General features: G+C 32.4%; 3 protein-coding genes and 1 non-coding gene across 4 annotated transcripts in view; 3 read left to right on the forward strand and 1 right to left on the reverse strand.

The window, feature by feature from the left end:
* Nucleotides 1–15,219: 15,219 nt before the first annotated feature.
* On the forward strand, nt 15,220–17,753 carry LOC146952190 (homeobox-leucine zipper protein HAT22-like). Its single transcript, XM_085741101.1, has 3 exons — nt 15,220–15,932; nt 16,631–16,710; nt 17,272–17,753. Exons 1-3 carry the CDS (start codon nt 15,468–15,470, stop codon nt 17,549–17,551), a joined length of 825 nt encoding a protein of 274 aa, XP_085597227.1. The 5' UTR covers nt 15,220–15,467; the 3' UTR covers nt 17,552–17,753.
* A 6,326-nt stretch (nt 17,754–24,079) lies between these two features.
* Nucleotides 24,080–35,999, reverse strand: KNAT1 (homeobox knotted-like protein). Its single transcript, XM_085758644.1, has 5 exons — nt 35,069–35,999; nt 34,672–34,794; nt 34,339–34,471; nt 25,319–25,575; nt 24,080–24,730 (listed from the first exon to the last, which is right to left on the reverse strand). The coding sequence occupies exons 1-5, from the start codon at nt 35,516–35,518 to the stop codon at nt 24,527–24,529; spliced, it is 1,167 nt and encodes a 388-aa protein (XP_085614770.1). The 5' UTR covers nt 35,519–35,999; the 3' UTR covers nt 24,080–24,526.
* Nucleotides 36,000–57,208: 21,209 nt separating this feature from the next.
* On the forward strand, nt 57,209–57,316 carry LOC146952192 (small nucleolar RNA R71). Its single transcript, XR_015025185.1, has one exon. It is a non-coding gene; the product is annotated as a small nucleolar RNA R71 (small nucleolar RNA).
* A 13,101-nt stretch (nt 57,317–70,417) lies between these two features.
* LOC146952193 (uncharacterized) overlaps nt 70,418–72,089 on the forward strand; it is a 6,743-nt gene continuing 5,071 nt past the window's right edge. Inside the window, exon 1 of the mRNA XM_085758652.1 lies at nt 70,418–71,638. Within this exon, the coding sequence (XP_085614778.1) occupies nt 70,621–71,638 (1,018 nt within the window). The 5' untranslated portion in view covers nt 70,418–70,620. The remainder of the gene's footprint in view (nt 71,639–72,089) is intronic.

The following is a 72,089-nucleotide window of genomic DNA, read 5'->3' on the forward strand; positions in this document are numbered from 1 at the left end:
GGCGACTATCAGACGAAAGACACACAGCTAGCTAAATACCTAACTAAAGTGCAGAGCCTCGCCAAGAAATTTAGCTTCTTCGAAGCCACTTATGTACCACGGGAGCAGAATTCCAGGGCGGATTTGTTGGCAAAGCTCGCCAGCACCAAACGGCCAGGCAACAACAGAACAGTTATCCAGGAAGTAGTTGCAACTCCCAGTACAAAGGTGGACGAAGTACTTCAGGTCGTAGAAAACACAGGAGGATGGATGGAACCACTGCTTAGATATTTGACAGGATCATTCACACCAAGCGACGGCGAGGAAGAACAGACAATCAGGAGGCGAGCGTCCAAATTCACTTTGGTCTCGGGGAAACTCTACAAAAAAGGCCGCACAACTCCCCTACTACGATGCCTAGGAGAAGACGAAACGCAATTGGTCCTTCTGGAAGTACACGAGGGCGTTTGCGGTAGCCATATAGGCGGACGAGCCTTAGCCGCCAAACTCCTCCGCGCCGGCTATTATTGGCCCACCATGCTTCAGGATAGCTCGACTTTCGTAAAGAAGTGTGACAAATGCCAAAGGTTCTCTGACAGAAAGCACGTCCCAGCTCAGGAGTTGACCTCTGTATACTCGCCATGGCCCTTCCACAAATGGGCAGTCGACATCGTTGGGCCCTTTCCTCTCGCCCCAGGGCAGCTGAAGTTTCTCATAGTAGGAGTGGATTACTTCACCAAATGGATCGAGGCGGAAGCAGTCGCCAAGATAACTGCAGAAAGAGTGAAGAAATTCTATTGGAAGAAGATCATCTGCCGTTTCGGCCTACCTAAATGCATAGTGTCAGATAATGGAACTCAGTTCGCAAGCTCAACAGTTTTGGACTTCTGCAAGAACCTGGGGATACAGACAAAATTCGTCTCGGTAATTCACCCGCAAGCCAATGGACAAGCCGAGTCGGCCAACAAAGTTACTCTTAGCGGAATCAAAAAGAAATTAGAAGCCGCCAAAAGTTTATGGGCAGAACAAATCCATGAGGTATGAATAATTTTCAGAATAAATTTACTCTCGCTGTAACTTTCCACAGTTTTAAATCTCTTTCAAGCTTCTATACTATATATAAACAAATACATCGATCAAAATAAGTACAGGTACTATGGTCTTACCACACTACTCCCCATTCTACAACCAAGGAGACACCGTTCACTATGGTTTATGGCACAGACGCCATGATACCTGTCGAAATCGACACCCCCACTTGGAGGCGAGATACGTTTTCCGAAGAAGGTACCTATTTCGTTATGCCAGGCGACTAACATTTTTCGGTGCAGGGAAATATTGCTATTGTAGATTTACGTGTTATTTTCCTTTAAAAAGCTAATGAAGTAGGTATGGCGGTAAGCATGGACGTCATTGATGAGGTTCGGGAGCAGGCACACATCAGGGAATTCGCGGCCAAGCAGAGAGCAGCTAGACGATATAACTCCAGAGTAACGCCCAGGGAGATGAAAGAGGGCGACCTAGTCCTCAAGCAGGTCGTCGCTCCAACCAGAATAGGCAAACTATTTCCAAACTGGGAAGGACCTTACAGAATCAGGGAAAAGTACGCTCACGGGGCGTATAAGTTGGAAGAATTGAATGGAGACGCCGTACCTCGCACTTGGAATGTGGCCAATCTGCGTCACTATTATAGCTAGATTCCTTTCCTTTTGCATTTTAATTTTATTGTGTATTAAATAAGGATGATGTAAAGATCACCACTGCAACTCTTATCTTTTGACTTTATCAATAATACAGGGTTAGGTGGCTTTCTTTTCCCCTGCAAGGGCAGGGGTTTTTAACGAGGCGCCCTTTCCTTTTTTCATATCTATGACTCTATCCGCATTTTTTCTATCATGCAAACAGAATACGCACACTGAAAGTACTAAGATTCACAACGCCAACCACAATAAGGGCTCTGGCGGCATCGACGCAATTACTCGCCTAGCCTTCCATCAGAGTTGGAAGTGAAAAGTCTTCCCCCAGAGCGGGAAGCCCAAAGACCCCCTTCAGAGTAGGGGGCGCCTTCCATCAGAGTTGGAAGTGAAAGTCTTCCCCCAGAGCGGGAAGCCCAAAGTCCTCCTTCAGAGTAGGGGGCGCCTTCCATCAGAGTTGGAAGTGAAAGTCTTCCCCCAGAGCGGGAAGCCCAAAGTCCTCCTTCAGAGTAGGGGGCGCCTTCCATCAGAGTTGGAAGTGAAAGTCTTCCCCCAGAGCGGGAAGCCCAAAGACCCCCTTCAGAGTAGGGGGCGCCTTCCATCAGAGTTGGAAGTGAAAGTCTTCCCCCAGAGCGGGAAGCCCAAAGACCCCCTTCAGAGTAGGGGGCGCCTTCCATCAGAGTTGGAAGTGAAAGTCCTCCCCCAGAGCGGGAAGCCCAAAGACCCCCTTCAGAGTAGGGGGCGCCTTCCATCAGAGTTGGAAGTGTAAACACCTTCCTTCAGAGCGGGAAGCAAAATATCCCTTCGACGGGCCCGCCAGAATGCTTATAACGACATTTTAGGGCGACGAAATTTAAAAAGAAACGCAAAAGTCGCCGAAAGCTCTCGCTTTTCTGAAAAAAAACAACTCATGAACACACATTCAACAATTAGAATGAAACCAAACGCAACGTAGAAAATCATAGCAATATTTAAACATTTGCGGAATATCAAGCCTTAGCGAAAAAGAGGTACCGCATTTGACACAAACATATATAGAGCATTCAAAGTCACAAATCGTCGGGCAGCCAAAAATGTTTAAAAGGGCGTTCTTAGAAACCGCCAATGTAAAGATTACAGACCAAGAAACATAGTTTAAATAAAGAACAAAAAAGCACAGGAACTATTCATCGTCCACCAACTCGCAGTTTGCAATGATCTTGAAGGGATCAAGCTCATCAACTTTGGCCTCTGGGTTAAACAGAAGCACCTGATCCTTGGCACGCATAAAACCGTCCTCAAAATACATCGCTAGAGCCCGCCTCCCTTCATCTACTGCCAACTGTGACTTTTCTAAAGCCGCTTTCGCTGCATCCCTCTCCGCCTCTGCATCCTCCTTAGCCTGCTTCATTTCCTCCAGGGCGGATTCAGCAGCCGTTTTGTCTTTCAACGCCTCCTTAAGGCGGCATTCAAGTCCAGAAGACTTATGTTTCCATTTCTCCACGTCTTCGCTAGCATCATTGTGCTTCTTCTCCACCAAATCATACTTCGTCTCCAAGCAGTGGCTCAACAGCGTGGTCCTCAAAGCTGCAGTATGGATGTCCGCCACCAGGTCGCTACACTTAGCCTTCACTCCGGCTTCAACGTCCACCTTAGTAAAGGGTACCTGTTCCTTCACATACCTGCAGGATCGTCAAACAATAAAGTCATTAAAATTCAAAGACCTAACGGCCCAAAGGAATCAACGCCTAAGAAAACAAGGAAAGTATTATACCGGCGGATGTCAAACCCGGAATGCCAGAAAGAGTCCATCACTTCGTCATTCAGAGAAGTCCCTCCAATCTCTTTTCCGGAAGGGGGGCGACTGCTGCTGGGCTTGGACCCCCGACCCGTCCTCGCCTTCTTAGACGAAGGAGAGGCCGCCTGAGCAGATGCATTCCCTCCACCAGCATTCTCTAAGTCCTCCACCTCGATCACACCAGCATCTCCCTTGACAGACTCCTTCCTCTTCAACCTCCTCAAGGAAACGCCCCCTGGACTGCTAGACACGTAGCCGTCGGGGTTCTTGCTCCTCTCCAAATCAGCCAAATACTTCCTCATCTCCGCACCAGTGAGGGGCAACATTTCGCCTGCGCAAAGTAGAACAAACTCAGATACATAAATTAAGTGAAAATGACAAAACCAAAACAAAAGCGAGACTTTTGAAAAAGCACTCACGCAAATAGGCTGCCATGCGGACAGCGTCGCCCTCCCTATTTAAAAGGTCATGGATGTTCGTCAAAGGAACCTTCTCCAAGAACTGAGTTAGTTCACGCTCATAGGGCGACATCGCATCCAAGTCGTACCCTTTGACCGCCGCAGGGGCACTGGACCACCGAAGAGGAAACCTTGGCTCGCCGTTCACCTAAACTGAGGACGTCGAGCATCCAGGCGACCCCTGCACTCTAACAAAAGTATCCCGCCACTCCTTCTTAAAATTACAAGCATAGGTGGGAAAAAGTCTCTTTCCAGAATGAGCGGAGATAGCTATCCAGGTCCCTTTGTTGACATCTTTAGTACCATAAAATTGAAAAAAGACGGCGACAGAAGGCTCAAGACCCAGCGACTTACATAGAATTTCAAAACCCCAAATGAACGCCCAGCTATTTGGGAAAATCTGTGTGGGCGCCACGTTCAGAAACTTCAAAACGTCCATCTCAAAGGGCGTGAAAGGGATTTTCACGCCGAATTCCTCTAAAACGGCGGTATAGACAAAATAAGATTCGTCCCCCTCGCCCGCCATCTCTTGATCACACACGCGCTCGTCCGGATCACAAGACAGCAGCACCACGTCCTCTTCCCGCCCAGTAGCCGAAATATCGAACTTGCTTCGGAATAAATCCATAGCAGAGACATCGACATAAAGGGACTCTTCTAACAATACCTCTTCCGCAAACGGAGACATTCCCAGTAACCTAGAAGGTAATCTCTTCCCCTCCACTGCGCGCAAAGTCCCCTGAAGCGGACGAATTTCCCAGCACTCGTCCTCCTTAGCTGCCCCTGAAGTGGCAGACAGAAACACACAATCACTATCATGTCCCGAATTAGCACTTGACTCGCTCGAAAGGTCACTAAATAATTCTTCCCCGAATAACCCATCGTAATAAGCATCCCAATTGATGATCCCATCAGCACCAGTAGCGTGCCTCAGGCACGCTTTCCTCAAGTTCTCTTTTTCAATCGGATCAACGGGTTGGACCGGTTTTCCCTCACCATCGCACTCCCTAATCAGAACCATCTCCTAAACTAAACGTTTTTCGCTCTAAAACATAAAAATAAAAGAAGAGGGAAAAAGAAGGGGTGAGAAGTCGATAAAGTACCTGCGAAGGAGTGGAAGACGGATCTGCAGATGCTCTAAACCGACAAGCCAAACGAGAAGAGAACCAAAGAAGAAAGCAGCAGTGAACGCTTGGACAAGTGAGAAATGGAGAAATGAAACCTAGAAATCCGTTTTTAAGGAAGAGCAAAAGCCGCCTCGGGGAACGTGTCGAAGACAGTTAAGATCAAGACACGTGGCGGACATCCGTGGTTACAGGCACATCAAAGGTCTGTAAACCCCCCAAGAGCGCCTTGGGGAGCTCGCCATACAAAGGAACAACCGAGATCGCCTAAGGCGACCGCCTTCGAGCAAAACATACACGAAGCAAACCCGGATCGTCAATCATCTCGCCTTGACCCAAGACTCATGCTTGGGGGGCGTATAGAATACGGGCATGCAGAACATACACCCTCAGGTTCCGTCAAAGCATTCCATGACAGGCTCAGCACGACGCTCCAAGTTCAGGACATATATCTACCCTTGGGGTATACGTGGCATCCGTGAACCGCCCCGGAGAAATCCTTTGAAATAGTACGACGACATAGCGAGATTTCATGAAACCATCACCACTTCGCCTTGTCCCAAAGACTTGTGCTTGGGGGGCTGTGGACCGTCATCATATTCCTAGATGAATCAAATGATCACAGAAAGACTCTTCACACGACGTCATCACTTCGCCTTGTCCCAAGACTCGTGCTTGGGGGGCTGTGGACCGTCATCACATTCCTAAGGGCATGAGAGCCCTCCAAAGAAGGCTCTAAGCCCTCTGGAAAGGCCTGGGCGCCCTCCAGAAGGATTCCTGAGCCCTGGCGCGCCCCCTGAAGGGCGCCGCCTCATTAAGCTTCTAGAAACCTCTAGAAACCGCCCAACAAACCCAAGTTACACAAATACCCCTGTTGCTTGGGAACCAAGCAACCAAAGCCCAAGCCCATAGCAGGCTATAAATACCACTCTTGAGAGCTTTCTCAAGGCATCTAATCATCAGTCTAAAACCCTAGTGCACGATTCTTAGCCCTAGAATCCTTACCGTACTTTTGCAAGTACACTCCATGAATGTTCAAAAAGAAGAAAGAGTGGAAGACTCATTGGAACTACTAATGGAAGGTGAAGAGGGAGAAGTAACAGACTCATTGTTACGATCTTAAAAAAAAAACAAATGTTTGTTACGAGAAAAATATAACATATTAAATTTATTGGAAAAATAAAGTGTGTGCCAAAAAATAGACATATATTGGTGGATTAAATTGAGGTTATAATAGGGGAAAAAAACGTGCAAAAATCCACTTTGCTATTTTCGTGGAAATTTTCTAAAACGACATTTAAAAAGGAACGGAGGGAGTATGATCTTTGGATTTATTTTCTTTCATACAATTTCTCTTTATTAGTGTCTTTTATTTTTTCAGTTGTGTTATTATCATGGATTTATTTTCTTTCGTACAATTTCTCTTTACATTTTGTTATCTTTCTATAGCCCATGTTATATTATAAGCCCTCATTGGTTCAAATTTAATTTATCTCTATGATTGATGAGGTCCCCATCAATCAAGGGCGGATCTCTTTAGAGACCCGCAGGTGCCACTACACCCCCTTATTTTTATATAAATATCAAATTGGGTATGATAGCTCAAGTAATATGTTGTGTTGCAGTGGTTTTGTGTTTTCTCAACTCATTATATGTCCCGAGTTCGATCCCCTTGGCACCCTCCTTTCTAGTTCGATCCCCTTGGCACCCTCCTTTTTAATAATTTTAATAAATCTTAGCGAATTTTTCATACCGAGTTCGATCCCCTTGGCACCCTCCTTTCGAGTTCGATCCCCTTGGCACCCTCCTTTTTAATAATTTTAATAAATCTTAGCGAATTTTTCATATTTTATTAAAAAATAAAAAAAATGGTCATTAGTTAAATTAAATACGTATCAGTACACCTGATACTTACATGATTATTTTGTTCTATTTAAAGGAACATTTATGTCAGATAACAAGGAACATATATACATCAGCAAAAATACTTACTTGGGCACAAGTATTTGGACAATAAATTTAAACACACATACAAAATTGAGAAAATGTAGAAAGCGGAAATAATTAAATAATAATTATTTTTTAAATAATGAAATAAAATATATTTTTATGTGTGTGTATTTAAAGTGGTGTTCCCAAAAGCTTGTGACTATGCTAGAATTTCTCTGTACATCAGTTAAGATAGATTTCATATAAACCAGTAGAATAACAAATCATGAATAGACAAAAAAAATATAAAAATATAATTTAGAATATTCCTCTATGCTCAAATCGCTTTGCCAAATTTACCTCTATAGGTTATTATTGGCATATAAAGAAGAATGGAAAGAAAGAAATCCGAGTGACATGGCAACACGTAATTGGATGTAAAATAACTATACACAGAGAGAGCATATTAATTAAACTCTTCCTTCAATTGAAGTCGCTCAATGAAATATAAAAATAGTTTTTAAACTTTTATGGAGCTGATCAACTCAATAAAAACTCAAGCATATTCTCTTGTTTTACTATACTAAGCGTGATTCTTGATTAGAAAGAAGTAGAACCTTTAGGTTTTTTTTTTTTGTGGTGGTCTGGGTTTGAACCCCAGATCTTGCATATTTTAATATGCATTGTCCATACCAACTGAGCTAAGCTCACGATGACAACCTTTAGGTTTTGTTATCACAATGAATAACACTTTCTTAAATAGGAGAAACATAAATTTTAAAAGATTATGAGTCGAGTTCATGGCAAAAGGTTTTAAAAGTTAGAGTAAGAGGACTAGGATTACAAGAGAAAGATCCTCGAGTTACCGGATTTACAGTTACGAATGGTGATCTCTTGGTTTTTGCTACTCCAGAAAAAGTTTACAGTTGTGGTTTGAATGAAGAAAAATTTATGATGGTTGAGAAAATATGCCAACACAATTGTCGATTCAACCTTCGTTTGATCTCCTACTCAGACACATTTCGATCGTGTGGGACAAATGTTGTGCCTTGGAACTGATGTTGCAGCATGGAATCTATGGAATTTGATGCAGTCCAACCAATACTACTACGTTGTGCGGCCAAGTTTAATTAATAGATTGTTAGTGCTTTTGAGAAGTTGTATCTAATCAGTTATGATCTTTGGATTGATTTTCTTTCATGCAATTTCTCTTTATTCAACTTGATTTTCTATTTATCGTCTTTTATTTTTTCAGTTGTGTTACTATCAATTTCTCTTTAGTTTATATTTTGTTATCTTTCTATAGCCCATGTTATATTTTTATACGCCTTCATTGGTTTTGATTCAATTTACTTCTGTGATTGATGAGGTCCATCATCAGATTCAATGCTATCATTAAATTCAACAAAGCATGTGTGTTCTTTTGCTGTGGAAAATTAAATACATATATCAGTACACCTGATATTTACAGGATTATTCTGTTCCATTAAATGGAACATATATTAGTATGATTAAAAGGAACATAAATCAGTTAAGATTCTTGACCAAAAAAAAAAATCATGTTAAGATTTCATATAAACGAGTACATATCTATTCCTGTTAAAGATAAATTATCATGTGTTGATGAAATTAGTTTAATGGTCTATATTAATATTCAAAGGCATTTTTGGTTTGATCCAACTGCATTTCCTCAAAAACAAATTATGACTGGACAAAAAGAAGATAATTTAGGAGGTTTCCTATTTGCTCAGATAGTATTATAAAAGTGATAAAATAGTTTAAATGAAGGATGAAATCGGAAGGAAAAATTCAATCTAAATGGGTGTATTCCTTTTACATATTGTTATAGATATAGATTTAAATTATCAATTAAAAAATGAGTTAAATTCACTATAACAATATAAAGGAGGACAAGGGACTTTGATGTCATTGAAAAATATAATAATTTATATTATATTTCTTAGATTGGTGGTGTTTATAGTTTTAAAAACCAGCTCGGACCGGCCGGTTGGACTGGTCCAATCGAGAACTGATGGGATCGATGCCCGGTTCAAACTACACAATGGATTAGCCATGTTAAACCGGTGTGAACCGACGAGAACCGGCCAAACCTGATGAAAACTGATGACCCGGCGGTTTTTACAAACCAACCAAGTCAATACTTCCTTTGATTGCGCTTCCAACTGTTTACTAAAAAATTTGAAAATTGTCATAAAAGAAAGTTGAACTCGTGACCAATAACATTGTTATAATTTGAAAGTTACTTTCATTTATGCCAATAACTTTAATCAAAATCAATTTTTCAACAAAAAAATTGTTTATAATTTACATGAGTTAGCGTGATAGAAAGAGCCGTCAGATAGACACGAGAAAGTTTGTCTGGATTCTAACAATATATGTATGTATGTATGTATGTATGTATGTGTGTATGTGTGTATGTATGTATGTGTGTGTGTATGTATGTATATAGAGGATGTATCAAGTGAGATGAGGATTATTGTGAGAGATGAGAGGATTATATTATTAACTCACTTGATACATATATATATATATATATATGAGACAGGATCCGTTGACACCTGGTGTCAACGAAATCATTGACACCAAATCTCAACCATCAATCTTATTTAATCCAACGGCTTATAATTAATTCATCTTTCTGTTTCGTGAGTATCTTTTCTCTAACCTCATGCTATTATTTGTTTTCAATCATCAAAAAGCATGGTTATTTTCTTCTGGATTTATAGTTTTTTACGATACACCCACCCATGTTAATATTATTCTTGTAAGCGTCTCTATCAAATTAGCTAATTCCTCGTATATGAATTCCAGTCCATAAAGACATATTGTAGTGAATCTGAGATTCTAGGGGTGTTTTGATTAGTTTTACTGTATTTGTGGGATTTTAGTTTGGCAATTGAGTCTCTGAAATAATCCACTATATTGATCAATCATAATTTTGACAAATCAGGTGTTTACGAATTCATTCATGTTTGGTAACCAAAAAGAATTCATTCATATTTCTAACTAACGAATGCTCGTTGCTTTTCATGCTAGAAAAAAGATGTAATTGGGCAAATTTTGATGAATTATGTTGAATAAATCACATACTATTATTATATTGATCAATTTTCTGAAAAATAAATCACATACTATTATTATATTGATCAATCTTCTGGAATTTTGATGAATTTGTTGAATAAATCATAAATTCATAATTCTCCTTCATTATTAGAATTCCCAAATTTTAGATTGAAATGGAGAAGAAGATGTAATTTTTATTTGGAATAAGAGATTGATGGCAGGGAGAGTGAAATCTGGAAAAAGGAGAGAGATAACAAAGATTTGTGAAACTTGAAATTGTCTGATGCAGAAATTGGGCAAAACAAAGATCAAGTGAAGTAGTGATCATGTGAGATTTCAAGTAAATAAATATGAGTCGTTGGATTAAATAAGATTGATGGTTGAGATTTGGTGTCAACAAATTCGTTGACACCTGGTGTCAACGGATCCTGACTATATATATATATATATATATATATATATATATATATATATATATATATATATATAATGAGTGATGAGATGAACTAATATTGTCCATAGATAAAATTGTCCGGTGTAGATTCAAAAACTCAACATAAAAGTAATGAGGAGAGATCCATTGACTCCAAGAGTAAGTCTAAACACTTACTCCAAATCATGGACCTTCATTTTAATAATAATTAATGGCTGTCATTAATTCATAATAATTGTTAAGGTGGGGTGTTTTCCTCTTACACCACAATAATAGTTCCTTTTCTTCTTCATCTCTCTATCAATTTGTTCTTCTTCTTCTCTCTCTCAATTTGCAAAAGTTGTCATGCTTCTATTTTAGGGTTTTTTTTTGTTAACATGTTGAATCCTTACTTATCAACGTTGCTTCACAATGAAAATTCTGTTTTTTTTCTCTAAAAATCTAATTAGGGTTTATCTGTTACACAACCTTTGATTGTTATTTTATAAGAAATTGAGTTTATGTGCATCGAAAAGAGAATAATTGAGGAGCATAATGTTTTGAGTTTAAGTATGAATACACATAGACAGAAAACTGATACAAACACAAAAGAAAGAAGAAGCTTCTCTGAAGAGAAGTTACGGTGAGAGAGATTTTAAGAGGGAGAAAATACAACACCGTTTTTTTTTTCAATTGATTAATTCAACCTGTTTGCCAAAAAAATTTGATTAATGCTACCTTTGTAATGGCACACAACACCATATATGAGAAAATACAAAGGTATGTCTAATGGACATTTAACGTTAACTGATGTGCACAGTCAGAAAGATAATTGTGAATTGTTATGTATTGGAAGATAGATATGTGTTGCTGTGGAGAGAGGAAAACACCACATCTTAACAATTATTATGAATTAATCACAGCCATTAATTATTCTTAAAATGAAGGGTCATGATTTAGAGTAAGTGTTTAGACTTACTCTTGGAGTCAATATATCCCTTCTCAAAAGTAATTCCTACATTTTTTTCCTCGTTCTCACCGGAAACACCTTCTCCATAAATATGTTCGTAATCTTTCTCATCAAGTTGGGCTAATCAACAAATATACAAAGGAAATATACCTTTTTGGTATGGTTTTCCTTTCCAATTTTACCCCTTTACTTAATTATGTTATCATTTTTATTTAAAATATCAAATAAAAAATTAGTTAAATCTCATTAGAATAGGAATAATCCACAACAATAGGAGGAACAAACCACAATAATAGTATTGAACACTAAGAAAAACCTTATTTTGACCTTATATAAAAAAATGTTTTGTTTTGGTGTAATATTTTTTCTTCCAATTCTACCCTTCACTTAATTATTTTTTACAATTTTGTCGTTCCTTCCTTGCCAATAAAAGTGAAAATGTTCATCTTTAAAAATTCTTAGTATGTTATGTGATTGCTTATACTTTGATCTTTTACGTCAAAAAACAATTATCCTATTAGAATTTACTTGGTACATTATTTACCTTCTACAATAACTATTATAGTAAGCGAGTGCTTATTCCCATCTTACCCATTAAAAATGCCCACAAGAAGACAAAACTAGCAAACTCTATGAGAAATTCAAATGAAAAACATAAGACAAATCAAGCAGTTACAAGAAATTATGAATGCAGAGTAAGCACAAATGTAAGTGCAACACATATAATCATATATTAACGAATCCACAAGTGACTTATCTTTTTTTTTTGAATCAGCAAATTTTATTAAAAACCAGATCTCTGCTCAAGACGAACAGAGACCGGTGATACAGAGAATACAAACCAAAGGCGTCGTATATAGGCGGAACACCTGAAAAAGAAACACCCACAAAGAAACCCTTACACACATAACACCTAGTCATCAAACCCTACCTGACAACACCCACCAAAAAAGCATCACCACCTAAAAACAGACTCTTTCACGAAACCACCGTTGAAAAAACGATATCCATAACCACCCATCGTCACTACTCAACCCAAAATTAACCCCCCACTAAATGAAAATTTCGACCGCACCCTCTAAGTTAAACCACTATTCCAACGTTCAATCAGCTTCCACCACCTCACAACCTCTGGTCCACAAGTGACTTATCATCATTGAGAAGTCGTTGATATAAAGAAGTCATTTAGAGACAATGACATCAAGGTAGTTATTCTTGATTTTGAAGGAAATCTTCAGCAATATGAGTTTGTTGATTTATTTCAAACTACATAACAAGCTTTGAATATAACGAAATACTAGAAGGACAAAAGTTAACATCATTGTTGTTAAATTAAAAAAGCAATTATATGATGAAGAGATCATTGCTGTTGATCATGGTGAATCGTTGGTGATTAGGCAGAACCTATACATAATGTATAAAGGAAAATGTTGACTAATACACAATAGATTGGACACCAACTACACTACTGTAGGAAACTTTGTGATGGTATCGTTAATAGTATAAGTTGTGAGAATGTGGTGTCTAACTATATGGCCGGTAAATTAGAGCTTCCAAACCAAAATCATCCACATCTATACAAATTACAATGACTTAACAAAGTTAGTGAAGTGAAAGTCGCTAAGTGTTGTCTAGTGAACTTTTTGACTAGTCCAAAATATCAAGATACAATAGGGTATGATGCCATTCCTATCGATGCATGAAACCTTGTACTTTGAAGACTTAGACAATATAATTGCGCCTTGTATGACGGTTATGCCAATGCATACTCATTTGTTAAAGATGTGGTAAAAGTCAACCTAAATCTGTTATCAGTTTATCACCAAATGAAATCAATGTAAGCAAAAAGGAATAAGACCAATGTCCTTGGTGACAAAGGAACAATTCAAGGTGAAGTTTCCCTTCTACTAAAAATTGAACAAATGCTCGCTAAATTCTAAAATGTTGTACTAGAAGCCATTTTGCAGGGATTGCCACCAATGCGAGATATCCAACATGTTATTAAATTTATCTTCGGATCTATTCCCATCAAACCAACTTACATGTTATTAAATTTATCCTTGGATCTACTCCCAACAAACCACACAAGAGCATGATGAATTCATTTTTATTACAAGATCACGCTTCCATTGATGCATTAATTATTACTACTAATTTGGACTCTAGGAAGATTAACGTGTTCATATTTATCACGTGTATCGAGAGGCAAATAAGGCGCAATTGATTTGGTGCGTGGACTATATAGATTGATTGTGTTCTATGGTCATCCTCCTCTCTATAGTTCACAAATATTTTTTGTTGATTCAGTGAGAGTTTCTACTCCCCACTTAATATAATTTTTTTTGTTGTAGTTGGTGGGCTTCAGCCACTCATTTTTCAAAACTTGGAGATACTGAAACGACCTCTCTAATTGATATTAATTCGATCAATCATCCTAAATCAACATGATTTACTTTGTATAAAATGGTTAAATTGGTCAAATACTGTTTTACATGTTGTGAATCACGTATCTTTAAGGAAATTGAAGCATGACACGTTACTTGCAACATGTTGTGAATCACGTATCAATAAATGAGCTAGTCAATAGTTCCAACTTTTTTTTTTTGTTTTGACAAACAATAGTTCCAACTTAAATATAGAAGCAATGCTAGCTAATCAGAGGCAGCAAGGCACAAATGGTAGTAAAATGATTACGTATAGATTACAATCAAAACTAATGAATGATTATTTCTAAATACAGACAAAAGTTTTGGCTTTGAGTGACATGGGCGGTTTGGTAAGGAAAAAAAGAAAAGAAGAGGATGTAGAAAGGCCAAACAAATAGCACAAATCAAAAATTCCAAATGGTCGACTGGCCTTAAACCACGGAACACATTAGAGCAGTATATTCCATCGTGTCATAATAACCTATATGATGTATTCCACAATTTTAGACACAATTAAGAAAATATAATAGTTAAAAGAAAAAAATATGATTTTATTAAGGTTTAATCGCAAGTTTGATCTCTTATACTTATTTTAGGTTTCAAGTCAGTCTCTTATATTTTAAAAATCATTAAAACGTAAAGGATCAACATAAAACTTTTAAAATATAAGGGATCAACTTAAAACCTAAAATAAACATAATAGATCAAACATGCAATTATTGTTGACTAATAAAATAAAGATTGATAAATAGAGATTGATAAAAAGCACAAGAGATTAAAAAATTAAAAATAAAAAAGCAAATTCTTAAATACCTTAGAATATGGTTGGATAAGGTTTGCTTTAACATTTGAATTTATTTTAAAATAAATTAATATAAAAATATGACATAATATTAAATGATTAGTCGAGAGATACATGTCCAACCAAATTTTATGATATACCATCATGTTGAAAAAAAAATATTGAAAGTTCCAACAAACTTATCTCAATCGATATGAGCATTGTATAATACATCAGTTGAATTCAAACATCATACATCTATCTTATTCAACTTAAGAGGGTGGATTTCTAAAATATATAAGAAAAAAGAAATCCACGTAGTAAAGTGAAAAAGAGATATTCTCTCCGATTATATATGCTACCCACTTTTCACGTGATTCCACGTATCCCATATACCAGATACACTTCATCATGCTTGTTATTTTGCACAACTTGTTCTACTTCAAAAAAGGGATGACTCATTAACTTTCACTTAGTCAACCCATGAGCCCAAAAAAAAAGGTGAAATGGAAATTTCATAACTTCCACAAGAGCTAACCACATTTAGATTCTATATTTATCCACATATTTATTCTTTTAGTTCTTGCCTAATAATAACAAAAATAAACAAATCAGTTAGTCCCCACTAAATCCTAATAATCATCAACATTTTCTTCATTAACTCACACATTCACACTAAATACAAGTATCTCCATTCCTATCATTTCCTATTTCACATCCTCTCTTTTTCATATTTACTTTATAAATAACATACTCCAAAGAATATTGCAACCTACAAGCTCCTCCAATAATTTTCTTCAAGGTTTTTAAAACTCAAATTTATATTATATATCATGAATTTTGATGATACCTCCAACACATGGCTTCAACTTGATCTTGATCTAGGTCTTACCCTTCATGATCATTTTGATGATCATGGGAAGAGAGAAAGCAAGAAGAAAAGAGTGAAAAATCCATCAAAATGCATTAAGGCTTATCCAATGCTTACATTAGGACCATCAAAGGAAGAGAGTGAAGAAAATACTAAAATTCAACAACATTCAACATCAAAGACGGAATCTTGTGATCAAAATTTACCTACTCAATTTACTTCTGCAAGCATAGAGTCTTCATTTTCAAATTCCACCAGCATCAGGAAGGAGAGTGGTGAGGAATTTGAGGTAGAGATAGAAAAGGTGCCAATTACAAGGATAGGAAATGTTGATAAAGATGGTAGCCCAAGGAAGAAACTTAGGCTCACAAAACAACAATCAGAAGTTTTGGAGGAAAACTTCAAAGAGCATTCTACCCTTAATCCGGTACCTTAATTCATCAATATTCTCATATCTTTGGTTGCTTTAAATAATTCTTTTGCTCCTATACCACGTACTTTTGTTTTGATATTTTTATTTTAGTACTAATAACTATTTTATATATATATATATATATATATATATATATATATATATATATATATATATATAGACACACACGCACAGTATTTTTCTCATGGCACACTAATTGTGTGTAGCATATAGTAAATGAAGAATATGATATCATTTTAAACGAGTTTTCTCGATGATATTTGATTTTATTAGAATTAGATCTTGGTCTTGGTTGATTGTGTTTGGTCTAAAACTGAGAAGACCTTAGATTGAGTTTGCTTCATAGTTTCAAAATTTATTCTCTTGGATTACATTTTCTAGGAATATTATTCCCACCAAAGTGTTTGGTAAAATCTTGATATTCCTAGGAAAGTTGGTAGGTGTGTTTTATTTTCCAGAATAAATAATTTCCTGAAACAATTTTTATAAACTTGTACGGAATATAATAATATTAAATTCTAACCTCATTTTTTTAGAAATGTTTCTGGACCTTGAAACAAACACACCTTAGAATTTAATTTTTTTTCTAATTTGTGCAATTGCTACATCCAATCCAATGTATTACAAATTTTGTAGCATGAGTATATGTTGCTTTGTTATTATTAATAAAAAGAAAATCTCATTTTCTTCAGAAGCAAAAGCAAGCATTAGCAAATAAGCTGAATCTGCAGGCTAGACAAGTAGAGGTGTGGTTTCAAAATCGGAGAGCCAGGTAATTTACTGCTCCGTGCGTTTTAAGATAGTATCGTTTAAAGTTCTTTTATATAGATTAAAAAATTTACAAAACTGTTTATCCATTAGCAATTGTCATGATGATGCATAACAAAATATAATGTCTTGAGACTTATGTACACACAAAAAGTTGTGATAAAATTGAAATAATGAAATTATACTATTGATGTTACATTAAAAAGTACCATATATTTTACTTCTTTGTTTTTTTTTACTGGATCGCACATACTTTACTTTATTGCTTCTTTAATAGATAAATGTTACTTTTTTTAATAATAAATAAATGTTACTTGTTAGTATATATATTGTTAGAGCGAAAGGAGAAAACTTAGATGGCACGGATCTCAACTCTCCATATTGCGCACGTAGAGAATACTCGATTTACACACACAAAAAATGTTAACAGCTAGGGTCAAACCCTAAACCTCCTTCTAAACTTTTTAAACGTCTCGACCCTTTGATCGCATACTTTACCTTATTCCTCAGATTTTGTGAAATTATATTTCTTGCATATACTAATGATTACTATATACATGTTCAGAACAAAGCTGAAACAAACGGAATCTGATTGTGAAATACTGAAGAAGTGTTGCGAATCTCTAACAGAGGAGAACAAGAAGTTGCAAAAGGAGCTACAAGAACTAAAGTCAATGCAAACAGTAGCAGCAGCACCCTTTTATATGAAGATTCCAGCAGCAACACTTACCATCTGCCCTTCGTGCGAGACAATTTGTGGTGGCAACAACAATGGCTCCTTACCCTCAACAACATTGCTTACTGGCTCAAAGAATCATCATTTCCATAAAAACTTTTTGGTTTGATGCATTATGTATGATAATTTGCAGTATGTAGTTAGTTAGCAATACGATCACATGTAATTAAAGACATATATTTGATATAGATCGGTTACCACCACAAAAATCTAGTTTTCTATAATGGACGTGGCTATGTACATAAAAGAATGAAGCTTGTGTTATGTTGATGAAAATCGGCTTAGAAGGTGATAACTTTTCCACTTATAAACTCGTGTTTATAGATAATGTAATCTAATAGTTAGCAATTCAACAAATTTTGGATAGACTCTAATGTCTTTTAAAACTTGAATTAGATCTAAATCAATTCTTACAAAACAAGTTTGTAATGTGATGACTATTTCTACTTATAAACACTATTAGATTATATTTCATATTCAATGTAAGATTTTTAACACCCACTTCCACAACATCTACATCCTTCTTGACTTTTCTATATATGATGATTGATGATTTTTGCGGTCGTTCACTTTTTATTCTTATCCTGTAGTGTCATCGTTTGTATATATTTATTGTTTCTGTAGACTTTTTTTTTTTTACAAGTTGTTGTACACTTATTTAATACGTTTACAAACAGAATACCTTAATTTCCATGCAAACTCGGCCGCTATTACCGGATTTTCTTTTATAATATTTTCAGATTTTATACATTTTATATGAAGTGTTTTATTTTGTCTACTATGGATTATCACCTGTTCTTTTTTTCACTGTTACCAATTATATATTGTATTTTATTATTCGTATGTCAATCCCTTAATTATGGAAAATGTTGTTTACAGCGAAAATAAATTGTGTTTCACGACCTGTGTTTTTTAGCCACTTCCTTATTTTTTGCTAACCGCTTTAAAGCTGTAAGTGGATTATTTTTTTGGAAAATGCTAGATATCAAGAATGGATTTTCTTGATGAATTCAAGAATGACATGGCAAAATAATCACCCTTAGATTTTAATCTTATTTATTAAAGTTTCAAAAAAAAAATACATAACACCCACCACCCCATGATTTCCGGCCAGGCTGAGATTTTATTGGCTAACATTAATTCCAGGACAATTTCTTGATAAAACCTTTCTTGATAAATAGCATTGCTCTATTTTTTTTGTCACCAAAGAAATTTCAGCTTCAGGATAACTTTGCGAGATTTCTCTCGCTATATATAGCAAAGCCCTTTAATTATTATCTTTTAAAAGTTAACTATATAGACGAATCAAATGCTCATTAACTTGTATCTAATTAAGGGATAGCTCAAATGGTTAAACTGAGACTTTTGAAAGAGTTTGAATAAAAGGTTCAAAGTTCAAATGTGACTAACATAATTTATAATCCTTCTGGTCATTATTATAAGTAAAAATTAACTTTTTAAGTTCATTCATTAAATGATGTATTTTAGTCTACTCCCTCGTTAACTTAATTTTTTATGTGAAAAGAACTGCTAGTTCTAAATTACAAGCATAACTAACTAATCCTTGCTAAACGCTTGGGATCAAATGATATAAATAGACTGAACAAGATGAATAAACTACCAAGCATGGTTAAAGTGATTCCCAAACAATTACACATCTCATACCAAACATATAGAGTGAAATCATGCGTACTAAATATGTAACGCTCTATTTTTATTACTTACTAGTTTAGAGACCCGGCGTTGCCCGGGTTAGATATTAAATAGTAAGTTTTATAAGTTTGTGTGCACGAATACACATGTAAGTATATTAGATTGAATTTATTTAAATTTACAATTATAATAATATCTTAAAAATATATATAAATGATGAGATGAATGTCCAATGCAAGAATAAAAAGTGTAACAAAATCAATAATGAATTAGTCCAAGTGGTAAGAATTTTGGGTCTCTTTAAACATGTGGTCGTGGGTTTGTTTCGTGGCCCATGTGTATGAGAGAAAAAAATCGATTGAAAGGGAATAAAATTGGTGTTCGACAAACCTGAAAAAGGAAAAATGTTAGATGAAAAGAAGATTTGGGGTTTATGCTTGTGCTCAAAATATGTAAATATGTGATTAACAACAAAAACTTATTTATTTATAATTAACATTTGCATTAGAATATGCTGCTAAAAGATAACATAATAACTAATCAAACCTTTTTTTATCAAAAATAAAAACTAATTGAACCCTTTTTTCCTCAAACATAAAAACTAATTGAATGATACAGTGCTAAAAGATTAGTAATAACTGATTGAAGTTTCTTTTCCTAAAAACAAATAAACAAATTGAAGTTTTTTAATCATAAAATAAGATCATACATGTAAACTTTGTTGAAAGTATTATGTGTAGTTTGTTGAGATATTTCTGCTACATAAAATATTAGAAATTCAAAAAAAAAATTAAAGAAAATATTGAGTGGATAAGATCAAAATGTTGTTGAGATGTTTATGTTAAATAAAATATTGGTTTTTAAAAATAGAAAAAATAATAGAAATATTGAGAATGAATGTGGAAGTGACACATGGCATAAAAAAACCTTACTTTATATATATACTATTGATTTATTTATTTGAGTTTAGAGTCTTTTCCGTTATAATTTAATTAATATGTTTGATAAGTGATATTTTTATTATTATATGTTGATATTTATTAGTAGCCCCTATTTTATTATTTAGTGGAGAAATATATTTAGTGGAAGTATATATTTAGTGGAGAAATATATTTAGTGGAAGAATATATTTAGTGGAAGTATATATTTAGTGGAGAAATATAATTATTTAGAATAATGAGGCTTTGGGGCAGAATTGGAATTAAGAGAAAATAAATAGGTTAAGGTTTATATAAAGAGGAGAGTCAGAGTTAGAAAATAAGGATTACGTGCAAACTGTTTTTGGGAGAAAGATGAGAAACTTAGAGAAGAGAAGAACTAGAGAAGAGAAGTCTGTAGAATCCTTGCAATCAATCAATCAAAGGTAAGGGTGGGACTATCATTCAATAATCTTGAGTCTATGATTCTGGAAATTTCATTCAACGTGTTGTAGGTTTAGTTTTTGAGAACTCGAGAATTTGGGTTAAGAGTGATAATTGATGATTTATGTTATGTTGTTGTTGATTTGTGGTTGTCGATGATTGTTGTTGTTAATGTCATATTATGAATTGGGTAAGAATTATGTTGAGTTGTTGTTGTTGATTGTGATGATTTTGAAACGAATTTTTATGGACTTTCTGCACAACTTTTCCGAATTTGAAACGAAAACTGGTATTGATCGGTACAGAATTAGTCTTAGGTGTAAACACAAAATTTGTAGGTATGGATATTAGTTTTCTAATGTCGTTGGTCTGACGTCAAAACGATTTATATAACTTGATTTATGGTCAAATTACTGCATGTAGGTCACAGTGAATTCTTATGGACTTTCTGCACAACTTTTTCGATTTCGAAACGAAAACTAGTATTGATCGGTACAGAATTGGTCTTGGGTGTAAACATGAAAGTTTTACATAATTTTGTTAGCTTTTCAGTGGCTTTGGTTTGACATGGAAATATGTTATGTATAGTTTATTATGTTTTTACAAAATTGCATGATGAATTGTTGATGTTTGAATACGATGTTATATGAAGAATTGTTGATGTTTGAATACGAAGTTATATGATGAATTGTTGATGTTTGAATATAATATTAACGATGATCTGTGAAGTTTTTATAAGATGATTTAATGTTGTTATATATATATATATATATATATATATATATATATATATAATTGTATATGCATTATGTGAATTATAAGTGATGTTTTGAGAGGATGATTACATTTTGATATTGTTATATCTTGAGATTATTGATGTGCTGCCATGTTGCTGTTTACTATTGATTAAAGTTGCATGTGTCGGTCTAAGATGTGAGATGTTGATCCAAATTATTGGAGTCATATAAGACGTTCATGTTGTTTAAGTTGTAAGATGTTGAGTCTATGCATACTCATTTAAAGACGTGGGCTCATGCCCTAGGAGCTTTTGCTCAATAAAGACGAGGGCTCATGCCCTAGGAGCTTTTGCTCAATAGCAACGAGGACTCGTGCCCTATGAGTATATTTATGCTCAAAAGCGACGAGGGCTTATGCCCTAGAATGGTACCACATGCATGAGTAAAATGATAGAGTTGCATAGTCGAGTTAAGTTGCATTGTCGAGTCAAGTTGTTAAGTTGATTTATGAAGTTGATATTGATGTTGATTATGAAGTTGATTATGATGATAATAATGATGCTACATGACCATTGTTATGATATGTTGATGATGTTTATGACTTTATGTTGTTAAATATAATTGTTGAATTATATGCTTAACATTATTGTTTGTGAATCTCACCCCTTCTGCTTGAAAATGTTGCTCTTCGTATGAGTAACTTGCAGGTGATCGAGAATAAGTAGCTGTTGATTGTTGTCGTGAGTGACTATCTCTCACTGTCTCTTTAGGTGCTCTAATACGTAACGGGATGAGAACTTTTGTGGCTATTTTCTATTCCTTATGTACTGCTTATGATTTTACATGACAATGATTTAGTTTTTGGATTATTACGAGATGTTTTGATGAGGTCTTCGTCCCAAGACTAATTATGTTGTTGAATTAAAATCCGCTGCGAAGTTTTTGAATATTTATGTTTACCAATTTATGAAGGATGAATTGTTATTTATTCCATTTATGATTTTTAAGAAGTGTAGCATTCCGTTTATGTTGAATGACTCTGATTTATATGTGAAATTTTTATGTTGGGAAAACGGGGTGTTACAAAATATATGATTATCTGATTCTAGTTGTCATGAATAGAGCACAAAGAGAAGGGTTGGAGAAGCCTTAGTATTCGTCGTTAAAGGGTCATATATTTGATGAAAGACGGTCTGAGACGATCTGCACAAGCATTTGTAAGTAAAGACAATCTTCATGATATAAATGAGTTTGTGAGGTTGTTAAGTGTCCCACATCAAGTAAATTAAAGTGCTTGATGTGGTCTTTAGGTCATGAGACTCTCCCACTTAATGGACTACACCCTCCGGTCACTATTATAAGCAAAAAAATAACATTTTAGACTCATTCATTTAATGATGTATGTGGTCTTTAATGATGTATGTGGTCTTTATTATAGACCACATACATCATTAAATGAATGAATCTAAAATGTTGATTTTTGCTTATATTAGTGACCGGAGGGTGTATTCTTTTGGGTTGGTCTCTCCTCATGTGCTTAAATCCAAACAATTGTTGCTTTCATCGAGAGTTGGACCATAGAAAGGGCTACATATAGGCTGGATTAAGTTGTTCCACTAAATACCCCTAATCAGGTAGATTAAAGTGTTTGATGAGGTATTTAAGTCATGAGACTCTCCCACCTAATGACCTAGTCTTTTGGGTTGGGCTCTCCTCGTGGGCTTAAATCCTAACAGAGGTTGTGGTAGATCAAATCACGAATTTTAAGTTAGTATCATAACTTTTTTCAAGACCTGTTGGACCACATGTTATTAGGTTTTCGCTATCGGTCGTCTACCATTTATATTCATCCACTAAGCCCAAGTATTGGACGTGAAGAGATGTGTTAAAGAGTCTGAAGACGATATGAACAAGTTTTTATTAATGAAGGGCGATCCTCACTTTGCAAATCGATTTTATAGCATTGTGTTAGAAAATGGCAATCAACAGTCAGATACATTTAAGTTTTTTACGTCTATAAATATACTATTCCTTGTTTTAGTCATTCTAAAAAGTTCAAACAATGGTCCAAGTAATTTCAGCAAGTTTGATCATCGCCGTTAAAATAAGTTAAACATAATAATTTTGAAGTGACTCTAAATGGAAGGTAATATATATATACGAATCAAAAACATACTAACATGAATATTTTCCCCTATAACCTTATTTTTGGTTTTTGCCCCTCTATACAGTGTCACGTGCACACCAATTAACAACAAGAACAAAAAAAAAAATTATTGACAGAAAACAATTAAAGGACAAAAAAATAGACCTTTTAAAAACGAAAAATGGTGTATATAGGAATAACTTATTTAACTATATATATATATATATAGAGAGAGTTTTGCTAGGATACACCCACTAGTTTTTATTAAGGTGTATTTTAGCAAAGATATAACTAAAAAGTTGTTAAATACACCTTAAGGTGAATGTTGCTAAAACACACCTTCTAAAAAATAAATGGGTGTACGTTAGCAACTCCTATAGGCATTTGCTAGGATACACACCCACTTATTTTTTAGAAGGTGTGTTTTAGCAAGTTATAACTAAAAAGTAGTTAAATACACCCTAAGGTGTAGCTTGCTAAAACACTCCCACATAAAAACTAGTGGGTGTGTTCTAGCAAATCCCTATATAACATAACCACAACATGACAACAAAACATTGAATCACAAGCAATCACAAGTTATTTTTGGTTTTCACATAATATACATAAGCTTCGAATTGCAAATTTCTCCTTCTGAGCACTCCAAATACCACAAACTAAAGTTACTACACACACGACTCATTTAAGGTTGAAGTACTATAATCAGACAAAATCTGCATTGCAACTACAAACATGAGACATTTAAAATCCAACAAAGAGTAACATATAATGAGTTGTCACTACCAGAGTGTAGGAGTACGTAATTACATTGAAAATAGAAGCAACAGACACTGACAAAGAAAACAATTAATATGGTCACTATGGGAAAAACTGAAACATTCACACTGCACAAGCATAACCAAGTTTCATGTTATGCATGTCATAATACTTTGAAACTAGAACTATATATAAATATAATGCTGACTGATACAGTTTAAACAGTCTATGATTGTTTTACCTTCCACTTAAACTATATATTATAATATAATATATAAAACGGTCATAAATCATGATATTTGTAACACCGACGCTTCATATTGAAGATAAGTCCAACCACCACCCCGACATTGGTGATAATGTTCAATTAGTCCATTTCTCAAATTACGGCTGGTGTCGATGTGCCAGTATCAACGCTTCATATATCATAATCATGGCCCTAAACGGTAGGGACCATCAGCCATGTAATGACCATCCATATAAAGAGCTGCACTCTGTGGATGCAGTCCATCCATCACCATAAACTGCATGTCTTCTGATGGTTTCCAGTGCCTCTTCCTTTGATTGATGAACCAGTTATTTATTTGCTTCTGGTCCAAACCTGTTGATTCAGCCAATGCTACCTTCTCTGATTCCTATATAGTGATCATATGTCCAAGAAGAATATAACTTTGAGAAAGGAAAAAAAAACCATGGAACATACATCACATTGTGGTTTAATTTGGATCGATTTTTGGACATCCAAAATGCAACATGTAATTTTTTTATTAATAGGTTCGATGCAAAATATAATACAAATATATTTAAAAATTAACATTATAGATTGAAAATGATCGATTATATTCGAAACAAATGAATTGGTGATAATATAGATTAAATTAATGCAATATATAAAACTATAAACAACAAGAAATATATTAGTGCAATATATAATACTAATAAAAGAATAAATAAGTAATAAAATTTACTTTTGTGGTTTGGTTCAGTTTAGTTTGGTTTTGAAAAAGTGATCTGAAATCTGATCTGATCCTAACGGTTTTTACAAAACAACGTCTAAACGCATCCAAGAATATTCGATTTTTTGCGGTATTCGCTTTTTTTTATCGGTTTGGAATATATATATATAAAATGAGAAGGTGATCATGTTAAATTGAAACAAAAGATATAATAAAATTAATTTCAAATGAAGAATGTGAGAAGAGAGTAGGAGATTTATAACGTACCGAAGGATAAGGCCATTTGTAATGCAATTCCCACCAATTAAGTAGCTTTTGTCTAGCCTCTTTAGGTAATTTTCCTTTCTTTTTCTTCTTGGAAAGTTCTTGCTTAAGACTACTCAAGTAACCACTATATTTCTTCAGCAAGTGGTTTTTCAATTCACGGTCTTCTGCTCGAGGATCAATCTCTGGAAGTTGATCTGTTTCTCCACCACTATTCTCTTGATCCTCTTCTGATGAACCAACGCCTTCATTTTTATCATCTACTCAACAATTTAATTAATATGTCAACCAACATTAATGTCTAAGTAATTAATTAGATAGACACTAGTAAATTAAGCAATGTATATGCTTTTTGAGTCAAAAAAAAAAAATAGGAATAATATATACATTTTGCTATAGATATAGGCCTTTAAGAATTTGGGATGAGCCTAACTTAGGATTTATAAATCAACTTGCAAGGTAAAGACTACTCTTACTTAAAAACACATATATATGCATTATTATCTCATCCAATGTGAGAGATCTTATAGCATGTGAACCAAAGTATTTTTTTTATAGATTCTAATATCATCTTAGAACGGTTGGGTTTAACTCAATCCATACAAAATTGAGTTGTAAGGTGAGGAACATCCCACTTATAGATAGATAGACGTACAAGTCTTATATGATCCCATATGGGACTTTCAATAACAACTATGCCGAATGAAAACATTATTTCACATGACCAATGCATGGTTTTTGACTTAAGATACAGTTAAGTAGTACTCCTTCCGTATAATTATTTATACTCTATGCATAATCATCAAATTAAATTGTTAACATTTTCTAGCTGTCTAACTTATATATGTTTTCCACACACAGAAACATTGTTTTTTCTCTCCATCTAAGGTACAAATTTAAGGGTAAAAATCTAATAAGCACTTGAAAAAAAATATAAAGGTGGACTCCCACCACTTTTTTACAAAATTTTAACTAATAGAATACATAGCTGTGTTTTCTAATCATTAATCGTATAATTAATCAACCAACTCTAACGTAGAGTTCAGTCGGAAGTAAGGAAATTGTATCGCTGATGAATTAGCACATACAGTCACGTTAGAAGTTAGTTCCCAATTGTTAATTTATGACTTATTATCTTATGAAATGAGTTGAATTTTTTCCTAAAAAAAAATCATGTAATTAATCAATATACTTACAAGATAATGAACAACACCTTAAAGTTGCTAATTAACTTTAGGTGCACGTAATTAGTTGTAAATTGAATGTAGAAGTGATATCGGATACAAGGTCAGGTCATCCACATGAAATAAAGGAACAGCCCGTGCATCACATCGAGAGACATGCGGGATATAAAATTTTAATTTTAAGACAAAGTATAAGATTCATTTTACAATAATAAAAAATAAAAAAAGGGAAAAACCTTAGTGCATTGCATTAAGTATTTTTTCGAATACTTAATTTGTACTCTTTGATCATGAATGAAATGAATTAGTTTTGCCTTTGCTCAAAAAAAAAAAAAAAAAAGTATTTTTTCGAATGATTCTTCATATAAACTACTCATAATTTATCCATAAAAGTGAATTTTATGAGAAATACCCTATAAAAACATTTAAGAAAATGCTCTTAAGTTTTGTCCATAAAAAAACTTCATGGAAACTCATTTAATCACGAGTGCATATTGTCAAATAAAAAAACGACACATAGTGACATACTATAATAACATGAAAGTGGTGCAAACGAATTTAATGTAAGGATAAACCTTGAAATATCGAAATTGAGGATAAACTTGAAATAATACATTGAGAAAGTAAAACAACACTTATTTAAACCAATTTTTTCTAAAACGATGCTTATTTTTTATAGGAGGGAGCATCTATAAGCAATTTCTTGACACACAGGGACACAGGAGGAGTACCAAGAATGAATTTTATCTATTTTTTTTTCTTTCTTTTTTGTCAAATAAACTAGTGTCTAGACCCACACACTATAAGTGTGAAGAAACGAAAAATCCAGAATTCAAAGTCACACTATATGTCCCATTATTTGAATGCAATTCAAACATGACTTTACCATCGTCATCTAACAATAGTTATTAAGAACAATTTAATAAAATTGCAGCCTTTTTTAATGGATGTGTCTAATATAGACCTCTAAAAAAATAATTTAAAAGTGAGCATTTGCCATTTTTTTTAAAAAGAGTTCAAAAAAACAAAAAATAGAGACTAATAATAATATTTTATTAAAATATAATAAAAATACGAGTCTTCCATTGGACTAGATTCATATTAGATACATTCTTCGGCTCTGTTTGGTAAACCCAAAAAAAGAGCTTTTAGCTCTTAGCTTTTAGCTTATAAGCTCATTTGACAAAAAAAGCTCTGTTTGGTAACACTTTAGCTCTGTTTGGTACAACGAGCTTATAGCTTATTTCAGGAGCTTATAAGCTATTTTTCAGAAGCTACTTCAAGTAGCTTTTGAGCTTATAGCTTTTAGCTTCTCATTTTTTCTTCCATATTTACCCTTATTATTCAAAGCAAAAGCTATCAGCTAATTTTACCAAACACTTCAACTAGCTTATCAGCTAAAAGCTATCAGCTAGCTTATCAGCTATCAACTAATTTTACCAAACAGAGCCTTCATTAAATATTTGTTTTTCTTAATCTCATTGAAAAAATAAACTAAGGGTCTGTTTGGTAAGCCATTAAAATGAGCTTATAGCTTTTAGCTTTTAGCTTATAAGCTCGTTTGACAAAAAAAACTCTGTTTGGTAACACTTTTTTACAACGAGCTTATAACTTATTTCAGGAGCTTATAAGCTATTTTTCAGAAGCTACTTCAAGTAGCGTTTGAGCTTATAGCTTTTAGCTTCTCATTATTTTTTCCAATTTTACCCTTATTATTTAATCTAAAACCTTGTTTTACCCTTTATAATTTCAAGTAAAATATATATGTTTTTAATGCAGGCAAATTTAAGAGCTACTTTTTTTTTTCATTTTATATTCCTTTGAAGGCATTTAATTGTATATGGTTCGTTAATTTTTTTTTTGGTTCCGTTAAATTCTTTGCCTTTTATATTAAACTTGTCTCACGTCTAGTTTTAATTTTTTTTAAAGACTCACATTTAGTTTTATTGTTTCGTCTTTTTTTTGTTTTGTTTACAAAGATGCAAATTTTTTATTGTTACGTCTAAACATTATAACATAATAATTTTTTTTTATATTTTTTTGGTAACGTGTAAATTCATATAAAATTTATACTCCTATAAATTAATACTATTTAACGATTTGGTAAAGTATGTTTTTTTTTTGTTTTATCCTTCGTTTTTTTAACAATTTTTTTAATCTTATGAATTAATTATTTTTTATTTTATTCTTAAAATAAATTCGTAAACTTTAGTTTTTTTATTAATGTATAATAACTGGAAACTGAATCGAAAGAATTTGAAAATAAATTTTTACCGAAAACAATAATTTAATAAAATACAAACATTTATTAAATTTAAAATATTTAAATTATCAAATATCTTAGTATAAATTTTATATGAATTAATAATGTCCTTTTATGTAATTTTACATTTATCAGCTAGTTCAACCGCTATTTTACCAAACACTTCAACTAGCTTATCAGTCATCAGGCATCAGCTAGCTTATCAGCTAAAAGCTATCAGCTAGCTTATCAGCTAAAAGCTATCAGCTAGCTTATCAGCTAAAAGCTATCAGCTAGCTTATCAGCTATCCGCTATTTTTACCAAACAGAGCCCAAGACAGAAGTCATTATAAAATGGAGGGAAAAATAATTTTCATTTTTTCATGGAAAACTATTTATTTTCTATGCATACGTCTATAACCTTTTCAAGTATAAATAACTTTTAAACGACATCATTAGCAATTGATTGATCCAAATGATAAAGGATTTAGATAGACCCCATAAATGTCAAAAACATAAAAAAATATATATATATTTAATTCAGCGATTGTTGAAAAATTCTAAACTTCTGCGAGAGAATAAAATTTCAAATGATACACATGAGTTGACTTAAAAGTATGGTCGAAAAGTGGTGATGTAAAATACTTACTGGACCAAAAATTATTAAAAGCGAAATTTAAAAATATATTATAAAGGACAAAAACTTCTTTAAGAATAATAATTTTAATAAAAAGTATATTTAAAAAGAAAAAAATGCACTCCCACTGTCCCAAAATGATAGACCTTGTTTGACTATATGCATTATTCACATGGCATATTTTGACTATATTTTTCTACTCATAAGCATGTATTTATCGGTAACTAGCATATCACATTCTCAAAATATCAACTTTGTATAATTTTTACTAATAGATAATTAAAGATATCTAAAGGTTAAAATTGTATATTAGTACATGTGAAACAGTCAACTATATCAAAGTAAATTATTATTAATAACTTGCAGAATTTTTCTTTTATGTTTAACTCATACACAAAGTAAAACATCAAAGACATCAAGGAAAATACTCGATTTAAGAACGTGCTAATCTAAGTTAAAAAAATATGATTAAGGACTAAAGGAGTATACTCCCTATATAAGAGACATTTAAATTAATAAAAATTGATGTATGCCGTCTATATTTTAAACCAGATATATCAATCTTTGTGGACTTAAGGGTCCGTTGGTTCGAGAATTAAGAGGGGAGGGGAGGGGAGATATTTTAATTAAAAACGTGTTTGGTTCACAAGGCGAGGGGAGGAATTTTAAAATTATTTTACTGTTTCACCCTTAAACTTAATTATATAAGGATAATAAAGTAACGAAACAATAATGATGTAATTGATAACAACATGATGCAGACGATGAAATAATAGATTAGTAATAGGGTTGTTACAATTAGTAATAAAAATTGTTACAAGGAAAAGTTGTTAATAATATGGAATAAAAGTTGTTACAAAGACAATATAACCTAATAATAATAATAGTTGTTCCAAGATAATACAACTTCCAACCTAATAATAATAACAATAATAAATATTATTATAAGGATAATACTGAGATTTTAAATTAATCTAATGATAATTTTGTCGGTGCAATAAAATTTGCTCCCTTCCTCTCCCCTCCCTTTCTTAAAAATTGAACCAAACACGTCAAATTAAAAATATCCCCTCCCCTCCCCTTCAAAACTCTCGAACCAAACAGACCCTAAATGTCTCTAATAAATAAGATTAAAAGGAGTAATTATCAAGTGGTCGATAATTAGTACTCAAGGCCTTGAGTATGCAACGATCCTCTTCATTTATAAATAATTAGATAGTGCCATTTAGGAAATTTTACCTGGTACCCCAACACTTATACATTCACCCCTACAAACCATCTAAAATTCCAATTTTACCCCTTTTAGCATTTGTTTCACCCTACAAAAATAATTTCCAGAATTTTATTCATGCTTCACCCCACTAAAATTTCGAAAAAAATTTCTGTGTTTCAATTTACCGTTTACTCTGGAAATGACATCCCTACAAAATTGAATGAGGGTTGCTTCTAATTCTTCAATTTTGCCCTTTTTCACATGCCTTGTTTCATTCAATTGATAATAAATTGTTTAATTTGCTGTTTAATTTTGATATTGCCTTTTCTGCCATTTTCTTTATAACTTACCAATGAATAGAATTAGTGCTTGACTAATCAAAGATGAACTTTAAATTGTTGCAGTCCCATCACCGATCAAGAGAGATTCATTCGATTTTAAAGATATTTTTGCAATAATTAACTTTGTCGCTGCAATTACCTTTCTCTCATCGGTTTTCTTAACAAGGAATTGGTTTATGGACTCTGTTTTAGTGCCGTAAGTATGTTCAAGAAACCTGCGGTTTGGCCACGGTTCAACATGGCTAAAATTCCTCTCCCAAATTTTCCATATCAGAGAAATTGGCTATCCTTCATCGAAAAAGGTTTACTTAAGATTGCCGAAAATAATTCAATTTCGGAAAGGAAATAAAGCTCTACAGGAAATGTTGTAGGGGGGGTGAAGTAAATAATTAAACAATAAAAGGATATAATTGACATTTCCAATGATTTTTCAGGGTAAAGGAATAATCGTAGGGGTGCACAGTATAACTTCCTGTCATTTAATGAGATATGGACACAAAAAATGGTAGTATATCTTAACTAACCAAGTTTCAACCAAAATTAAGTTAAAAGATTAAAAGTGTAATTTTACTTTCTTTTTTTTAGAAATGATATATGTATAATCAATTTATGATAACTTTTGAGACAATTTTCTACTCCCTCCGTCTCTATATTTAACCACCCATTTGACTTTATTTTTGTCCCTAAATCTAAACCCCTTTTCAAATTACTAGATGCATTTATTATTTTTTTTCCAAAACATACCCCTAATTAATACTACTAACTTGTTTTGAAATTAAAAAGTCAAATTTAATACATATACAAACAAAGGACAATATGGTAATATTAACACACAAAACAGACATAATAATTAAACTGTCAGCTTTTCTTAAGAAATGTGAAAAAAACAAAGGGATGTTACATTAAGGGACGGAGGGAGTATCTCATACTCATATGATATTTTTACCTTTTCTCTATTGTTTTAGTTTTCGTGTCAATGTCTACTTTTCTATGTAAATCTATAGTTGTCCCAAAAGTTGCCATGAAAATGATTGTTCAAATAACACACCTCTTTTTTTTTAAGGATCTTGCTAACAAGTGTCCTTAGGCACTTAAGGGCACTTGTTAAATACTCCCTCCGTTTCAAAATGAGTGTCGTTTTAGGTGTTTACACACATATTAAGAAATGCAATGATTAAGAGAAAGAGAATGGTTATTTTACCAAATTATCCTTATTAACTATTGGTTAGTTTTAAAAGTAATACTTTGGAAGTAGTGTGCAGAGTATTAATTGGAGGGTACAATTGAAAAGAAAAAGTTATTATTGCATTGGAAACTGAAAGCGACACTCATTTTGAAACAAATTTTTTTGGCTAAAGCGACACTCATTTTGAAACGGAGGGAGTAGAAAAAATTGGATGCACAATTTTCAATATAAAATTTCTTCCTTAAACTTCTTAACAAGTGTCATAACGGCACGCACTTGTTAACATTTTCCTTTTTAAAACTTTATTGCTAGTTGTTCGAGAAGTTTTTTGATCTTAACTTTTCTCAAAAACACCTGTTAACATGGCTTTTGACTTTTTTTAATAGAAGAGATGAAAATACTTATAAATGGAGAGAACTAACTCATGTATGTTGGGTAGCACTCTGATGATATTGATGTGTCAATGTCATTGACCAACCACAATGTCACAAGTAACTTTCTTCTTTCTATCACAATTTTTTTTTTCGTATACTTATGACATTATAGTTGGCCAATATCAGATGGCATTGGCACTCCAATGTCACCCAAGTACTACTCCCTCCGTTCTACAATAAATGACCTAGTTGACAATGTGCACTATTGATCTACATACTTTGACCTTATTTTTTTATTACTCCCTCCGTCCCATATTAGATGACCTAGTTAACTCAGACACACATATCAATGCATATCTTTGATCTTTAATATCTTTAATTATCTATTTGAAAAAATTATAAAAATTTAATATTTTAAAAATATTAATCGAGACGAATCCAACAACAGCTTATATGATATTATTTATCTTTGTATATTAGTAGAAAAATATGATCAAAGTATGTCAGGTCAAAAGTGCAAATTGTCAAACAGGTCATCTAATAAGGGACGGAGGGAGTAATATACAAAGATAAATAATATCATATAAGTTGTTGGATTCGTCTCGATGATATTTTCAAAATATCAAATTTTTATAATTTTTTCGAATAGATTAGTAAAGTTATCTAAGATTAAAACTATGCATTAATATGTGTGACAATGTCAACTGTGTCACTTAACATGGGTTGGAGGGAACTTCAAGTATGTTGGGGTTGGATTTCCTTAAAAAAAAAAAAAAAAAAAAGTATGTTGGGGGTTGGATTGGAATGGCATCCAATGTGTTTTGTAAAAAAGGATGCAAAAGAAAGGGTCATGTTATCTTGTGCCCTAAGGGCACAAGTTAAGGAATCCAAAACTATAAATTTTTCATAGAAAAGAACAAAACTTTGACTTTTAAAAGTTGAATAAAGTTGAATGCACAATTTTTAAGACGATTATTTCTATTTTAAATTCCTTAACAGCCCCAAGCATAGGTTAACATTTGCCCAAAAGAAAATAGAGAATTGAAAAGTGATTAAAACGGCATTAGCGGTAAGACGGCCGAAAAACTGACCAATGTAATGATGAGAAAGAGTGTGTTTCTGTGTTAGTCACGCTACAAAACCCAATGAATCCTTAGAAACCGATAAACCCGAGTTTTTAGTCAGCAAAACATTGATTAACAAGGAAACCCTAGAAGAATAATTTTGTCAGAACTCAGGAGCTAAGCTTTGGAAATAGAAGCCCAACATAGAGTCGCCAACGTGTGGATTTCCGTTTTAGCAACAATAAAAAAATGAAACAGTAAAAAATTCATCTGGAGTCGTGAAGAATGAACAACAATGCTCCCTCTAAAAGGTTAGGTATAAAAAAAAAAATGAAATCAAATGTCCAAAGGGGAAAAAAAAATACAAGTATTTTATTTCTATTTACTTTTCTTTAATTTAAAAAAAAAAATCAATAAAAACATAGTAAATGTGATATTTTTTGATAAAAAATGTAGCGATTAGGGTTCTGTAGATGATGAAGAAATATCATCTTCACTTATATGGGTCCCTACCCTTCTGCTCCCACGATTTGAAAGCATGTGAGATTTTTGGTCAAAATTTCCAGTATGTTCAGAAACACTCGAGTTTACGAATTTCAAGAGCTTTCACAACCCGTCACTCACACATCAGTGACATTACTCATAGTCAATAATCCAGAATTAATTTATGAGTTCGTTTTAATTTCAGTGAAATTAGTAATAATAAAACAACAAAACAAAACTATAGAGTATAGAGAATGAATATTGAATATATTAAGAGAAAAAGATAAAGTACTACTCACCAGGGAAGATCCGAAGGGGTCCATTGCAAAGTGTATTTAGCTGAGTTTCTATTCTTCTCATGAAATCCATAGCCTCTTGTATAGGCCTTGTTAATTCCTCTCTATACTTTACAAGCATGTCATAATATGCTTCCTGTTAAACATAAACACCATTTCAACGTCTAAAACCACAAAATCTATAAGTTCTAATAAATAATAAAGATTTTTGCCGACATCACAGTGCAAATCGAACATAATTTAAACTTAATAATTATCATGGTAAAAACTAAACGAAAATTATTTTTATTTTTTTAAAAAAACATAAACCATAAAACAAAATATACCCCCTTGTACCATGAATTGGTCTAGTTCTGGATCTTTAGAAGCTTCTCTTGAGTTAACTGAAGATCTTTGCCTTGCTTCAAACTCTTGCCTAGACGCAACCAAACGAGCCACCACTTCCGGTGGAGCTCCAATCTACATATAGTTTGTTTAATTAAAGAGATATAGCAATTAATTAAAATATATATATAAAAAAATGGGGTATGCTTTTTTAAATTGTTATCATGATGGTGGGAGTCCAAATTTAATTTCTGACTGAAACAATCATTAATTATTGATTATACTATTTTACTTACCTTCCACTAAATTTGAGATTAACCAAACCCTCTTTTTCTCTTGAAGGGCAGGGTTAAGAAAAATAAATTGTTATAATGATGAAAATGAATAAAAATAATAATTAACTAGTGACCTTTTGACAATCCATGTAAGCTTGTAAAAGACTAGAGTATTGAGGATGAGCAATGATTTTGGCTTTTATAGCTTCAGCTTCACCACTAGAACTGCTTGGACTCCCTCCTCCTCCTTGATGATGATGATTATGCATAATATTGGTGTGTGGAATAATATTTGTTCTCATTAAAGCTGGGTAATGAAAAATCGGAGTGTGAAGTTGTGAAGTACTATTTGCTTCAGTTTTCACAGCAGAGTGTTGATGTTGTACTTGATCAGGTTGAAAACAATTGTCTGATCCATTTGATTGAAGATGAAAGTTGTTCATTGGAATCTGATTATGTTGATGATTGTGTTGGTGTTGGTGTTGGTGTTGGTTGTTTCCACTAGCAATGGAGTACAAGAAATTTGGCCTTGAACTTTGATTTGAATTTGGATTTGGATTTGGATTATTAGTGTATTCCTCCATTTAACTCAAATTTAAGAAATTAACCAAATACCATATACGTTTAACTCTCTCACTCAACTCAATTCTCAAAATATAGGGAAAATGAAAAAACCCTACTTTGTTGTTTTATAGAGTAATAAAAATTATGGAAAGGTCGAGAACTCAATTGAAACCCTAATGAAAACCATATTTGAGATTGTTTATATAATGAATGAAATTTAGGGACAACACAAGTGTGATTTTGTGTGTGTTGTGTTGGGGTAAAGGGGTCAAGAAGTTTCAAAAGCCAAAAGTTTAAGAAGTTGAGAGATGAGTGAAGATGATTGGAGCTTATAGATTTTGGGCATTGACAGGGTGGAGAAGGTAGAAACCAGCAAAACTTTCACATGATGTGTTGTTGTACGAAGAAGAGAAAGATTAGAGAGAGAGGAGAGAGTGGTGGCTTTAGTCCAAACCAGCAATGTCTTGGAGATGGGGGTGGTTGACAAGACTTTGTTTGGTTGATGGAAATAAATATGAAGATATATTTAAATATTTTAAAAGCCAAATGCAGTGCAGTGTAGCTAGGTTTATATTTTTTTAATTTCTTTGCTTTATTTGTTAAAGCTAGTTTTCTTTTCTTTTAATTCTCTGTAGTTTGTCTCCTAATTGAATTTCCTTTTTGGGCTCTTGATCAATTGTTTATTACATAGTTCAAACAAAACTGTTAAGTGGTGTCATGTGGGTGCATATATATTGTTAAAATAGTTATGATTTAATTTCAATACATGCATGTTGATTATACTTTCACACACATGTGTATATAACTATAGACAAATGATTTTTATTTTGAAAGATATAGCGAAATGATATTTATACAATCATTCCATAATAATTTTTGGACAATTCACAATTTTATATTTATATAATGTTCTAATTATCTCTCTTAATTTTTTTTCTTTATTGATTTTGACCATTAAAAAAAAGAATAATAAGATTGTCACAAAAATTATCATCAAATTAAATAATTAATAAAATATTGTTACTCATGACTATATGTAAACAAGCTCTCATTTTCCAATAGGATTTATTATTGTAGATGTCAAGTATTTTGTCTTCAACAAAATTTACTTTAGAAACTCTTATTTTATAAAGTGGAAACTCTTTTTTAATGGTCGATTCTATCAAGCAAGAGATTGATAGTGTGTTGTTCAAGGTATTTATTTACCATTTAATCAAACAGATCCATCAAACTATAAGTTTTTTTTCTTAATAAATCAAACTTTAAGTTTAAATTTGCAAAAGCGGTGTGGTATGAAATATTTAGATGGTTGGGATTGATATATATTTTATTTTATTTTTTGAACGATCAAAATGTGATATATTAGAACCAAAAAGCGAATTCTTCTAGCGTAAGATGTGCCAAAAATAATAAAAGAGTTTTACAACTTTCAGAGTCAATGAAAGCAACGATAAGAGAAGAATCAATCAATGTCTAAACAAACAAAAGGGTTTTTCCACCACATACGGTATCCTACTAGAAAATTCACACACTTAGCCTTCAACCACTAATAAGAGCATTATAACTTTATCCAACAGGTGAGGAATTGTTTTATCTTTATTGTTGAATAACATGTTATTTCTTTTTTATCACAAAACCCACATAGGTGAAAAGCCAACTTAGCTTTAATCTGTGACATGTTGAGGATCAGCAAAAAAAATCTCAATCCAATTTCTGACTAACTGCTAAAGATGAGCTATTTCTACCTCAATTGAAGAATGTATGATGAGCGATTTCTAACCAGATTATCCATTGTCGGTAACCTGTTTCGAAAGAGACGCCACACACAAATAGAGACCTTCAATGAAACTTGTTTATGCAAAACACCATCCAAAACCGACAAAAAGATGTGAGTTTCTTGACTGGTGAGCATCTGAAAAACACCACTAATAAATAACAATATACTGATTTCCCTGATTAGGAAGCCACTTCCATTCATCAGGAATATTAACCTACAAAGATACATCAAGAAGTAAAATCTAACACCCGCCACCAACGTCTTCTCCAGAGCCATCAACCTAGGCCAAGCACAATATAATTTTTTTTTAGGGTTAATATGTCTTTACCCCCTGTAATTTAGGCGAGTTCCGGTTTACCTCCTGTAAAAAAAAAGTTTAGATTTCAACCCTGTAATTTGAAGATTCTTTCGAAATAAACCCTGTAATTTGAAGATTTTTTCGTTTTAGACCCTGAGGTCATCTGACTTTGCAAACATGATGACGTAGCACGCTGAGTCAACATTTTTGGATGATGTGGCGCGTTGACTGTATAATTAATTTTGTTTTTAATTTTTTTATTTTCATTTATATTAATTTTAAAAAAAACTGAAAATTAATTTTAAAAATAGAAAAAAATTCAGATTATTTTTTTCGCCAAAATTGAAAATATCATTTTTTTTAAAATTTAAAAATTTTGAAAAATCAGAAACAAATTAAGATTTATTTTCAAAAAAAAATATTGATATTACGATTTTGAAAATTAAAATAAAATCGATTTTTTTCAGATTATATAAAATCAAAATTTTATTTTTATATTTTAATCTGAATTATAAAAATATTATATTTATTTTTTGTCAAAAAAAATATATTCAGATTTTAAAAAATAAAAAAAATACAGAATTTTTATTTTTGGTAGAAAAATTTTAAAAAACTTTTTTAATTCAAAAAAAATCTAAACTTTTTATTAATTTCAAATTTGTTTTTTTCTTTTAAAAATTAAATTCCTGAATTTTTAGTTTTTTTTAGAAAATTTGGTTTGTTTTTCGAAAATATATTGTTTTTTTAAGATTTTTTTATTTTCAAAAATTAATTTTCAGATTTTTAAATTTATTTTTATTTTAAATTTAATATAATCTAATCTATATTATTTTTTTATTTTAAAAAATAGGCAAAATATCATATGTGCCCTTAAAAAAATAAAAAACAAAATTAATTATACAGTCAACGTGCCACATAATCAGATATTCACAGTCAACGCACCACTCAGCATGCCACATCAGCAGTTTGTCCAGTCAGACCTCAGGGTCTAAAACGAAAGAATCTTAAATTACATGGTTGGAATCTAAACTTTTTTTTTAGAGGGGGTAAACCCGAACTAGCCAAAATTACAGGGGGTAAAGATATATTAACCTTTTTTTTAATATATATTTTTTTATCATGAAGTATTGTATGAAGTTTTTTTACGTGTGATAAAAAATGTAAGGGTTAATTAAGTTTTTAGTCCCTATAAATATCCACAGTTTTGTTTTTAGTCCCTACAAAATAAAATCACACTTTTTAGTCCCTTTAAAATTTTCCATCAGCATTTTTAGTCCCTATAAAAAATTTCCATCACCATTTTAGTCCCTATAAAATTTTTCCATCAGCATTTTTAGTCCCTAAAATGCTTAAGGAAAATGTCACTGGGACTAAAAAGTGTGATTTTATTTTGTAGGGACCAAAAACAAAATTGTGGATATTTATAGGGACTAAAAACTTAATTAACCCAAAATGTAATAGTTTTTATTTTATTTGTTAAAAATTTATATTATATTTATCACAAATTACATATTTTTTCATATGAATGAGTGCAAAAATATTAATTTAAATCACTCGTGATAGAAAAGCATTTGAATAAATGATCTCCAATCATCTACTTTTCTCCTTTACTACGGTGTTTTTTTTCCCAGCATTTGGAGTGGTTGCATCAGACATTGTGGGAGGAGTTGGAGAACCCCACTGCTAAGCTCACGATGACATATTTAAATTTAATTATCATTGACATATAAATTATAAAGAAATGATTTTTTTAAGGATGAATTTATTTTTCTTAAATGGTGGTTCAAAATTAGTATATATCATAGACATATTTATTTATTTAAAAATATATACATTTTATTTTTCAAGGGAGGGGAGTGTGTATTTTAATATAAGAGGGGAGGAAGGTGTAGTTCAAGCTTCTCTTACGAGAGAGGAATGTAATTTACTCTAAAATATTATTCTAAAAAAACAACTATTACCTAAATAGAAATTAAAGATTTTTTAGGGAAAATTAAATCTTTTTATTATTTTTTTTGAGCAATGCTATTTATCAAGAAAGATTTTATCAAGAAATTGTCCCGAAATTAATGTTAGCCAATAAAATCTCAGTCTGTCCGGAAATCATGGGGTGGTGGGTGTTATATATATTTTTTTTATGAAACTTTAATAAATAAGATTAAAATCTAAGGGTGATTATTCTACCATGTCATTCTTGAATTCATCAAGAAAATCCATTCTTGATATCTAGTATTTTCCTTTTTTGAAACATTTATACGTAAATAAAATCTAATATATAAAAGCAAATAAGATCGTCCCTCAAAAAAAAAACAAATATGATCTACTCCAAAAAAAAAAAATCTAAACTAAAGATACTTTTAGAAAAACTAAATTTTATGTTTGTTTCTGAAAATGATGAAAGAAAATAAAAACTAACCTAAAAAGCAAAAAAAAAAAAATATGTCCTAAGCAAAAGGAAAACAATTCTACCCTAAATAAAAAGAAAATAAAAATGAACCTAATTCTATGAGATTTTAAAAAAAAGTCATAACATAAAAAGATAATCCTAGATTGAAAATGGGAACTATCTCTAAAATATTATAAACTAATCATATTCCTACCAAAAACAAAATTTTGCCAAAATAAAATTAGAATAGATCTAACCTAAAAAACGTAAACCTAATCTTTTTTTTTTGTGGTGGTTGGGATTTGAACCCCTCACCTTGCATATATAATGCATTGTCCTTGTCTTCGTGAACTTAGCTCAGTTGATTGGGACAATGCATAAAATATGCAAGGTCTGAGGTTCAAACCCCGGCCACTATCAAAATAATGCATTGTCTTTATCAGTTGAGTTAAGCTCACGAGGACAATGTAAACCTAATCTAAAACAGAGAATAAAAATAAAATGAATAAAATAAATATTTTCAAAATAAATTTAATGAATTGTCTGGTTGAAATATCAACAAACTCTGACAACAACGCCAGAAACCTAATGAACGATTGATAAGTGCATCAAATTGAAACAAATAATAAAGTACTAAGTTATCGTCAAAAAATTGATGGTTGGTTAACAAGTGCACCAAATTAAAACAAATAATAAAGCATCTTCTCCACGTCCATTGTCATCTAACTTAGCAATTAATGAATTTTTTTATTAGAAAAGCAATTAATTGAATCTATGAGTTTTGTTTGCAAGTTTGAAAATAATTGGGTTGATTCAAAGGTTTAGTGGCGATTAAAATTCTTTGAATCTCATCTATCTTCTTCGTTGGATTTGATTGTACGAAGAATATACTTATCGCTACAATGTTGGATTACTCCATAACCTCCATACCTATATTATGAAAGCCATGGATATATCTTTTGAGTTCAACATCTCGTGTGTCTCATGAATTGTCTCCTGAACGATTTACACTTTATGAAGATGTGTAACACTCATACCCTAAGCGTCCCAAATAAATTAAAAACTCTTGAGCAAAAGTCATATGTAACGATTCAATTAGAGCGTAAGACTTCGTCTATGAACCCTAGCATAGTTTGTAAAATATCCAAACGGCAAAACACATGAAAAGCAAATATAACTCAAATCAAGTTGAATAAAGAAAATAAATTAATTTAATAAAAAAAATAAAGATTCATCTTAGAACTCCATTGTCGGAGGTTTAGTTACTTATCGTAACCAACATCATAACAAAAGAAAAGAGCATACCCTATGCAACAAGATATTCCTAAAACCATGGACAATTCCTTTAAATGAATCTTATATGTCTTCAAATACAAAGAAAATATTTATAACATAGCCAAAATATCATATGATGATCTGTCATCAAAATACACCATGCAATGTGATGTGAGTCACATGCCCCCTTAAGAGAATCAACCCTCTCTTCAATCTATTTTACATCATCCATGACTTTATTCACAATAAAAATATCATCAAAAATTTAACGGTCTTTCACAAAAATAGATTGAGTATATAAAATAATCTTCCCAATAACCAACTTCAAATTGTTCGCTAAAACCTTTCCCAAAATTTTTTTTTTTTTTTCAAAAAAGAGTAGCTAGCAAAGGGCTAGCTACCAAAAGATATATATATAAAGCCAAAAGGAGAAACATGTACAACTGAAACCAAAAAAAAGGGGGGACCAAACCAAAACCCCTTACTAGGTCACAAACCTAAAGTTAGTCCACCCTAACTTATCTTTCCCAAAACTTGATACATACACCCCACTAAAGAAATGAAACGAAAATCATACATTCTTTGCTAATATATAAGCCATCAACATCCACAAACAAAACAAAAAATACAAATATATAAAAAATTATCTAAATCAAATCCTAACTTGTTCCAGCTGTTGAAAATAATCATAAGAGGAAAGAATGAAAAGAATTACTAACTAAATAGTTGAATAAAAGTTGTCGATAAGTTATGGTTAAACTCCATAACTTGTTGGAGTTTTATATAATATATAGAACAATGATATTTGAACAATCATTTGGTACAACTCTCATGATAACCTTCTTTCTCTCTCTTGTTATTGGTCAAAAACAATTGAGAGAGAAAAATGATGAGAGAGAATAAGAATAGGAAGGAAACCAAATATAGTATAAGTACATTGGAACTTGTGTAGTCAAAGTTGAAAAAGTGGAGAGAATGGTGTTTTCAATACAAATATTTCCTTTTTTGTTTCCTGGACACTAGTTAACAAGATCCATAAAAATATAATGTGAATATGAGATATAAAATTGCCTAAAAATTGTCACAAAATGGTTGTACAAATATTATTTCTCTAATATAAATATATATAGCATAGATTTCCCTATAAACAAAAGGCAAAGGAAAAAAGAAAATTACTTTTGAGCCACATTTCACAGGACACAATCTGAATTTTAAAAGACCCCACCACACTCAAAAAGGCCTTCATTCTCAAACAGCCCCCCGAAAGTCTCGCGCTCTTAGTTGTGGGCCATGCTTGCATCTTTTTAACTGTAACGATTTGTCACGTTCTCGTATCTTTCTTTTCTTCAAGGGTTAATTAATGAATATATAGAGACAAACATAAGAATATATACCGAAACTCAAAATATTTAGTTGAACGAGGAATATATATTTTTTCTTTTATAAACTAAAATAGTTATTGAGCTTCACCAAATAAAGAGTCGTTTAGAAAAACTTAGGGTCTGTTGTTTGGTAACACCTAAAAAAGAACTTATAGTTAATAGAGCTTATAAGCTCGTCTGACAAAAAAGTTATGTTTGGTAACGTTTTTTTACAATGAGCTTATAACTTATTTCAGGAGCTTATGAGCTATTTTTCAGAAGCTACTTCAAGTAGTGTTTGAGCTTATAGTTTATAGCGTCTCACTTTTAATTCCAGTTTTACCCTTATTATTTTAATTAAAATCCACTTTTACCCTTAATAATAATAATATTACTTATATAATTTAAAACAAAATGAGGCTATTACCTTAACGTACAACATCGAGTGGACACTTCAAATTAATATACGAATTTTTTCATAGCAATTTCTTTTTCTAAAAAAAATGTTATCGTTCTATATATGTACAACTTGTCCCTTCAATATATATGCATCTTTGTTTTTTTCCTTTACCACTTTTTTTTTTATCTTATGGGTATATTATTTTTTATTTTGATTTAAAATAAAACTTTACACTTTAATTTTTTATAAAGTATAAAAACTGAAATGAAAAATAATTCAAAATAAAATTTTAGGAAAAAAAGAAACTAATTTAATAATATATAAATACTTAAATTACCAATTTTTTTTAAAAACAAGAATTTTTCAAATATCTAAAATACTATTAGTTAATATAGATTTTATTACGAATTAGGAATGTCCTTTTATGTCATTTTATATTTATCAGCTAGTTGAACCGCTAATTTTACCAAACACTTTAATTAGCATATCAGCTATAAGTCATCAGCTATCAGCTATCAGCTAGTTTATAAGATATTCGTTGTTTTTACCAAACAGAGCCTTAGTGTTTAATTTATATGTATGATAACTTTTTATCATACTATATTTTCCTCACAACCAAACTTCAGATTAAAACCGTCATTTCTATAAGAATTGAATGGTTAGCACACAAAAAAATTTCTACTTAGACACAAAAAATAAGAAGGAAAAAAGGAATTAAATAGTGTGTATATTTAAAATAATTAAATAATTTATTTTATCAATGCATGGAATTTTTTTAATTTGAAGTTGTTGTCACTTAAATATTTATCAAAAACGAGATAGACTCAATAGTATAAATATATTATTTATAAATAATATTGCAAATAATATTATTAAAATCATTGATCACCATTCAAACGCACAAAAATTTGTCTAGTCGTCCTTTCATAAAAATTGGTTTAACTCAATAAAAGTTGATTAATGATAATAATTAACTCTGCTTCAATAAAAGAAAACTCAATAAGCATTCATATCGTATATGTATCTCCATTTGGGGAAAAAATATGCTTGTTGAGTATAGCGACTTGAATAAAAACATCTCTCTCTCTCTCTCTCTCTCTCTGAAAGATCCGCGTGTTTTTAAAATTAAATATATGACTATTGTTAAAATTTAATGATATGAATAGGCATACCTATGAGTCTGAAATCATGAAGTCTCGCAATGGATCAGGTTACAATTTCATAATATACATAATTTTCGGGTTTTGTGGTTTGTTGTTTTATGGAGGTTCGCCGTATTTTTGTTTTCGATTGTTATGGAGTTTGGTATGCTGATTCAATTTTTTTTTTTTACATATGTGAATAAAAGACTGAGGAATTATTCAAGAATGTGTGGAGATACATTATGGTAGCAAAAATGTCATTCATTTGAAAAGTCGTAACGTCTTTCATAAAAGGATAAAACACATTGACATTTGTTTATATTTCATTATAGACATGATTGAATCTAAAGAAATAATGGTTGACAAAGTTGCTTCAGATGATAATTTGGTGAATGTACTCATCAAGTCACTAATTGGACTAAGGTTCAAACATCATTTGAACTTGATCAATTTTGTTGAACAATAATTCAGGGCTAGAGAGCAACATGGTGGTTGATGTTTAAACTAACATTATCATTGATTAGAAGGCAAGGTGGAGAATTGTTGTGTACGTCTTAAAATCTCACTTGGAGAAGTTGGGAAATTTGTTTGGTTTTGTCAAATATGTAGGGTGGTTAAGGTTGGGTGCTCGATAGTTCAAGATCAATGTTTTCAGGTAGTTCACCATTGCCTCAAAAAGGAGTAAGATGCCCTTGACCAGGGGACCAATAGTACAATTTTATACTGTAATAATCGTTAAAAACATGGGGAAGCTATGGACATGCGTGGGGCACTTGCTTCGGTCCTAGTCCACCGGAGCCTATAAATGCAATTATTTTGTTGTGTAATTTTGAGAGATCATAAGAGGGGAATTTTATGACACTTAATTGTTAAGGGTTGAGTGTTTTTGAATGAGATCCTAGGGTTAGGAAGGAAATTATAAACACCTAGTGGTATCTCATTGGAGGAAAGATCTAAATTTTCTTTCTTGACTTCTCTTTGGATCTTTTTGTGGGTTGAGAGACTTAAAAAAGACATTGATATTAGTATTTTCTCTTCGAGAGCTCTTAAAGCTAATTTATTGTAACTTTATGTATCTTTTGTAAAGACTTATTCACAGTGGATTGAAGAATTATTTTCTTCCTAAATATATGTTAAATTTGGACTGAACTGGGTGAACAATCTTAATGTATTTGTTCTTCTACTCTCTAACTTTTGTTCTTTGTTTTGATTGCGAATTTGTTATATATGTAGGTTGTTAGATTTGTTCTTGGTTGAATATTATTGTTGAACGTATTTGGTTGTTGGTTGTCATTGTTATTTGCTCCACGTCATTGTTCTAGTTGTTTTGAAGAGGGTTCGAAGTTCGAACTCACAACAAAAGTCATACAGCCAAACAAATATAAAAGAATTAACACTCACTTATACAATTGTGTTTATCGTTATTTCATAGAGCTAAAATCAACAATCATCATGTGTTTGGTAACTTTTTTTAGCAATCTCATCTTCGATATAAATAAGCATGTAATCCTTGAGAAAAATATCTTCCATATTGTTGTGTAAACTTATTTTTATAATTTTCATTGTTGAAAATGCACATCTTGCTATTGTTGTTGACCCCGCTTGTAGCATTCTATCAATCAATATTCAATAGATAAGAATTGTATTTATCGATCTCAACTAAATTATGACATGGGAGAAACACTTGTGTGGACCAAGACCAAGAATTTTGGTTTGGTCACACACACAAGATTTTCTCCTTCTCTCTCCTCTTCTCTCTTCTACATTTTCTCTCTCTTCTCTCTCTTCTCTCTTCTCTCTTCTCTCTTTGTGTGTGACCAAACCAAAATTCTTGGTCTTGGTCCACACAAGATTTTCTCCATAATTCATCAATAGAATCAATGTTTGCACCATTTCTCCAACCTATCACTTCTCTCGATGATCTCCCAATGAATTAAACGTCAAAGTGCTTGCATGTACATTCTAGTACTAAACCACCGTAAAAGAGTTGTGCTTCAACTTAATTAACCCGTCATCCTTTGAGATCCAACTCGGATCATAAGGGTATTACTAAGTGTTCTTAGAAGGAAATAGATATTTAACTTTAAATAAATCAGTTTAGATTTTAGAAAGAGCTAGAAGTTATTGTGCTCTATTATTCTTTTGATTAGAGGATGTGCTTTTGTTTGGTAGGGGATGATATACCCTTCTTTTGTGCCTGCCACTATCAATTGTAGCAAATCTTAATAGTTAGATTAAAAAAAAAAAAAGATTCAAGAATATAAACTAAACAGGGGCCTATCGTTGGAGGACCCATGTCTGCCATTAAATCATATCAAATGTGTTTAGCAGCTACCTTTTCTATATTTATTTAGGCATAATAGATAGATAAAAACCTGTTAGCATAAGAAAGACAAAGCTAAAGAATTATGAGATAAAATGTTCGAGGTTGGATATCTATGTAAGAGAGGACTGGATATTATCTTTAAAGTTTAATTTTCATGTTATGTCTACGTAAAAAGTTTTATAAAGTCAGCAACTTAGCATATTACAATCAATAATGCGTGTAATTTTAAAAGTTGATCATTATAAAAGTAAACAATTCTAATAATCTGATAGTTAAACTCACACAAAGTGGTGGAACATACATTGATTTTACCCAATAAAAGATTGAGTGATAAAGAGAGTGTTGAAAAGTGAGTGTTGCTAGCATTCCTCTAGTTATAATTGATTGATAGTGTAAATTATATGTTTGATCTATTAAAAAAAAAATTGATTGATAGTGTATGTATTATTTACTAAATTATATATTTGATCTATTAACTTATTTACTAGTTTTATTTTGGTCTAACAATTAGTCGTTGTTATACTTTAAATGTATTTTTGTTCAAGTTCGATTCTCTCTGATTCCAATTTCAGTGGACAAGTCCATACAGAGTTTTGTTCTGGCTTAGAACGGGGCCCCCGCAAGTGGGCGGTGGGATTGATCTCCTTGAATTAATCAGTCTTTGGGTCGGATAATGAGTTTTAAAAAAAAAGTATCTTTGTTAGTCTTCCATTATTAATTTTAACTTCAGATGTATAAAATATATCAATATTATAGATGACCCATTAAAGATTTTATTAATTTTTTAATTTTAACCGATTGACTTTTTTCTCTTAAAATAAATCACTGAATCTTAAGTGTTTACCGCGTCTTATAATGAACCACCACAACAATTTTTTTACATTTTCTTTTCTTTTTCTTCATCTTCATCGTCGTATTCATAAACCTTCATCAAACAAACCAAAAGAAAAAACTAAAATTTGTTAAATAGTTATTAGAAATTTAAAACTGGTTGTTTAAGAAAACTCTTAGAAGGTCATTGATCTTCATTGCATACTCTAAAACCGTTTAATGATAAAAGCATGCTCATCTCCATTCATGACAAATATTTTTGATCTTCATTACATCGGAACTGAACTTATTCCATTGTTTGTTTGATGAAAGTTTATGAAGATCAAGAAGAGGATGGAAGAAGAAGAAGAAATGTAAAAAATAAAAATTAGTTGTGGACGGTTCAAACGGTTAAAATCAACGAGATCTTTGTTGGATCAACTAAAATATTGATTCATGCATTTGGAGTTTAAAGTTAACAAATCAGGGCCAATATGGTTAACGAAAATATAAGTAAAAGATATAAACGTAACAACAATTAATTATAATCAAAATGAAACTAATAAATAATTCAAGAGACGCCTATAAATTAATTCTTCATCTTTTTTTTTTTTTTTTTTTTACAAAAACCAAACAATATTCATTCACTCAGATTGAGAGAATACATGAGAATCAACATCGCTAAAAACGTAAGGGGTGAATCAACAAACAAACTCAGAACATCCAAGTTAATAACATACAACAGCAAAATGCCTATAAATAATATGATAAAGTCTAAATCACCAGAATACTCATGTTTTCGGATCTACAACTTTAAGTCCAAATCATTGATTGAATCTGTGATTGACTGAAGTTGATTTTTCAATATGAACCAAACGAACACCGCAACAAGATGCGAAATCAAACAACACCGCACAAGACACGAACAACACAACGCCGCACTCAAACGGCGAAATCACAAAAAAAAAACTTGATATATGTGAAGATCACTTATTTAAATCGAAAGAAAGTGAATAAAAGATATAGAGTAAAAGAAAAAGAAAACTTAAAAAAAATTAGAGTTTCTCTCACTAAAAAATTAGAGTCGGCTTTAACAAGTTATTGATGTATACTCCATCCATTTAAATTAATTCTTTCATCTTTAACTACTTGTTAAGCAAACCAATGAATCTTTAGTAAGAAAGAATCCGAGGCGATAATGTTTAACTTTTGATTCCCAAATTGATCAACAGCTTGCGACTGATGTGGAACGATTTCGTCCACGTTCCTTGCTAGGTTGGAATAAAATCAGCACATAATATATAATAATGAACAATTTTATTCTAATTATTGCTAAGAAGAATTGGCTTGCTTTATTAGGTGAAATTATTATTCCACTTTGCTGTCAAAGAATGAACGTAAAAGGATAATCAAGCGTGATTAGTCAACAAAAATGTGTAATTTTTCTATTAACTTAATATTAGTACAGCAACAAGCACTATCTATTGACTATGCCATTGAAAAGATTGAAGATGTCAATTTAATATGGACATAAGCAGATTGATTAGTGGGAAAGAGACAGATAAATTCGCATGTATCATCATTGTAGATTTCTAGTTAAAAATAGTGAGAGAAGTTGTTTATTTGTTGGAAAAAACGAGTTCTTTCTTTTACAAAGTTTTTTACAGTTTTTTTAGTTAACCCGAATGAGAGTAAATGAGAAAATATATGTGCCTCTTATATCAACAAGGAGGTGACAATATTTAGAGTCTAGGTATGCTTGTTCTCATACCGCATTCATGGCAGTGTTGGAGCCACTCTTAGCTCAGAAAATGCAAGTGAGTCACCTAGATTTTCATATTGAACCTGTCATTTGTAGCATGCTAAAATAAATAGGAAAATGATTGGTTGATACTCTTTAATTGTATGGACATTTTAACCTCCACGCACATTTGTGACAAGTGTCTTTTTTTTCTTCCTTTAACACACCTTTTAACTCTTTAATTATAAGGAAAATTTGTGTTGTGGAAGGGTGTACAAGGATGGTATGCCACCTAAGAGTGTCAACCTATCGCCACTCAATAAATATCAACTAGGCTAGCACGCCATTGATCGATGAGGTATAATTGCTTGGATACAAACCTAAATAAATACTATATTTGAGCACATATACAAAATCAAAAAAAAATTAAAGAGAATAAAATTGGATAATGTCAATTGATGTGACTAAATAATTTTATTTAAATTTTGCTCATTTAATGCGAGAGTGCCTAAATAATATTGATTTGTGATTGTGTCCATACAAGATTTTCCCTTGATCGATATATTGGGATAAATACACACACATAACTTTAGTTATATATTTAATAAATTATTAGTTATACTTGCTTTAAAACTTAAATAAAACTTTGTAGGTTGAAAAAAAAATATGAAACTTGATAAAAAAATTGATGTGATTTAAAATGTTGAAACAATTGCTAATATAGGTTGATCCAGTTGGTAAGGAGTTGACTCACAACTTATAAGGACGTGTGTTTAATTCATGTTGTAAACGTAAAGATCTTGGTGGTGGATTTGTAAGTACATTTGCTTAGGATATTTGAGTCATGAAGCGCTTATTGATCATGACGAGTTCTTGCAGATCCAATTCACCTAAACTTCTCTTGAACAAAAAAATGAATTCCTAAAAAAAACATGAAATAATCCACATACAGCAACATGTTTGATTGTCTTATGACCTATATTAAGCGAGATGTGTTTGATAACATTGATAATGAGTCTATCATTCAATGGTTTCAAAACATGAAACCACCTAGAGGACAATTGTAATCTCCATTAAGACAAATGAGTAATCTAAACTTTTACACTTGAGTTGTCAAGAGGAAGAAGTGAGAGAGGAGAAATGACAGAGGGAAGAAATCTACACCTAAATCCAAATCAAGGGTGAAAGACAAATCGAAGTACAAATGTTTCAACCATCATAAAATCGGTCACTTTAAAAAGGATTATCCTGAGAAGGGAGTCAAAGATATATAATTCATTACAGGTGGGAATTGCTTTGAAGGATGGCTAAGAGAGTCCAACGACGCTGGTGGTAACGAGTTTGTGAACAAAAAATCATTGGCTCATGGACTCTAAATGCTCTTATGACGATTTTTGAAACACTTGTTTGCCTCATATTTGGAGCTTTTGGTATGGGAAGCTTTAAAGTGGATTTTGAGATGATACTTGAATGGGCCACTAAGAGGTAATTTGAAATTCAAAAAAGAAGTTCAAGAAGAAGACATTATGGTAGGTTTAGTAAATACAAATTATGCAAGAAATGTGGACACTAGGAAATTGTTGCCTAGTTTTGCGCTTATGTTGTTATGAACACATATTAGTTGGAAGTCAAATGAACATTTGGTTTTTGTATCGTCTACGACTTAAGTGGAGTATATTGTTGTCATTTAAGGGGGAGAAAGTTATATGGTTGAAGGGTGTGATTTGGAAGCTTGAAGTTACTCAAGGATGTGATATCATCAAATCATTACCTAGATCAAGGTACAAGCATTCATGAACTTAATCAAATTCGTTGAAGAGTAATATATGTTGGATCGTTACGCCTCCGCATGTTGGTTTGTTATTTTTGATGATTAACATGATTGGCTCTAGGGTTTAAAATTAAGTTTGGTTCTAACAATATAAGGTTTGGAGAAAGTAGAAAATGGTTGAGAGGTACATGTTGAGTATCACCACTGATTTGAAGTCAAGGTGAATATTTTATAGTGAATATGCCTCAAAATTTGTGTTTTTTAGCTTTCAGATGTGATGATTCAAATTATGGTAATGTGAGTAATAAATTGATTCGAAACATGGTATTGCAATTAGGTTACTGTTACATTTTGGCATTAATACATTGAATCATGATACAATTTTTCGTTTCTTGTTTCCTGTCAGGATAACATGATTCTAATCACTATAAAAAGACTGATGGGATGGTTTGAATCATGTTGGTCGTTCAAAACAAAGTTTTCATATCAGTTCATTGTGTGCGCAAAAATGAGGGCACACAAAGGAGAAAAAAGAGCTTCATGTAGAGAGCGTTTTAGGTTATGAAACACATTACAAACATCTGGATTATTATTAGGGGAAGAATTCAAACTTTCTTTATAGAATCCTAGGGAGCAAATCATATAGGATTGAGCGCAGGTGGTGAGCGCGCTCCTCACGGCCTCACCACCCTTTATTCCCCGTCAGGGGCTGTTGTGTTTTTGTCGGGTAGTCCGTCGACGATTGCCCGCCTGCCGGTGGTGATTATGGGTCCTGCAACCACAACCTTTTGTCGACGTTGTTTTCAACCTTAGATCCGTTCTCAGATCCGTGGATCGTGTTGCTATAATTTTCGTTGGAGCTGTTGATTTTCCGGTGGCCTCTGCGACGTCATTGACTTGGTGGTTCCCCGTTTTTCTTTTTCTGTTCATGGTTGCTCGTTTGACAGGATCTGTTTTTGGTTTGTTGTTGTTGTATCGGCGGCGGGCTGTTTGTTCTCATCCTATCTGATGGTTTGTTTTCGTTTTTATTATAGTTTGCTTTTAGTTTTCGTTTGTTCCGAGAAGATGAAGATGGTTGTGACTGTGTTCCAGCTCTGTGGTTTGTTTTGAAAATCTTGATCCTAGTTGTTCTGAGATTTAAGATATGGCTTCTCTGGTTCTGGTTTTATCTATCGATGCATTGTTTTGTTGGATAAATTTGAATTCACAAAGCCTTGATTCGCCCGATGTTGCTCGAAAGAGCTATTTGCGTAGATGCTCCGTGTTGGCGGTAGTAGTCTCTCGTCGTGCCTTTAGACTTTATCCGCTAGTGGTTTGCTTCAAGCTTCGTCGGTGGACTGTGATGGTTTTTAGTCGTTTGTTCATTGATAGAGCCAAACCGCAAGCGCACGGCCTATCGAAGTAATAGTAGTAAGTAGAGTATCGTTCCGCTAGGGAGTTGTGAATTCAATTAACTTTTAGAGAATGATTAGAAGAGAAGAAAGATTATGAAATAGGGGGTTAATTGCTGAAGATAAATAACAATAATAATAAAAGAGCCTTGGGATTATTGGTTTATCACAATAACAAACCCTTCACTAGACAAGACTCAAACATCTAATTTCATGGTTTACACCTTAATTTCTAAAGACCGGTTTCCCTTAGCCCCTCACCTTTCCGATGAAAGTCCGGTGAGAGTTTACTTCTAGTAACCAAGCCTATTTCACTGACATGATTACTAGAAGATGCATAGAGGATTGAAACTACTCTTTGTCTCAATAATTGCAAAGACTATTTCACTGTTTTGCAATTATTGTCTAGATTCACTTGTTCCAACATCAAAGCTCCGCTCTCGCTTTATGAATTGATGTTTGGGATGATGGATTAACGATTATCAAACCCTCCGCTTTCGCTTCCACAGTTTGATAATTGTTAATCCACATTAGGACGGTGAATCTAGATTAGAAATTAGGGTTACATAGAAATTAGGGTTTAAGCTTGGTTTGTTTAGGATCATGTCATTAGACTTACCAACAATCCCAAGACAAAGAAGTGTCTACTCACTAACGTTCATTGTAGACATAGGGGAAGAAGAGAGAAAGCAATAAAGTAAAAGAACAATAATATAAAAGTGAACTTTTATTCCAAGAACAAAAGATGAATGTTTATGATGGAGTGCTACTCTATTTATAGCTTTACAATTGACTTAGAAACTAAGCTACTATAAGGGCAAAACAGTAAAGCTGCAACGGAGTAACTTGGGCTTGAAGAAAAGCAGCAAAAGTGGTCCTGGAGGGTGGCACGGCCGTGCCACATGTTGGCACGGGCCGTGCCAAGCTTCTGACTTGGTAGAGACATATTTTTGTCTCGTATCTTCGTATTCTTGTATTGTATTTGCTCCAGTCCTCTTTCTTTTGCTCCAAGACACCTTCCACCATATATTCGTTCCTAAAATATAATAAAAGACAATTTAAAGTAAAATATTCTAAAAGGAAATAAAATGCAATAAAATCAAATCAAATCTTAAATAAAACTAAACTAAATAAAGCAATAAAATAGACTATCTATGACTCATCAAACTCCCCCACACTTGAATCTTTGCTTGTCCTCAAGCAAAAGGCAACAGACATAGCAGCAACAAAAGATTTGATTATGGCAATATTAAGAACAAATGTCTCAAAAGAAAGGCTTTGCTTCAAGTACACTAATCACAACTTCAAACACTTCTCATGAACCTATTCTACCCAACATCAAGTCTCAAGTGAGTGTGTGTGTGCAGTCCAACCCTTTTCTTGCTCCTGTATAAGACAGATATTATGAGGAATAGGTTCTATCCTTAATGCTAAAGTAACCGAGAAAAGTCCTTTCTTCATTTCATATAAGAGTGATGGGAATTTAAGTTAAGATTGAATTAATTTAACAATTAAGCACAAGGGGCTGCAGATGCTTAGGGGCTATCTATCCTCGTAGGAAGTCTTCTCGGATGTAATTGTCCTTTCCCCCTAGATTCAAAATCACCCTAAGCAGTGCTGCAAAATTATTTATTTGTTTCATCTCCGCGTAGGAAGTCTTTTTGGATGTAATTGTCCTTTCCCCCTAGCATTGATGAATTTGATTCACATTAAGTTCAAATTAGGAAGTCACCACCACAATTAGGAAGTTAGGATGTAATTGTCCTTTCCCCCATATGTTGGTGCCATTCTCCCGCCCCATATAACATTAACAAATTAAAGAATATAACAATTAAGAACAATTTGATTAATTTTCCCACACAAACTTATACTACTTTTACTCTTAAGACTTTAAAGGGTCTAAGTTAACACTAAAGATAGAACGTGTTCCTTAAAATACCTATTCATACATTTACTCAAGGATTGCAACCGGGTGCTTTTCTCATTGGAGATTTTCACAATAAAACATGACATGGGTATAGCAAGAACATAAGAAACACAAGAAACTACTTTCATGTACAAGAGGCAACCTTTAAGAAAGAGACAAAACAAAAAAATTTCATGCCATTTTTTACATTAAAAACAAGCTACTAATCATGCCTCTTGCTATAAAAACAAAACAAAAGAATAAAGTTCAAGGGAGTTTGGGAACACTACGACTCTAGACACTTTATTAGGCCCCCCCCACACTTAGGGGAAGCATTGTCCTCAATGATTCAAAAAGAAAAAATAAAAGAAGAAGAAGAAGAAGAAGAAGAAGAAGAAGAAGAAGAAGAAGGAGTAGAAGTAGAAGAAGAGGAGGAAGAAGAAAGAGTAAAGGAAGAGGAAAGCTCACAATTTTATTGAAGTTCATAAAGTAGACCTTTGGAGGTGAAGGTGTTGTATCATGTTGTGGAGCATTTGATTGTTTTCTTCATTTATTCGATTGCTCCTTTGGACATTGTTCCTTTCAACACCTTATCTTTGTTGCTTGGTGCTTATTCTTTGAACTTTGGTTTGCATCCATGCCCGCCGTTCATCATTATAGCTTCCACCGGTTTCTTGTTCATGGTGCAAGTTTGCACCTACCTCCCCTTCATTACCATCATCATCACCATCATTATGTACCTGTGGGTTAGTACCAACATAAAGCAAATTTTCCACCACCTCCGGATTAGTTATGTCCGGATTAGGTAGAATAATCAAACAATAAACTCTAATAATTCTCCATTCATATTGGTAATTGTGAGTAGGTTCATGGGTTCTAAGGACAAAGTAGTGATAGTATATAAGTCTAGCCAAAAGTTTCCCTCTATCCTCTTGATCCCTTGATTCACACTCACCCCAAACTTCCTAGCAAGAAAAGTGATGATTCCACCTACCATTATATCACCCTTATCATCCGGTTTCTTTTTAACAATTGAAACAAGATAATCAAGCAAATAATAGCAAATGTTAATATGATGGTTATAAAGCATAGCCCACAACATAAACAGCTCTCATCATTCCCTACCTCTTTCCTACTCTATACGGTGCAAGCCATAAACCTTTCAAGGTACCTAAGCATAGGGTTGTGTTATTCAACAGCCTAATCACATTATCCTCTATTCCTAGTCTATCCATAGCATTAACATCAAGGTACCTGCAAGTAGAGATAGTTCTAGAGATTAGAGATTTATACCTATTTCTTTGCTCGGGATCCTTGAATTTGATCCTATGATTGCAGGTTGTTGATTGCTTCTTGCACCACTTCCGGAGTCTTCAATCTCCTTACCTTTCTTCATTGATGCCATTGACCTTAACTTGACTTGGTGTGGATTTTGGGTGAAGGTTAGGGTTAGGCAAGGTTTTGGTTGGGAAGGGTTGGTTTAGTGATGGGGTTGAGGTTTAAGTGAAGTTTAAGAGTTGAATGATGGAGATTGGTGAAGAAGGTTTGATTTTTGGGTTATGGTTTAATGGTGTATGAATTTGGTTTAGAGGGTTATGGATAAAGGATGAAAGATGTTATTTTGAATGAGGGAAAAAAAATAAATTTTTTTTTTTTTTTTTTTAAAAAAAAGTTTTTTTTTTTTTTTTTTTGGCACGGGCCGTGCCACCTTAGGCACGGGCCGTGCCTAGCCTCTGGACCTTAGGCACAATTTTTTTTTTTTTTTTTTTTTTTTTCAAAAAATTTTTTTTTCAATTTTTTTTTTTTTTCAGGTCAATGGCTTCAACTTTCTTTCACTTTTTTGTATCATATTTGGACAAATACCTACAAAATAGATTAAAATAACACAAAACAAACAAAAATAAAAGCAATAAAAATCATGGGTTGCCTCCCACGAAGCGCTTGTTTAGAGTCACTAGCTTGACGATTAGAAGGTGGTTTATCTATCCTATACCCAATCTCTCAGAAAGGGATAATGGCAACAAACTAACATGCTCTCCCAAATCACACATGGCTTTCTCAAATGTTTTATATCCTATGACACAAGGTATGGAAAATCTCTCTGGATCCTTAAATTTAGGTGGCAATTTGTTTGGAAGTATTTCAATAAAATTTCTAAACTGCTCATCTAACTTGGATTTAGCAAACTCTTGTGTTAAAGGAATTTTAGGCTCATGAGATGGTGAAACAAATGGCTTGTCATTCTCTCCTATAGCTTTCTCACTTTGAGGCTTATCACTTCCTATCTCTCGTTCATTGTTCTTAATTTTCACAACGGGGTCCTCTAATTGGTTACCATCCCTAAAAATAATAGCACGTATATGGTCTTTGGGGTTGGTTTCGGTTTGGCTTAGAAGGACTTCGGAGGTTTGAGAGGGAGTAGCCAGCTGTTGGGGTACTTGGGAAGTCTGAGTCTCTATCATCTTACTGTGAGTAACTATGGAGTCTACGTTCAATGTATGTTTGGCAAGAGAGTCCTTCAAAAATTCAGTTTGGTTTTTAAACTCTTGGAGCTGCTCAGATTGATTTATAAGAAAATTTTCTAAAAAAAGTTCCAAGCTGGATTTTTGAGGGACTATTTGGTTGTTTGCATAACTGAGTGGTGTTGTTTCTTGTCCAAAAAGATTTTGAGGGGTTTGAAAAAAAATTTGGTTATTTTTAAACCCTTGATTATATTGAGCATAGTTTACTTGCTCAGGACTTCTAACAACACTACCTAGTTGGCAATCAACGCCAATATGGCCAAATACACCACAAACTTCACAAAGAGGTGATACAGGGGGAGGTGTGACAGCACTAGTATTTATTTTATCAAATTTTTGTGTGAGTGCGTCAACTTTAGCAGCTAGATGATCAAGGGAAGAATTTTCATACATACCTACCTCTTTCTGAGAGGGTGAAGGAGCAACATTAGTGGTGTCCCTTCCGTAGGTCCACTGATAGTGGTTTTGTGCCATGTCCTCGATCAAAGCATATGCTTCTGTGTATGTTTTGTTCATCAGAGCTCCACCTGCAGCTGCATCAACATAAATTTTTGTGGGATACAAAAGGCCATTATAAAAAGTGTGAATAATAAGCCAATTCTCTAAACCATGATGGGGACAAAGTCTAAGCATTTCTTTGAAACGTTCCCACGCATCATAAAGAGATTCTCCATCTTTTTGAGTGAATTGTATGATTTGTTTTCTTAAGTGAACAATTTTAGAATGAGGAAAGAATTGGGCAAGAAAAGTTTGCCTCATTTGTTGCCATGAAGTGATAGAACCAAGCTTTAATGAATTAAACCAAGCACTAGCTCTTCCTCCTAAGGAAAAAGGAAAGTAGTGCAGCCTTACGACCTCTTGGTTTGCATTCACGGTTCCACTGAGTCTTAAAAAAGTTGAAATATGAAAATTCGGATCCTCAGTGGTTGATCCGAAAAATTGATTTTGCTGAACTAACTCAATAAGTTCAGGTTCTATTTCAAAATTGTCATCAACCGTTGGGTACACAATAGCATCGTATGACTCATTTGAAGATGGGATTGCATACTCTATGAGAGTGCATTCCTTAGCCATATCGTTATTATCTTCCCAAGAAGTTAAAGGCAAAAGAAGAAATAGAAAAAGATTTTTTTTTTTTATATATAAAATAAAATAAAATAAAGAGAAAGATTTTTTTTTTATATGAAGTAAATAAAATAAAATAGAATCAAATAAAGATTTTTTTTTTTTTTTAGAAAGAAATATAAAAACAATAAAATAAAATAAAATAAAACAACGAAAAAGATTTTTTTTTTTTATAGTCTAATCACTATTAAAAAGTTAATCAAATTTCAACAACTCCCCGGCAACGGCGCCAAAAACTTGATAGAGCCAAACCGCAAGCGCACGGCCTATCGAAGTAATAGTAGTAAGTAGAGTATCGTTCCGCTAGGGAGTTGTGAATTCAATTAACTTTTAGAGAATGATTAGAAGAGAAGAAAGATTATGAAATAGGGGGTTAATTGCTGAAGATAAATAACAATAATAATAAAAGAGCCTTGGGATTATTGGTTTATCACAATAACAAACCCTTCACTAGACAAGACTCAAACATCTAATTTCATGGTTTACACCTTAATTTCTAAAGACCGGTTTCCCTTAGCCCCTCACCTTTCCGATGAAAGTCCGGTGAGAGTTTACTTCTAGTAACCAAGCCTATTTCACTGACATGATTACTAGAAGATGCATAGAGGATTGAAACTACTCTTTGTCTCAATAATTGCAAAGACTATTTCACTGTTTTGCAATTATTGTCTAGATTCACTTGTTCCAACATCAAAGCTCCGCTCTCGCTTTATGAATTGATGTTTGGGATGATGGATTAACGATTATCAAACCCTCCGCTTTCGCTTCCACAGTTTGATAATTGTTAATCCACATTAAGACGGTGAATCTAGATTAGAAATTAGGGTTACATAGAAATTAGGGTTTAAGCTTGGTTTGTTTAGGATCATGTCATTAGACTTACCAACAATCCCAAGACAAAGAAGTGTCTACTCACTAACGTTCATTGTAGACATAGGGGAAGAAGAGAGAAAGCAATAAAGTAAAAGAACAATAATATAAAAGTGAACTTTTATTCCAAGAACAAAAGATGAATGTTTATGATGGAGTGCTACTCTATTTATAGCTTTACAATTGACTTAGAAACTAAGCTACTATAAGGGCAAAACAGTAAAGCTGCAACGGAGTAACTTGGGCTTGAAGAAAAGCAGCAAAAGTGGTCCTGGAGGGTGGCACGGCCGTGCCACATGTTGGCACGGGCCGTGCCAAGCTTCTGACTTGGTAGAGACATATTTTTGTCTCGTATCTTCGTATTTTTGTATTGTATTTGCTCCAGTCCTCTTTCTTTTGCTCCAAGACACCTTCCACCATATATTCGTTCCTAAAATATAATAAAAGACAATTTAAAGTAAAATATTCTAAAAGGAAATAAAATGCAATAAAATCAAATCAAATCTTAAATAAAACTAAACTAAATAAAGCAATAAAATAGACTATCTATGACTCATCATTCATCCCATGATCTGGCCTATGATTACAATTTCATGACCTATGCGTCTTCGTGCTTTGTTTCGGTTCGTAAATGGTTGGTTTGGCCTGAAAGGGCGTTAATGGCTTGCTAATAGGGAGCTGATGGAACATGGGTCGTTTTTGTGTTGGCAGACGATTCATACGCCTCTTTAAATGCTCTAATTATTTACTTTGTGTTTTTTTACAATTCGGTTTCGCGCTCACACGTGGGTTCGCCAGATTGTCCGCAGTAGTGGATATTTAGCGTTGTTCTTTTATACCACTTTGTATTGAATTATTGTATTATAATATTTATTCAAAATTTATATATCTTATAGATAATAAGAAAAACTATTACTCATTATAACCCACAATTTATCAAATAAACTATTAACATCTATCTAAAATATAAAATTAATATACTTTAGTTGAGTACGTTGTAATAATAATTAAGAAATGTGTTTAGAATAAATAAAGAGGGCACATGTAAGAATCAAATATAATATTGATTAAAATAAATAATCAAATAATTATTTAAAATTTTGTCAATCAATTTACGATTTAAAAAGTAAATTATTTATTAAAAAAATTGGTTACAAAAAGTTTAGTTGAGCTCCGGATGCTCACTAGGGTTATGACAGACCTCAAGCTCATAGAGCATTTGCATTACTACTTATAGATCATCCACCAAAGATGTCATAACATCGACTACAACAATGAAACCCATGATCTTGCGTGTGATTTAACATCTTACCAACTGAGTTAATCTTTATTGTAAATTATCTATTAAATTTGATAAAACCTATGTTGAGTTTGATATAATTTACACTTAAGTTTAATGAAGGATAAAACTAAAAAACAAAGAAATAATTAGAATTAAAATGTAGGATTATATTTAAAAAGAACAAAAAAATCTGTGTTTATATATATATATATATATATATATATATATATATATAATAAATTTTAGTAATAATAATACTAATCTATACTTACTCAAAAAAATACCAATCTATATTGTTTATAAAGAAATAAACCATTAATATCTATTATTTATACCTATAATTTTAATCAAAAACAAACTAATTTAAATCAAAATTTAATAAAAACTATTGTTCGTAATTTATACACATTAGTGCAATAAGAAGAGTTGACGGAAAGGCATGGAGTGCCCGTCTAAACGTTGATAATAATAATAATATCTAATTTTGTAAACATAAATTAATTAAAATTAATATGAAAGGCCGCATGCACTAAAAAAGATAAAAATTTTAGAACTTGAATTAAGATTAAATGAAAAAAATAAAAAATATATGTTAAAATAAAAGTATAAATTTAAAAAATGGTTAATTATAATAAAAATTTATGCATATTTTATTTAAATGTTTATGCTACTTAAAAGTCAAAACATTGAATGAAATATTTAGCAGATATTATCAAATTAATAAATGTTTCTTAAAAAAAATCAAAAAATGTATGTTGGTGAGATTTTATGCTAAATAAAAAATATATTTTGATCAATAAACAAAAGTTAAAATAATTTAGGCATAAAAAAATAAAATACACATATAATAATGTTTTTTAATGAATAAAAAATATATTCATTAAAAAAATGTCTACAAAAACAATAGATATATACAAACAATGACACAACAGGATATGAATGAAAAGCTCATGAGAAATATTAGGGATTGCTGCATTTTAGAGATAATTTGTTAGGTTAAATTGGTGCGCTGCATTTTAGATGAAATTTGTTAGGTTAAATTGCTGCTAACCTAACGCAACATTTTAGAAGGAAGTTATTAGGTTAAGTTGCTGCAGACCTAACAAAATTAGTAAATAAGGATTTTTTTGTGTGGATCTTTTGTAATCTCTTACATATGCTCGTTGATAGTAAATTAGTGAGTTGCTATTCTCCACATATATGTAGGCTACCATATTTTGGGTCGAACTGTGTCAACAAGCAACGATATTATTTTGCTATACTCTATCTTTATTCTTTTAATTGATTATTTGACATTTTATTTACACATAGGTTCGAGGTTTGTTCTTGTTTGAATAATTTTTTTGATGAGTGTTATTTGAACAACCAATTTGGTTGATAACTTATGTGATACCTATAATTTATAAAGAAAAAGTAGGTATTTGTACGGGAACCAAAGTAATAGAGAGATAAAGTAAAAAATAAGTGAGTGTGAGAAAGAAAATTGTCATAAAAATTGTTATCAAATAAATGTTCAAATATCATTTCTCATATATTTTTAGGGTTGATTGAATTTTTATTTGATGTATCATTTAGTTTAGTTGTTATTACTTTGTTTTATTTCTCTTGTTGAATCCTCAACAAATATAATTATATATTTGTGTGTGATTTGCTATATAAATTGAAAAATATGGGACACATAAAATTAGTTTCTTTTATACACATAAATTAGAAATCAAACTCATAACTAGGGATGGCAATTGGACCCAGACCCTATGGGCACCCGCAAAAAATACCCGCTATGGGTAGGGTAAAACCCCGCTTCCATGGGTCCGGGCTTGGGTATGGGTAATTATCCGCAAATTTGAATGGGTATGGGCACGGGTATGGGCACTGTACTACCCAGCCCCGCAACCCGCATGTATGTATTTATATAATATAAGAATAAAAATAATTTTTAATTATAAAAAATTCTCTTTTTTATTTTATTTGAATTGTTCGAATTGTATAATCATCAATTAATGACATTGGTAAACGGCCCAAAGCAATTTGATTATAGTTCAATTTGTGACTATCATAAGTTGAAAGTTCATAAAAACTTGATGCATTTGACGATCATAAGAAAAAATAAATAATTTATTTATTTTTTGTGTACAATTAATTAATTTATTTAACTATTTAAGCCTAACTCCAAAACAGCTTAATGCAACTTGATAAAAACTTTAGTAACAATTTATTATGACTTTAACATGCAACTGCAACTTTTAACGTATAACTGTTGTAAAGTATCTATTTTTTCTTTCTTTCTAGGGATATTTTGGATGTTTTTTTATTTGGCTAAATACTACGATTCATACTATTTTATTAGTTGATTTGAAATTTTTTGGATCATAATTTTATTTCAATTGTGGTTATTTAATTGTCTTTTCATGGTTAAAGTGCGGGTAATGGGTGCGGGTATGAGCACTTAAGTACCCATAGGGTATGGGGAAGGGCACTAAAGTTGTTGCCCACGAGGGTACGGGCTCGGGTACGGGTATTTTTTACAAACGCGGGTATGGGGATGGGCATCATAGTACCCTGCCGATTGGGTACCCATTGCCATCCCTACTCATAACCATATGTTTAAATGTCTAAATCCGTTACCCTTGAATCAATTCAACATTGGTGTGTGAAATGATTTTTTAGTTCTCCCCTCCCAACTTGGACCAACTCTCTTTTTTATATCTGAGTTTTGAATAAATAAATAGAAATAGAAGCAGGTTTCATTCCGACAGAGAGAAGGTAGAAAACAAATTATTAAAAATAAAAAACATATGAATCATTAAATCCGTACGTAAGACAGTTTGAAAAACATGGAGACTAAAACAGTGAAGAGGAAACACTGTATTACACGAATCAAAATCAAATCAAATACAACATAGAGACTTAATTGAAACTGAGAGTTGTTATTTCAATATATTTATGAAACTTTTCCATATGAGGGGGATTACTCAATATAGTCAGTATCAGAGAAGATTAGAAAACACATCTGAAGCAGATATACTTTACTGTAGTTCACTATCAGTTTGAGTTGAGTCTTTTTCTGACCGTGTGCCTTTTTTTTCCACTGTCACCATCACTATGTTCAGTCACATGACCCACAATGATAAACATGAGGAAAATCTTAGGGTCTGTTTGATTCAGCTTATTACCACCCAAAAGCAATTCTCTACGGTGCCAAAAGCAATTCTAGTCAAAAACAACGTGTTTGGTTCAGCTTTTAAGAATTGCTTTTGTCCTCCAAAAGCAATTCTCCATGAAGCTACAAATCTTAGCTTCTAGCTTTTCTAGAATCAATTCTCCTTGAACAACGTGTATAGGTTTGTATATTTTATTATTACAACACGTTATTTTACTTTATTGCCCTTTATCAATTCTCATTCTTTATCAATTCTCCTTTAGCTATGTCTATTTTAGTAATTATACATTCAAAAGAATTCTACATAATTGCATCCAAACATAAATCATTTTGTTTAATCAATTCTACATAATTGTATCCAAACATAAATCAATTCTCTCAGAATCAATTCTGTCAGAATCAATTCTATCAGAATCAATTCTCTCAGAATCAATTATATTCAAAGCTGAACCAAACGGGCACTAAGTTGGGTAATAAACACAATTTTTTTTTTAAGGAAATAAACAAAAATATTTAAAAAAATACTTAAGCACACGTAAATAAGAAAAATTTAAGATAAAAATATGATGTGATTATTTTTTTTATTTGAATGTTCGTTCAAATATTTTTAATTTAAGGTTGTGACTAAATGAAAATTGTTTAAATATCTTATTAATGTTTTATAGAAGATAAATTTCGACAAATGAAGCACATCTCATGCAAAGTTAAAGAGAAACACCAACCAACTTTATTGATGAGTTTCTTAAAAAATATTATTAATGAAATTCAAAATTTGAACTCAAATCACAACATGTCTAAGTAGACGGCCAAAATGTATGTTGTTACGACCTCAAATTCACAACAATGTATTTTCGATGTATAGTCCATTGAATCTTGTGTCATCGGTTATGATTTTTTTTTCCTTTGTAAATGAGTTCCCGGTAATTTGTTTATAAACAATCATTGACTTCGATTTACAAGCTATATGAGACCTTTTAAATGTGTCGGAGCTATAGTCTCCATCAAAGTTGAGGAGGCAAAGGGTCCGTCGACTGGTCATCATTGAGGGCTTTTAGACCCTGGTCCCAAACACAACGGCAATATTTCAATTTTCAACCTCAAGTCTACAATGTAGTTTTAATGTATTATCTGCTTTGTTCATTTGTGAGCTTCCATGGTTTATTGAATTAAGGAGTGTATGTAATATTTATAAACTACTTTTTACATTGATTTTTAAACAATGTGAGGTTTTTGTGTTGTACTAAATTAAATGTTAATAGGGGTCTTTATGATGCATAAACCAAATTGAATTGAACCACAATATATATTATGGTTCAATTCAATTCTTAAAAATCACTTAAAAAAATAGTGGTTAAGTTTTGAAAATAGTTCAATTCAATTTAGATTCGGTCGTTATTCATGATTCACTAGTTTTATACTACGTATTTGTTAATATGTACGCCTAAATTACAAGTTAGCAAATTAAAGAAAATTAAAGATGATATAATTTATTGATCTAATAGTAAAAAGTAGATTTATAAATGATGCATGAGTAATTTATTTTAAGTCAAATACTTATTTTGGTCCTTTAAATTTAACTTAGTTCTTTAAGTTTTAAATAAGTCCTTATTACCCTTTTATAAGAATCTATCCGAAACTTAAAAACTTAAAAACCTACATATATAGGCGTATTAAATTAAAATGACTTGTTTAAAACTTAAATGACATATTGGAAACTTAAAATAAGTTAAATGAATCATTTGAAATTGAACAAATTTAAATTACTATCCCGGTATTTTTTTTCAAACTTAAAATATCAAAATAAGTATTTTATCGTTATTTTTCGTTAAACAACAGAGAAATGATATTTTAAAAATTAGTTTTAAACAATTTTTAGATAATTATCTATCATAGTCATATTATAGTTTTACTCTCACATCTTTTTTTTCTCTCTATCATTTTTAAACAATAAAAAAGAAAAAGAAAATTGTTGCCAAATAATTTTACATATATCATTAACCTAGACAAAAACCATAGTAATTTGTACATGCATTAATCTTTCTGAGTAAGGGGACCCTCCAAGTGTGTCGTTTGATGAAGGGCGCGCGGGAACAGCGCGGGAGCTGTTTCCCAATGCACTGTCACAGCCACTGCCATTGCCATTGCACTTCATATCAATACATTACTGTACTATACTCCACTCCATGCATCTATCTATCATTATTATATTGTCCATTCATTTCCAGGTACATAGTACTCCCTCTGTCTCTTCTCTGCACATACATACTTTGTTTCTAGAGTATATTCATATTTTATATCATATGCTCCGACAAATAAATATTTTTTCAATTTTTATTTCTATTAATCAGTAATAATAATTAAATTCAAATTGTAAGAATAATAAAATCATGATGGTCCATTTTTTGTTGTCAAATTTCAATTGCAGAAATTATACCCTTCAAGCAAGATATATATATATATATATATATGGGTTATGATAGAAGACACCTTTTGTGAAGGTGTCTTTTATCAAGTTACTCTATGAGCATTTGCGAAAAGACACCAACTTACTTTTATGAAGGTGTCTTTTAGCAAAGTTATAACTAAAAAGTGAAAATCACACCTTAAGGTGTGACTTGATAAAAGACACCACCAAAGGGTGGCTTGTAACATAACCATATATATATATATATATATATATATATATATATATATATATATATATATATATATATATATATATATATATATAGGATTTGCTAGAACACACCAACTAGTTTTTATGTGAGAGTGTTTTAGCAAGCTACACCTTAAGGTGTATTTAACTACTTTTTAGTTATAACTTGCTAAAACACACCTTCTAAAAAATAAGTGGGTGTATCCTAGCAAATGCCTATAGGAGTTGCTAACATACACCCACTTATTTTTTTTAGAAGGTGTGTTTTAGCAACATTCACCTTAAGGTGTATTTAACAACTTTTTAGTTATATCTTTGCTAAAACACACCTTAATAAAAACTAGTGGGTGTATCCAAGCAAACCCTTATATATATATATATATATATATATATATATATATATATATATATTTGCTCTTATAGGAAAGCTTCCCAAATTAAAGCCTCTTTAGCAAGTCACTAATCTATATAATATAAATTTACCACCTATTCCAAGACCTCTTCTCTTCTTTTCTTGACAAGTGTCACCATTTTTAAAGGTTTTAAAGTTTCATTTAACTAGCGACATGTGCTGCTCTAATCTTCTTCTATTCTAATGTTTTATTTATGGAAATGTTATAATTCAATGTTTTTTTTTGGAAGACCAATTATATTGTGTTATTATATGTTATTTTTTTATGGAAATGTTACAATTCAATGTTTTTTTTTTTTGGAAGACCAATGATATTGTATTATTATATTATTTGAATAATCGTGTAATGTAGTGTTTAGTTATCATATATTTTATAGCTGGTATTAAGGAATGAAATTTTAACGAGATTGTTTTATAAAATATGATATTTCAATTATAACATAAAAATACGTGCAGAATAAAAAAAATATCGTTGAAAATAAAAGGTTAACCCACGCTGATATTTATCCCTGTGCTAAAATAAACGTTAAACTTTCTCTAAAAAAAAAATTAGCCTTAAATTTGAGTTTAAATTTTAGAAATCAATCATTTCGAATTCAAAAAATACAAATTTTAATCAAATAATTTAATTTTTTTTTTTTTTTGCTAAGCAGGGAGACAGACAGACATTAGGAGGCAACACCGACATCCCAACGAGGTTGGCACCCCGGGACGCCTTCATCCTATGCCTTCCAATCTCTAAAATTTATTAAAAAAAGGGAAAAAAAATATATACAAGGAGAGGGGGGACTAGGCCAAAACCCTCATTGAAAAAGTAATTTAATTTAGTAATTTAATTTTTTTTAATAAACAAATAATTTAAATTAAAATATTTGAATGCAGAGATTAAAATAAAACAAGTAATGGAATAATTATTTAAATGTTAAAGAGATAAATAATTGATGTATGTTAAATAATAAAAATATGATTTGATAAGAGTGTAACTTTTTAAAATAATTTTAATTAGATTTGGTAATAACCATTAATTTTTTATATAATTTGAATTAACATGTTCTTTTTTAAGATAATATACTTTTGTTTCTATTTTCAAATGTATATTGTATAGTAATAATACCGTATAACAGTGTTTATTCAAAACAAAACAAAAATAATGTTATACATTTCTTAATTTTTATTTTTGTAATAATAATAATCATGATGTTGGACAAATTATTTTTTTAACAAATGATGTGAAACAATTGATTTGGTTGTAATTATGTCAAAGATATTTTATTCAAAGTGGCATTAAAACAATTAAACACAATATGATTTGATTTTCCTTAATAATAAGGAAAAACTTCCCCTCAAAAAAAAAAAAGGGAAAGATCATATGTAAGAGATGCATATAGAAGTCGACCGAAAAAATAGCAAATCGATGAAATAAAATTGATTAAAAAGGGTAGGAAAAAAATAGTAAGACTTATGTTAGAGAATATATGTAACCGAAAATTAAAAATGACCGCGTGTAATTTACTCTCATGCCAAATTAGATCCATTTAGTTTACCAAATTACCCTTTAGAAATTACTATAAATTAGACCTATGGCTTCACCAATTTTCACATCACAAATCACAACCTTGCCTCTTTTTCTGTTTGTTTAGTTTTTTCCTTTGTTTTTTCGTTGTTCATCTTTTTGTTTGTTTTATTATTTTTTTGATTCAATCGAGTATGATGCTCATTGAATTCGTTGCCGATATATGTCGTTCACATAAAGAAATTTGAAGTATCAATGATCGAATCATGTGGTTGATTTTCTTAGAATTTTTTTTTTGCTTAAATTTGTTGGATTTATTATTTATACCTTAACATAATGTTTACATTGGGAACAAATTTATTATATTTAGTACTTTTAGATTAATTCAATTGTAGCAAACTACATTTTTATCATAATTGTTCTATTGCCCTATTATATATTATTATTCGTACGTTAAATATTTTTTTTATATAGACTGCAGTAGTTGCTCAAAAAAAATATAGAATGTACTAATATCAAATATGATATAATCCCGTAAAATAGTGCAATTATTTAAGTGCATTAAGGAGAGATGGCTGCAAATAAGTAATACTAAGTAGTAATATAAACCGGTAACAAAAAAAGTACTGTAACGCCCGTCTTAATTATTCGATTATTTAAAAATATATTTATATATATGATTTACGTGATTTTCATGATTGATATGTGTGAATTTTATGATTCATGAAGTTGAGTGGGTTATATGATTTATAACTGCATAATGTGGAGTATTTTGTTGTGGTGAAGTTGCTATGTTGTTATGACTTATTTTATTATTAAATAAAATAAGATTTGATAAATAAAATAAAAATATGAAAAATTGGGCTGTGATGTGAGATGAGCAATTAGTAGTGATAAGAGTAATTAGAAGAGATAAATAGACAACAAAAGTTAGAAAACGGAATACGTACGTTTTTGGAGAAAAAGGGAGAAAAGTCAGAAAAGAGGAGAACTAGAGGGAGAGCTGCGATTCTGCTATTATCAGGTAAGGGTGAGACTAATTTTCATTACTATTAAGGGTATGATTCTATAGGATGAATTTGGCATGATTAGGTTAAGTTTTGGTTAGAATTGGGAATTAGGTTTAAGACCGAATTGGATGATTGAATCATGAAAAGATGTTAGGTTGATGCTAAATTAGTGTACAGAACTTAGTTATACCATAAGATGATAATTAGATGTTGAATTGAGGTTAGAATTAGGAGATTAAGTGAAAAGTTGGAATTTTTAGGTTTCTGGCCGTACTGACATTCATCGCTCGCACCTGCGAGCAAGAACACTCGCATCTGCGAGCTAGAACCCGGAACTCGCAACTGCGAGCAATGCAACTCGCAATTGCGAGTGACCTGTAAGCTCGCAACTGCGAGCAGAATAACTCGCCACTGCGAGTAAATACGTAGGAACCCAGAATGCACACTTTGCTCGCCATTGCGAGTGAAGTTACTCGCAACTGCGAGTTAGGCTGTTAGTTGCCCAAAATTGTCCCGATGCGATCCTTTCGCACGTATAGTCTTGAGCTGACCTTAGAAGTAAGAATGAGGGTGATTTAGAATGTTTCTAGATGTTACAGAAGTCTGTTTATATGACTGAAATGATTAGTAATGTTGCATGAATAATGTTATGATGTTTTTATGATATTTATGTTGATGTAATCCATTCCTTTAATGATGTTGAGATATTCCAACACTGTTATATGTTGTAAATCTGTTGCTGTTCATTGCTGCTGACCTTTAATGTCTTGAGATTGCATGAGTCGGTCTATGTTGCAAGAAATTAAGAAGTTGTCCATGATTATGAGTCGTATGAGTCGTTCATGATGTCGTCTAAGTTGCTGGAAGTTTGAGTCCATTGCATACTCATTAAAGTTGGGGGCTTTAGGCCCGGCAGCCTTTGTGCTCATTAAAGTTGGGGGCTTTAGGCCCGGCAGCCTTTGTGCTCATTAAAGTTGGGGGCTTTAGGCCCGGCAGCCTTTGTGCTCATTAAAGTTGGGGGCTTTAGGCCCGGCAGCCTTTGTGCTCATTAAAGTTGGGGGCTTTAGGCCCGGCAGCCTTTGTGCTCACACGTTGAAGAGCCTATTATGCTCATTTGTTGTTGATTGGTACCACATGCATTTGCATATCAAGAAGTTCATGATGCTAAGTTGTCAAGTTGTTGTTGAGTTGATAGAGTTGCATGGTCTAAGATGAGTTGTGTTGTCGAGTTGATGTTGAGTTGATAGAGTTGCATGGTCAAAGATGAGTTGTGTCGTCAAGCTGAGTGTTAAGTTGATTATGATTGGTGATGAAAATTAGTAATGATATTTGATGATCGTATTGTTATGAAAAGAAAAATATACTGATTGTTAATTGTTGATATGTTATTAATGTTTAAGTTGTTAAATGCATTTTATTGGATTATATGCTTAATGTATTGATTATGAAATCTCACCCCTTCTGCGTATATGTTGCCTCGACCGTGGGTAATGTGCAGGTAATAAAGATTAGAGGCGTTTGTGAGTGGACTCCTCAGTCGGTGTCTAGGTGCTCTGATACGTAACGGGATGGGGGCTTGCTTTTACTTCTATTCCTTACGTGTCTCTTTTATGAACTAATTTATGAGATTTTCCAATAAGGCCTGCGTGCCAAGACTTTAAAATGTTGAACTACTTTCCGCTGCAATAGTTTAAGATATTTCATGATGTTGAATTTGAAAGATAATCATTATTATCCATTTTATGATTTAAATGAAGTATGTGACACTCCGTTGTGATCAAAATACTCTGATTTTAAATGAAATTTTTATGTTGGGAAAACGGGGTGTTACAATTGGTATCAGAGCAGGTCGGTCCGTCCGGCCAAGTAGTGAGTCGAGTTGTGTCCTTAGCAGTTGGAATACCACTATTATGATATTCTAAACGTTGTGTGTTGTGCAGAGAAGAGACCTGGAGGCTGCGAATCTTATTTGCTATAAGAGGACTAGAATGGCTGGAAGAAATGATGCTGCGATTGCTGCTGCTTTGGAAGCTGTAGCCCAAGCTGTGGGACAACATCCAAATGCTGGTGCTGGTGCGAATGCTGATGTGAGAATGTTGGAGACCTTTCTGAGAAATCATCCTCCTACCTTCAAAGGAAGGTACGACCCTGATGGAGCACAGACGTGGCTCAAGGAGGTTGAGAGAATTTTCAGAGTTATGCAATGTACTGATGATCAGAAGGTGCGTTTTGGAACGCATATGCTGGCTGAGGAAGCTGATGACTGGTGGGTGAGCCTCCAACCTACCCTAGAGCAGGATGATGCAGTTATTACTTGGGTTGTGTTCAAGAGAGAATTCCTAAACAGATATTTTCCTGAGGATGTTCGCGGGAGAAAAGAGATCGAGTTCCTTGAGCTAAAGCAAGGAAACATGTCGGTGACGGAGTATGCAGCAAAGTTTGTGGAGCTGGCTCAGTTCTATCCACACTACACGGGGGACAATGCTGAGTTCTCCAAGTGTATCAAGTTTGAGAATGGTTTGCGTGCTGATATTAAGCGAGCCATTGGTTACCAACAGATCCGTGACTTTTCTGCTTTGGTGAGCAGATGCAGAATCTATGAAGATGACAGCAAAGCTCATTATAAGATTATGAGTGAGAAGAGGGGTAAGGGCCAACAAAGTCGCCCAAAGCCTTACAGTGCTCCTGCTGACAAAGGAAAAGGGAGAGCTAATGATGAGAGGAGGTCTAATAAGAAGGATGCTGGTGCTGAGGTTGTTTGTTACACTTGTGGCGAGAAAGGCCATAAGAGTACTGCTTGTACTAAGGATATTAAACGGTGCTTTCGTTGTGGCAGTAAAGGACATACACTTGCAGAGTGTAAGCATGCGGACATTGTGTGTTTTAACTGCAAAGAAGAGGGTCATATTGGGTCTCAGTGTACAAATCCGAAGAAGACTCAGACTAGAGGGAAAGTGTTTGCTTTGACTGGTACTCAGACTGAAAATGAGGATCGTTTGATCAGAGGTACTTGTTATATTAACAATACTCCTTTAGTTGCTATTATTGATACTGGTGCTACACATTGTTTTGTTGCTTTTGATTGTGCTTCTAAGTTGGGTCTTGCTGTGTCTGATATGAGTGGAGAAATGGTCGTCGAAACTCCAGCTAAGGGTTCGGTGACTACTTCTCTTGTTTGCTTGCGATGTCCTTTGTCTATGTTTGATCGTGATTTTGAGATTGATTTAGTTTGTCTGCCTCTGAGTGGAATGGATGTAATTCTTGGTATGAACTGGTTAGAGTACAACCATGTTCTCATTAACTGTTTTAGTAAAACGGTGCGTTTCTCTTCTGCCGAAGAGGAAAGTGGAGCAGAATTTTTGTCTACTAAGCAGCTGAAACAATTGGAGCGTGATGGGATCTTGATGTTTTCCTTGATGGCATCCTTATCATTGGAGAATCAAGCAGTGATTGATAA

The sequence above is a fragment of the Medicago sativa genome, chromosome 1 (assembly GCF_051527215.1).
Source record: "Medicago sativa cultivar Bolivia chromosome 1, Bolivia_mono, whole genome shotgun sequence".
Classification (NCBI taxonomy): Eukaryota; Viridiplantae; Streptophyta; class Magnoliopsida; order Fabales; family Fabaceae; genus Medicago; species Medicago sativa.

Excerpts from the sequence above, each read along its gene's own strand:
- LOC146952190 (XM_085741101.1), top strand. The coding sequence starts at position 15,468 with ATGAATTTTGATGATACCTCCAACACATGGCTTCAACTTGATCTTGAT. Across the intron at positions 15,933-16,630 it reads AGCATTCTACCCTTAATCCG|AAGCAAAAGCAAGCATTAGC; the intron begins GTACCTTAATTC and ends CATTTTCTTCAG. Across the intron at positions 16,711-17,271 it reads TTTCAAAATCGGAGAGCCAG|AACAAAGCTGAAACAAACGG; the intron begins GTAATTTACTGC and ends ATACATGTTCAG.
- KNAT1 (XM_085758644.1), bottom strand. The coding sequence starts at position 35,518 with ATGGAGGAATACACTAATAATCCAAATCCAAATCCAAATTCAAATCAA. Across the intron at positions 34,795-35,068 it reads CTTACATGGATTGTCAAAAG|ATTGGAGCTCCACCGGAAGT; the intron begins GTCACTAGTTAA and ends AACTATATGTAG. Across the intron at positions 24,731-25,318 it reads ACAAATGGCCTTATCCTTCG|GAATCAGAGAAGGTAGCATT; the intron begins GTACGTTATAAA and ends ATCACTATATAG.